Here is a 72,089-nt window from a genome sequence, read left to right as displayed (position 1 = left end):
TCAAAGGAAAATACTCCAACTGAATTGTTATCACTTCCTGATATACTTTGGGCCAATGGTTCTAATGATGTAGGTCGTTTGGAGATAGCACCGTATGTCATAACTTTGAAAGCCAACGTTAGGTTGCCACCTATTCCCCAATATAAGATATCTGGTGAATGTGAAAGAGCGTTATTGACGATTGTTTATGACCTGATTGATAAAGACGTCATCGAAGAAACAACAGGAAATGTTTGTAACAGTCCAGTTTTGCCCGTCTTAAAACGTACTGCTCCTTCACAACCGCCTGTATACAGGTTCGTGATCGACCTCAGAGAAGTGAATAAGGCAGTTATCCCACAGTTTCCAGTTGTCCCCGACATTACTGCTTTATTGACAATGGTTCCAGCTTCAGCAAATTGGTTCTCGGTGATCGACTTGAAGAACGCTTTCTTCAGCATCCCGATTGCCGAGGAGAGTAGAGATCTTTTCGGTTTCAATTTAGGAGGACGAAGCTTCCGCTTCAAGTGGGCTCCTCAAGGCTACTGCGAAAGCCCATCCATATTCAGTCAGGCCCTGAAAACACAACTAGACACCATTGTTCTACCAGATGGGTCAACTCTGATTCAGTATGTCGACGATCTGCTGATCGCCGCAGACACTGAAGAAATTTGCAAACAAGCTACACTGTCATTGTTGCGTCACTTATGTGACATGAAGCACAAAGTCTCTCTTTCCAAACTACAATTTTGCCGACAAGAAGTAACCTACCTAGGTCACATCTTATCGAAGGAGGGAAGGAGACTGACGCAGGAAAGAATACAGGCAATAACAGAACTGAGTGCCCCAAAGACACAGAGAGAGGTTCGAGCCTTCTTGGGCATTACATCGTACTGTAGACAATGGATACCGAATTTCTCACTACTAGCTAAACCCTTGCTGGCGCTACTCTGTAAAGACACGCCCAATCCTATGCCCTGGTCTGAAGATTGTCAGACGAGTTTTCACGAGTTGCGTGATGCATTGTGTTCGGCTCCTGTGTTGGGAAACCCCAACTACAGTAAGCCTTTTACATTATACGTCCATGAGAAGGAAGGTTGTGCATTATCAGTCTTAACACAACACTTTGGGGACAAACAGTGCCCATGCGCGTATTTTTCGGCAACTCTAGACCCTGTGGCTAAAGCCCTACCAAGTTGTCTGAGGGCTACCGCAGCAGCAGCTGTCTGCATTTGACAGTCTGCTGGATTAGTCATGAATAATACTCTGATCGTTATGGTTCCACATGCAGTAGACATTTTGCTAAACAGGACGAAGACACAACATCTTACTAGCGCTCGACTATCGAGTTACGAACTTACACTGTTAGCAAGTCACATCCACATAAAGAGGTGTGATACACTGAACCCCGCAACGTTATTACCCATTCCGACAGAAACAGACAAGATTGATAAACATGACTGCTGCTTTAGGACAGAAGAAGAGACAAAAGGGAGAGTAAACTTACAGGACACTCCCCTTCTTGAATGCAATGACACTTTATGGGTTAATGGTTCATGTTTCAAGCTGCCGAATGGTGACACGGCTGCAGCATATGCCGTAACAACATTACACACCATTATAGAGACCGCGCGCATTTCCCATAATTCTGCACAAGCGGCAGAACTTATTGCACTTACCAGAGCATGTGTGTTAGCAAAAGGAAAGCGAGTGAATGTCTACACTGACAGCCAGTACGTCTTTGGTGTGGCTCACAGTTTTGGGAGATTGTGGCGAGAACGTGGTTTCCTTACATCACATGGTGCAAAGATACAACATGGTCAGCTAGTTAATGAACTCCTTGAGTCACTGACCTTGCCCCTACAAGTTGCCGTTATGAAATGCAGTGCACACAAAAAGATTCAGGATGATGTTGGCCGCGGGAATGCATTTGCAGACGAGGTTGCGAAAGAGACTGCAAAGAACACAATGAGTCAGATGTATGTTGCGGGTCCCGCTAGATGGATTGCTGATGTGGGAATGTGCGAAGACACCATTGAAAGCGTGAAATCTATACAAGCCGAGGCAACTGAGAAAGAGTTGAATGAGTGGAGAGAAAGTAAGGGTAGACTAGATGCGAATGGTTGTTGGGTCGAATTGTCAGAACACCAGCGATGGCTATTACCTAACGCATATGTACTTGCAGTAGTAACAATGGCTCACGGCATTGCGCACATCAGTTCGAAAGGAATATGTAAACTATTGGCCCCAGTATGGCAGAATAGCAATATCCCGAAATATGCAGAGAATGTGGTCAGAAACTGTATGGTATGTTTAAAGTACAATCCCGGTAGGGGAACCCCAACTCCAGCTGGTCATTTTGCGCCTCCAACGTATCCGTTCGAGGTTTTGCAGCTCGATTTCATCCACATGGAGAGGTGCAACAATCTAAAGTATGTGCTCGTTGTTGTTTGCGCCTTTTCCAGGTGGGTGGAAGCGTACCCCCTTAAGGACAATACCGCCTTGACAACTGCCAAAGCCCTTGTCAAAGAGTTCTTCCCTAGATTTGGTATGCCTAGAATTGTCTGGAGTGATAATGGAAGTGAATTCATAGGACGCGTGATGAAGAGAGTGTGTGAGTGTCTAGGCATACACCAGAAGTTCCACGCTGCAAATCACCCCCAATCAGCTGGATTAGTAGAGTGCTACAATGGCACGTTGAAACTCAAGCTAGCCAAGATCCAAGCCAGTACAGGTCTTAAATGGCCTGACGCCTTGCCCCTAGCACTCTTGTCAACGAGAGTGACTGTCCATTCCAGATTAGGACTTAGCCCTCACGAGATAGTGTTTGGCCGCCCAGCCAACGTCTGGGGCGTGCCAAGACCAAAGAAACTCAGCGAAATAGAACACCCCGTACTGCTTGACTATTTGTGCGAATTGACAGCTAAATTGCGTGTTTTACACCAACAGGTTCACAGTTCCTCTCCACCAGCCTCTGACGATCCAGGTCACTCCATCACACCCGGCACGTGGGTCCTGGTGCGGAACTTCCAGCGCACAAACAACGGACAGCCGAGGTGGTCCGGACCATACCTGGTACTTCTTTCCACGAGGTCCGCTGTTCGGGTGGAAGGCAAAAAGAACTGGGTGCACGGAACCCATTGTAAACGGGTCCCTCTGCCCCTTCCATACGACCGGTGGGTCAATAAAGGACTTGCCGACTCTGAAACAGAATCCATACCTCGTTTCATCCCTTTCAGCGATGCACGTTTAAAAGAGACTGGCGCCGAAAAGGAGAGTGATCGTATTTTGCAAGGACTTGTGCCACCGTCTATGCAGTTGGACACTACCGAACCTGAGACATTGTTTGAAGACACTTCCGTACCTGGGAAACGACGGTACAACCTGAGATCTAACCCCAGAGACTAATAAAAGAGCAAACTAATGTGATTTCTTTTCCCCTAAGAACTATTTTTTGATTTTCCAGCTCTCTCGTCCCAGGGAACTAGCTCATTTTTGATTTTCGAACCGCCATCCGGTTCTGCTGCTAGGGTCGCGGTTGAAGTCTGGGGAGTGCAACTGGGGACGTTTAGGTCAACGGTTCTGGTTGGTCCAAGGGAGTTACCCCGGACTGAACAGAGCGCACTCCCTGGGAGAACTAACCTACCACCGCGGGCAGCAAGTAGAGGATGGAGTTTCCAAGGGTAGAGAGACCTGCCAGATTCACAAACTTTGAAAGACAATTGTGTACAATACTGTCCAGAAGAAGATTTTTAATAATATGTGTTTTAATGCTGTGTAGCATAGTAATGTTCTTGACTGGTTATGCTCTATTCGTATTTCAAGTTTCCTTATTCCAAAATGACACCCGGCCAACGCCTCCTCCCACTCTCTCTCCACACTCCTTTCACCATCTACCTGAACACGAGTCTGCCAGAAGACTCGAATTTGTAAATAACTCATTTATTCAACTCCTACACCAACACCAGTCCATAATGAACACATCAAACTGTTGGATATGCGGACTCATGCCGCACACGACCGATAAGGGTATCCCATACTTCATCCTGCCATTCAGTTATTATGGTTCTCTGTGGGCTTTCCAGACCATGTTCCTGTTCGCCCTAGAACCATACCCAACCGGTTCCATTGAAAGCGATTCTAACAACAAGGCACTAGTGGCAGGGATAAGAAACATGAGTAGGGAGTTCGACACATATCTAACGATCCCCAAAGATGAACTCACTCCACACACTCGTTGGAACGTAACTAAATATGGGGTTTACCTGAGTAAGAGCCAGACAGCAAAGAAATCCCGCCCAGTTTGGATAGTACCCCACCGAGGTCACCTATGTTTACAAGGTATTGGTAGGGATCCCAAAGCACAATTAGGAAAGAGCATATGCACGGAAACATATGTGTTCGCTTCTCGAACTTCCCCTATACTCTTAGCAGCCAAAGGCACGTATTTCGTCTGTCACGACCAAGCATATACATGGTTGCCCCCTGACTTCTCAGGCACGTGTTTCGTCTCATTTCTACTGCCTCCCACCTACACGGCCCAAGCAGATTACCATCGGACAAGGACAGCTAGAGGTGTCGTGAGTAAAGACGACACCGCGGGTCAGGAATTCGCTGACTTCGCAAAGGGTTTTCTGCCATTTTGGGGGCCTATGGTGAACAGCAGGAATATTCGCCAGTTATCTAGGATAGTCGAATCCGCCGTGATTACAACGGCCGGAGCACTTGGCAATTTGACGACCGAGCTTCAGTCGGATCGACTTATGACCCTTCAGAACCGAGTTGCCCTAGATATCATACTCGCCGATCGTGGTGGTGTGTGTAGAGTGATCCAATCTAGTTGTTGCATTTTAATCCCTGATAACGCACCGACAGTGTACCAAGCCATCTCTAAACTACACGAAATATCCGGTTCCCTTCACGTGGAAAAAGGAGATTGGTCCTTGCTAGGGTGGTTCTGGGGACTGATCACTGCCTGGGGATGGAAAACACTGATCTTCATTGGGATGATCTTAGCACTTCTGTTTATGTTCTGCCTGTGTGTACAGTGCGCTCCTGCACTCTGTGGCCTCTGTGCTACTTCATGTGTACGGAAGCCTGTGTCAAGGGACGAACTGAGCAACAGAATGATGTTACAGCAGCATCTCCACGAATTCCTTCATACAGATTTGGACTCAGATTAACATGAATTATTGCCTTACATAAGGGCAAAAGGAGGGTCTGTGGTTCTGAAAATCTGGACCCTGTTGTTATCCCGATATCGAGGTCCAATACCCGTGTCACAAAATATCAACGTACCATGACGAATTTGGTGTCCACGAACCGATAATGATTAGGACATCATTCCTATACATTTGCGTCATAATCGAGGGTCGCCAACGACCCTAAATCGTAGTTTCCGTCCCGACCCCTTAGACTCCATTTTGTGAACGACATCCATCTTACGTCTTGCCCTCATGATAAGTCAATTAAAGGTCGAGCTTGATCTAAAAGGACACGTCCACCTTCCCTGACTTCCCCCTGACCTGTCCCAACTGACTCCATTGCCTTTAGCCAAACCTGTTTGGGCAGCCCCTCGCCCAGTGGCCAAATACGATAGCATCAATACATAACATTCCTCAAACCATTCACTACATACAGACCATGCTTTCTACAAACATGCACCTGTCCATACTCCTTGTTTATGGCCAGTTTTATGACTGGGTGGTACCTTCCTTTATTGATGTTTCATCGATATCTGATGGGAGTTCCGGGTCTGGCTGGGTAATCTATCACGAACTGGACATCTATAATGTGGGCTTGCTTACATGACTTCGCTCTTTGTATTATTATAGAAATATGTTTACAGCCGTATCATAAACTCAAGAATTCTTGCTTGCAGCTATTATTTCTGTATATAAGGAGAAGGCTGGTTCTGTAAAAACGAACAGTCTCCTGAGAACACATGACCCGTGCTTGTCGTGCTTCTAGGACACCTGTTACTTGGTAGCTATCAATAAAACTTGATCTCTGACTGCGACTAGAAGACTCCGTGTTTCTGTGGTCCGAAACAAGGGGAACTCAGAGGTCTTCGGGTGTTATTCCCTGGCACCACCGGGTTCCTAAAAACCCGGTACCTCAGAGTCACCATGGACAAGCACCTAAATATAAAAAATCATATCAGCAAAGTGTGTAAGGGATCAAATCACTCGATGAGGACACTCAGAAATATCAAACCTTTCCTTCCACAAAATGATTTCAAGCAGGTGGTCCAAGCGCTTGTCTTGCCGAAGCTTGACTACGGTAGCGCTATCCTCTGTGGCCTTCCCAAATACACCCTGGCTCCACTAAGGGCATCCCTGAACACAGCGGCTAGACTGGTTACAGGCACCAAACGAAATGAGCACATATCCCCTGTCTAAAATCTCTTAAATGGTTGCCCTGCGAAGCACGAATTCAGTTGAAGATTGCCGTTTAGGTGCACAAAGCCCTTCACTTCAATACTCCCAGGTACCTTGCGCAAGAATTTGAGCTATCTTGTGAAGCAAGAGTCTCAAGAAGCGGCAATACTTTCCTCTTGAAACCACCCATCCGTAGCAAACTGAGAACTTGTCACAAAGCCTTCTCCGGCGCTGTCCCAAAGATATGGAACTCTCTTCCACCGGAAGTATGCAGGATCTCCTCAACGACAGCGTTAATTGGAAGCCAAAAGATTCTTTATGAATAAATTCCTTCCCTAATTGGGCTAGGCTCATCTGTTCGAAGACACTGTCTCCTATGTCCATTGTGCCATCATTTGCTACTGCTCCTCTTTACCACAGACTGTGACCCCCTGTTGTATGTCGCTTTAGATTCCGAATGATTTTTCCCGATTCATGCCCTTATATAGGTACAATTCACGTTGCCCTTATATAGGCATAGAAATCCAGCCCTTATTTAGGCATAGCCCATGCTACCCAAATACAGGCATGGCTACTTCCATCCGTTCATCAACGTCACAATGATTTCTTGAAAAACCAGACTCTTAAGCTGTAAGGGACTTCCCCTAGCCTGGATATTGATTTCTCCAAGAAACTTATTATTATGCATGAACAACTATTCCTTAGTGGTTCATCCATGAAGTTCATATGGCCGACTTTACGTCAAAGCTGGCATTCCTAAACACCTTCAAGGTATAAATATACCTTCACTTGCTATGGACCTAGGTTACGTACATTGGGGTAGGCGTATTTTAGAAGCACCAGTTAAGTATTTTAGCCTGTGTTATTTATGTATGTATTTTTACATGTCATAGCAACAGACAATGCTATTGCAGTATTATTTTATAATACTATTCTTGCTGTACGCATTATACTTTACATTCTGTCTAACGATTGTAGCAGTTCACCTCTCTTGCACGAGAAAGAAGACTGTTCAAAAAATCTTTTTATTGAAAACGCCCGTCTCACGGACTTTACGCATGCGCTGAACAGCGCCTTGTCTAGTGGTATCCTGCTGGTAGTCCATGATACAATTAAAATCCCCCATAATAATGAGTTCCCCTTCCCACCCCAAAAACTCTATATTCAATTGATCAAATATAGAATCATCGTCAATATTTGGTCCATAGATCCCACAGAGAACGTATTTAGAGTGCCCTATAAAAACTTGTGCAATAGCCCAACGACCATTTTTATCTGACGCAGTCTTAAGCGTTTCAATTCTAAATCGTCTATCTTTCAGGATAGCAACTCCTCTAATTGATACTTGTTGAGTAGAGCATATTATAGTATCATAACCTAAGTGACTAAATAACTTCCTATCTTTATAGGCAATATGTGTTTCTGATAGAAAAACTAACTGAGGATTATAGAGTCTAAGTTCTTCGGAGACAAGTTGTCTTTTATTCTTGCTATTAAGGCCAGAAACATTCCATGCTAAACACTTTAGTTTCTACATTTCAAAACATAACTTACACCAATTCTACCATTCTGCTCACTAAAGATCCCAAAAAAATTCCTTCCAATCATTTTGATCAATTTTCCAAATTTCCCAAGTCGTGCTGTTATTTGTAACATTTATACCCCCACCAGCCACCCCTCAGACAGCCCACACCCACCCCCCACCCCCCTCTCCCTCGCCCAAGGCGGGGGGGAGACCCCGTGCTGCAATTTTGGACATCAGTCGGATACATAAGGTTAAAGATATATGGCGCTCTCTTCATCCTAATATTCCTGGTTACACGTATTATTCCGCGCCCCATAAACTATGTTCCCGTATTGATATGGCTTGGGCAACTGATAACATAATACAAACTAGTTCTATGGAGATTTGTCCTCGGGTCTCTTAGGACCACAACCCAATTCTATTGGTATTTAATAATAGACAAGCTCAAGCGGCTCCAAGAATGTTCTCCTACCCTCGTTATCTACTCTCTGATGCAGGTTATATTTCACAGCTTAAACTACATCTCTGTGAGTTTATCACAATTAATCTTTACTCTGCTTCTCATATAATTGTTTGGGATGCTTGCAAAGCCAGCATCAGGGGGTTTACCCAACAATATGTCCTTAGACAGAATTCGGATCATCGGAATATTAATATTAAGCTGATATCGAGCATTTTGGCTCAAGAGTTACTCTTGGCCGATGCTCTATGAACTGGCTCCCCCAAAGTGGTAGAATTGGGACTAACACTTGGATCTCTTAAGTCTAACTTAAAAACAATTATTTTTGAAAAAAGTAGTGGCAAGTTACATAAATTAAAAATTTCCCACTATGAAGGGGGGGGTAAAGTTGGAAAAATATTGGCTTACAAAGTGGCGTATGATAGAGCCCAGACCTTGATAAAAAGTATTAGAGGCACTACTAATGTTATATTTAATCAACCTGCACAGATACTGGCCCAATTTTCTGAATTATATAAAATGTTGTATACTCCGGAGAATCAACCTGGTGCATTAGATATTTTAGACTATTTGGACAACAATATTAAGGAAAAATATAATTTACCTGGGTTGGAGCAATTATCGGAGGAGATTACTCTGTTAGGGATTAGACAAGTCATATGATCCTTACCATCGGGAAAGGCTGTGGGGGAAGATACTCTTCCAGTTGAACTTTATAAAATATGTACTGAAGAATTAATCCTGCTCTTTTCTCTGGTAATTCAGTCGATAGGGGATACAGGGAAGGCTTCTAACTCCTGGAACATAGCAAAAATTGTCTTTTTTTTTTTTTTTTAAAGGCAAACCGGCAGATGAGTGTGGGTCTTACAGTCCCATTTCTCTTATCAACACCGATGCCAAGGTTTTTGCTAAGATCTTGGCTAGTCGACTAGCTCCATTTATTCCCAAGATTGTTAATATGCAACAACACGGATTTGTATTAGGTAGGGATACTACGACTCATATTAACACTGCTATTACTGCTTTTGATTTAGCTGAGACAGAATCCACCCCACTCGGGATGATCTTATTGGATGCTGAGAAAGCTTTCGACCGAGTGGGGTGGGACTATCTGTCGTCTGTTATGTCTTTTATTGGATTCAGGGGCCAATTTGCCAGCTGGATACGAGCTCTATATGATAGACCCACAGCTAGCATCAGTTATGCCGGTTTGTCTTCATCCACTGTTGCTATCTACCGGGGCACTCGGCAGGGGTGCCCGTTGTCAGCCCTGCTGTTTGCATTATCAATGGAACCATTTCTCTCCGCTCTTCAGCTGCAATCCCGAATAATTCCATTTAGGTCTGGTCTGCATATTTTGAAAATCACCGCATATGCCATATATGCGAATGGAAAATGGCCGCCTGGTAGGAGCTTCACTCCGGAGCTCCAGGGTTAGGGATTACCGAGTCTGTTATAATCCCCGTTAAACCCCGCCATACACCTCCCACCCAAAGACCACCTACAACAGAAAGTAGTTGGGGGGCAAGGAGAGGAAGAAAAAAAAAAATATTAGAGCGACCTACCGGACACAGAGATGGTCAATCACCTATGACTGGCCAGCCAAGAGCTTTGGAGGACGTCGGAATCGATTGGAAGCTGCGGGGGAGTTGCGCAGAGATGGCGCTTCCCATGGCGGAGGTGAGCACCGAAATCGGCGGGCAGCGGTATCAGGGAGAGCAATAACTGAGGGGACTTGAGGTTTGCTGAGATGCTCCTGCAGACGGCATCAGCGGCACCTTAGAAATCGGAGGAGAGGCGCTGCCAGGAAGCTGAGCTGAGGGGAGAAATGAGGCTGAAGTGCGCTGGCCGCACGGCGGAACATGAAAAAAAGGAGAAGCCGAGAGATACTCAGAAAGTTCCAAAGCTCTCGAACCGGCCTGCCTGACCCCAAAATGGCGGCCGCATAAGACTTTCAATGAGAAATGGTATCACGGGCCAACTATATTACCCCTAGAGAGGATATTAACCTAAAATGGCAGAAATTAATCGAGTCAAGTGAAAGAGGACATGCAGAAAAATAGAATTAGTAGAAGGACAAGCAGCAAAATAGAAAGAGAAAGAGGAACTATACATTAGGACATACAATAGCAAGGGAAAGAGGACTTGAATATAATAGAAAGAAAGGACACCTCAATACACAGATAGACTGCTAATCTGGCGGACATCTTGAAAGTTCCTCTCCACATGCAAAAAGCTCAATTACTCCCCTAGAAACAACAAGAAGAGGGCTCATAAGCGCAACTACAAATCACTAACATGGAGGACAACTATCTAGATCTAATAAGTAAGAACGCCCATGTCATACAATACTCAACCAAGCTCTCAAAAAAGACACAAGCCACATACAACACCAGAGACCACCAGAAGACAAAGCTGAACCACATGACACTACCACCACATTCAGCACACCAACGAGAGACCTCATGGAACCTGAACAGGCTACACAACTAGGAGACACAAGCAGAACAGAAGCCACGTCATCAGGGAGGGACTCAGAAAGAACAGGAAATACTAGCGAAACAGAAGTCTCGGAGTCTGGGAGAAACTCAGAAAGAATAGGAAGTGCACACATCATCCTAGAGCATCCCCAGGGGGAAAAATCGACCGCAGACAGCACACTAACTAGAGTCCGTAAGAAACCAAAACAGTCACAGCAAAAAGGAGATGCAAGTGAAACGGGAGACCCACTGTCGGAGATCATTAATGAGAGAAATGTGATTTCCACACGCCACGCCTACAACGCATCAGATACCCTCCAGAGAGAAGAACTGATGCCTTCCCTCAATGACAAAACTTCTCCAACCAACAAACTTCAAAATGTAAATCTAAAAATAGCAAGCTTGGAAAATGCCGCCCCTCCCTTACCCTCAAACAGGTCTAAACGAGACTCTCCTAGATCGATACTCTCCTCAAACAAGAATATAGGAACACATAACATAGACAGCACATCAAACACGGCAAACAATATCAGAAGAGACGACCGAGCTAAGGGGAAACAGAAGAATTTACAGACGAAAAACTCAAAACGAAAACTCAGGATCAAAAATAATGAAATTCTAAATAATCGAAGGAACAATCCAAGTACATCGCCTAGGATCATGAGAAGAATAAGGGAGCTCCAAACACAAATGAACAACCTGTCACAGGATTTACTAAGCACCCTTAAAGGAATAGAAAAACTACAGGATATTACGAATCACACTCACACAGAAGTCGAGCTCATTCGAGATATGCTTAATACATCCAAAAGCAAGAGCAATGAGAAAGTGATGCCACTGTCAAACAGACAAAATAGACCAGACAGAAATCAGAAACACCTAACTGAAGAGGAAATCCGATCCCTACTCCGAGATTATGAGGTCACAGACCGCAGTAGAGGGGAGGAAATCAAAATAGTACCAATAAATGCCAACAGAATACCTAAGCTGAATGACAGAAAACCCAATCACAACAACCTTCAACAAGTACAGTTAATCCCCGAAAGGCGAAGCTAGAATACAACTAAAAATGGCATGTATTACCCACAAAGCTATTCATCACAACACACCTAGATACCTTGGCCAGAAAATTGAAATTTCGGGAGGAAATAGACCTTCCAGGAGTGCTAAGGATCTGATGCTGAGACCACCAATCTTCAAGAAGAAAAAAACATACGCTAGAGCGTTTTCAGGAGCTGCCCCCAGAATCTGGAACTCTCTCCCGCCAAACATTAGGAAAATTACTAACACAGCAACATTCAAGAGAGAATCTAAGATCTTTCTCATGAGTAAGTTCCTACCATAGACAAGGCAATTCATCTCTTGACTTAAAATGATACTACATTTTTTAACTTGGTGACATTTACAGGAACTCACCAACCCTATACTGATACTGTACTCTATACATATTCCTCAACCTACCTCAGATCACTGTATACTATCGTACTGTTCTTTATGGAAAGACGTGTATGTAATTTATGTATTTCTTGGTGTGTTAAGCGCTCTGATACCTAAGGGTCTTGTTCGCGCTATAGAAAACTTATAATAAATAAATAAATTGCTGTATATTCTACCAATGTTATAGAAGCGTTAGAGGGTATAATGGCTGAGGCTAACAGATTCGGAGCCGTCTCCGGATATAAATTAAATATAAATAAAACACAAATAGTGGGCAATTATAACCCATCGGCTACGGTTTCTGGAATCTGTAAGGTCGCCAACTATTTAGGGGTTAAAATCTCTGCAAAAAACAGGGATATAACTACAATAAATTACGACGTTTTATTAAAATCAACAGCTTCGCTATTAAAAAAATGGCACAAACTCCCTTTAAATATTATAAGTAGAATTAACTTGAATAAAATGAAAATACTTCCGAAATTTCTTTATTTATTTTGTTCTATACCATTAGCTCTCAATAATTCTTTTTTTTAAAAACTTGATGGAATGTTCAGTAGCTTCATCTGGGGATACAGGAAGGTTCACAGATCTCTGACGTTACTTAAGGGCTCCTTAGATTCGGGGGGGGCTTAACTTTCCAGATTTTAAGTTATACTTTTGGGCTACTTTTATTGGCCATTTACGCTCTTTGCTTAATCCAGACATGCAACTTTTTTTTCATACTTTTATGTTAAACTTAGACCCCAGAATGTTTTTGTTAAGACTGAACGACCCAAACTACTACAAAAGGGTTAAATTTAAGACTGCTTGAGACACTGCTAAGATTTGGTTTAACATTTTGTCTTTTTGTAAAACATCTTTTTTTCATTCTAGGTTGCGGTTCTGGGGAAATCCAGGTCTCCCCGGGATTTTTAATGATGGTCGGGCAAATATATGGTCTGCTTATGGGATTACTTCAAAACTTATACAATCTGACCGAGGAAATGAGGTTTAAGTATATCCAAATCCATGATTTTTTGATACGTAAGATGAAAATCTCCGATATCTTAGACTCTGACATCTGGAGTTGTTTGTACTCATCTAAGACTAAATCTTTAATTAGTGAAGGATATAGTTGTCTTATTTCATAAAAGACAAGTAATTGTGTTAAATTAGCCGAGAAATGGAGCTCCATGTTGAGACTCACAATTAATTCCACTCAGATTGCCCACTCTTTTTTCGAATCTCAATAATATTGTACAATCATCAAGCTTAAGACTACAACAATTTAAAACTACGTGTATGTTATACTATACTCCTGAAGTGATTCTTAAATGGTCGGCAAATACTTCATTTAGTGACCACTCCAAGTGCCCCAAATGTGATCTTGTAGGTGCCAATTTAGAACATATGTTGTTTTCTTGCTTAAGGTTAAAAGAGTTTTGACTTACTTTGGATAAGGTCCTCCTTTTCTCTCGGCTTCATCTGTTCTTCTAGACATACATGATGTATCCCTTCCTCAACATGCTTTAATTACTATTTTACTATCATGTGCTAAATTGACTATTGTTCGTGCCTGGATTTCCCCATAGCCTCCACATATCATGGAATGGTGGTCTTTGGTTAACGAAATACATGGTATGGAGGCGGCTCTGGCCAGGTTCAGAGGTCTCCGGTCTGTCCATAAATTTGAAAAAATCTGGGGTAATTTTACTTAATTTTATTTTAAATTATTTTAATTTAATATGCAATGTGTTAACTTTGTACTTCTATTGTATTGTATATGTATTATGTCTCTTTTTCTTGAAGTAATTGTTAACATATTCATTCTGCTACACTATGGTTAAATCTTATTTTCTATTTTCCATTTTATATATACATATATATTTTTTTTGTTTTATTGTCTTCCATTTTCGTGCTGTTAATAAAAATATTTTTTTTTTAAAAGAAAACGCCTGTCTCACTATTTCTCTGCAACTCTGTAGAAACAAAGCATGCACGATTGACTGAGTGAAATAGTTATCTATTGTTTCCACAACTCTGAAGATATTTGTTCCAGTCCTAGGAAAACAAAGTTGTCATGTTTATGCGGTTGTCAGAAATAAATCACTTCTTGTTTATTCGAGAAAGTTTCTAGTGACCTCTGAGTTAGTCGGCACACACAACAAATTTATATTGTATATTATTCCCATGCGCAGAGCCTATTGGGAGTATAGGAACTACACTACATGGCGCCCAACGGTTTGGTAAGGCCCTAATTTAACGATAGATACTGAAGTAACTCAGTCATGCTTTTCTCAGAGACCCCATACTCATAATACTCCAATAGACTTCTGGAGTGGGTAAGGGATAATATCCGCCATAGCTGAGTAGGATGAAAATCCTATGTATTAGCTTTTTGGTTTGTTCAACGTTAAAGGATACAGTGTCCCAAAATATTGTGCACCTTATCTTTGTTTCCTTGAAACTTGCTCTGCAATTTTCATTAAACAATGTCGAATAACGGCAACAACACCGAAACCGGTGGAGCTGCAGCTGATTCAGTCGATCCAGTCCTTAACTTTTCAGGTTTCCAAGAAACCGACGTGGATGCTATAGAAATCCCTCTAAATTTAAGAAAAGCCATCATTATAAAATGTATAAAACATGGCCTAACATTGAGAGGTGGTAGGGAAGTTTTTGTGATAGAGGCACATGAATATCACCAGACAGAGGTACTCTATTCATGGATAGTCTTCCCTGAAGCAAATCCAGCAACACATGTGTTTCACTTCTACAAAGAAGATGAACCACCAGAGCAATACATTCCTTTCGAGAATATTGAAATTCCACTCACATACCAAGAGCATGAGCTCTGGTTTAAAGGTGCCCTAAAACATTTAAATCACATTACCAGGTTCGGTCCACTAGGTATACCAGTAGCCACATAGCTGGTTTTAGCTGGCTATACACCACATCCTGACATTAATGACAGGACAGTTGTGGCATTACTAGGTCAACTCAAAGAGTTAATCAAAATCTATAGACAATTGGTTCAATATGTCTTGCGGACTCTTACAGTCCAGCCTGCAATAATGATTCCACAACATATCCCTCACCAGGGGAATACACTGAAAATAACACCACAGACTCTACACTCCGTCATTGGTAAATTACCTGCAAAACAGGAACAAATTCCATTCTGGATAGCTCAAAATATTACTCAGATGGAAGCGGTATTTCCTAATACTACCCCTCATGAGAAACACAGGATTTTAACAATCTGTTTACCAATGGGGTTCGCACCACATCTGGAGGACTGCAACACTTGGGGTACAGTCTTCGCTGCTATCTACAGTAAAACACATGGTGTGCCGTCTATGGCGGTAATACCTGATGTCCTGAAACAGATTCAAAATGAATACAGGGCAGAGCCTGCCTTAAATTTGGGTATGAAACTACTAAAAGATTTCAAACAGGTCTCAGCAATAATAGCTAATATTAAAGGAGAAGCAGCATCAGTGGCGATCCGCCAGAAGTTGAGGGAATTTGACATAACAAAGCAACTTCAAGAACTAGCCACAATAATTGAAAAATCCTAAGAAGAATTAGGCAGAGACAGTCTGGGTGGGAAAACAGTGAAACCCCAACTGTCTGAAAGTCCCGACAAGGTCTTTCCTAAAAACACTGCTACTCCTTCTAAAAAGAAGTGGGAAAATAGTAAACAAACTTCTAAAGAGAAGAGTTCTCATTCCCGAGGTAGGTCTCCTCAAAAGGAGCCCTCCGAAAGGAGGTATAACCTCAGGAATAGGGATAATTTGAGAAAACCTGATAAATATAAAGATACTGATACACGTTCCTCTCGTACCTTTCAGACAGAAATCCGAAAAAAGAGGACGGTCAGAAAACAAGGGAGAAAGCATGAAGTCCAAAGATGATCAACATGTTCAGAAGAACAAGAAACCCAAATTCACCAAGAAGAAGGTAGCAGGTCTAAAAATCAGACATGCCGAGGATCTTGAGGACACAACTCAAGAACAGAGAATGGGCTCAGACAATGTTGGACAGCGCAGCAGAAGTCACCATAGCTCGCCAGGACTTGAAAGAGTTCATTCAAGTTGAAACTGAAGATACCAGGGTTAGTTCTCCACATAGGTTGTATGAAATAACACTGCGGATGGAGGGAGACATAACCAGAAAAATAAAAGCACTCTTTTCTGAGCGACTTTCTAAGGGTTATGACATTCTTCTAGCTGAACAAGACTGGCCACCACAATTTGTCAGGTAGTGCCCACATGGCGAGGACATCATTATGCCAGCCTTTTCTAATCATATTCCAATTCATTTAAAGTATACATATGCCAGGAAATGGGCAGTCGCCCAAGCTCCTGCATTATACAAAAATCATGTAGGGTGGGATGAGGACTCTCCTCACCATAAACTCCAGTTACAAAATCAACCAACTGCACAAAGGCAGTACCCAGTTAAGCAAGAAGCTAAAAAACAGGTCAGGGAGATATTAGATCAACTTGAATACCAAGGGGTGATTGAAACATGCACCTCGTCAATGAACAATCCATTGTTTCCTGTCTCCAAACCAGACAATACATATCGTCTAGTATTGGATTACAGACATCTTAAAATCTTGTTGCAAACCATTTGCAGTACAGAGTGCACACAGTACAGCACTAATGAATAACATTGTGCGTAAAAATTATAAAACCACATTAGATATTTCTAACGGTTTCTTTTGTCAAAACATTGCACCAGAAAGTAGGTATTTGACAGCTTTCTCAATTATGGAGACACAGCGTCACTTCTGTCGTCTCCCACAGGGATTCAAGAACAGTCCTGGGTTATTCTCAGCAAGAGTAACAGAGTTACTACACACATATGATTATGAAGCATTATCATATGTAGATGACATCTGTCTAACAGATGACGACTTGGATAAGCACTTGAACAAAGTGAACACCATTATACTTGGATTCGCATCTGAGGGATACAAATACAATTTCAAAAAATCTAGAATTGCCCATCTCAAAGTCCTATTTCTGGGATATGAATTATGAAGTGAAGGATAAAGCCTGGCCGCAAACTTTCTAGAGAAATGTGCGCTGCTCCAACTTCCAAAAACGCTGAAAAACTTACAGTCGATTCTAGGATTCTTAAATTTGGGAAGAACTTACATTCTGAATTACGCATAAAGGGTTAAACCTCTCTACGAATTAATCAAACCTGATTTCAAAACAGTAAATTGCACACAAAAACACACAGAAATTTTGCGTTCATTGCAAACAGACATGTTAGCAACTAAACATTTACAAACACGCGTAAACGTACACAACTTAGTTATCCGAATCATTCCGGGTCGATGCGGATTCACCTACTTAACTTTTAACGAAGGTGAAAAAGTACCAATTGCATACAAATCACATTTGTATATACAAGCAGAAATGAAATTCACTTCAACATAAAAAATTCTGACAGCTGTTCAAACTGCTGTAGCGAAAGAAAGAGCCCTCGCACAGGTGAAATGCATTATGGTCGTAACTCCTGTACCTGCCTTAGAGGCAGTGACAAAGGCAAGCATTCTAAATGCTAAAGCTTTACATCCGAGATGAATACAATGGGTTAATTCTCTTGCTGCAACAGAGGTTGAATACATGTTTGATCATTATTTAAAAACACAAGCATTTCTACAATACGAACAGGAATGTCCTCTGCCTACTGAAATTCTGCCTCTAGAGAAGTATGAATATATAATTTATACTGACAGATCAGCTTAACCCGCTACGGGGGGTAAACAAGCCTATAGTGCTGCATGCGCAATCGTTAAAGGTCGTTGGCGCAATGGCAAATTTAGACCAATGGTCACTAAAACTCAATCCATAGGAAATTGTACAGCTCAGCGAGCTGAACTACAAGCATTGAAAACAAGGATCGCGAATTCCCCACACTCATAGTGTGCGAATCTTATTATTCTCATTATTGTGTTCAATCTTACAATGAATACTTGCAAAACTGGCTTCAAAACGGTTTCAAAGATGCAAAAGGTGGCACAATCAAGCATAAAATGCTTTGGGAACAAGTAGTTCAATTACGAGAAGGACAACAAAACACTCACGTGATACATACACTGAGTCATCAACGTGATGGCGTTCACGTTGAAGGGAATTCATTGGCTGATGAAGCTGCGAAAGGGGTTGTGCAATCCACGAAACGAAAATAGACAGTGAAATAATGCTAGTTGTCAATGCAACATGCAAAGGCAGTGGTGCAGCGTTACCTCAAACCTGTCCACTCATATATAACTGATGCAAAGAGTATTCCTTTTGCTTGGATCCCTGGACTGGGGGACAGAGTAATTCCAAACAGGAAATGCAGGGTAGCTTTGATACACAAAGCGCATCTGGGAAAGGGTCTGATACGCCATGACTGCAAGAGAGATCGAAGCACAGAACGTCGCCAGATTCCTGACTACAACATAGCCAGCCCTGTACAGACACCATTGTTAGACAGCATTAGACTGTCTACATGCAGACGTCCCTGTGGACAGATGCGGTCCCACAAATGTTAAGACAAGGTTCATTTGGATGTGGCCTCAGCGCTCGGCTGACGCTCGACCTGTTATAAAAGATTTGCAAGTCTTTATCAGCACATACGCAGTTGGCACGCTACATTCTGACCAGGGTCCTGTGTTTAGCTCACGATCTTACAAGAACGCCATGGCCAAATTGGGCGTTGCATTGCGGTAGTCTAGTCCATTCCATCCTGAAGGAAATTCGGTTGTGGAGTGAAAAAAAACAGGACATAAAGCAATCTATAACAGCTAGGGTGACGGGTGGGTTAAACATCTAATAAGTGTCCAATGCAGTTTGGGACCATAATGTTAGTAGAGGACCTCGATTGTCAGACTTCAGTGGTAGACCAAAAAACATTTGATATCAAAGACTGTTTGGCTGTTTTACAGGACTTAAATGAAATAAGAAGGAAACAAAGCAACGTGTTCCTGAAGCCAACCACCACTGAAGAAAAACGACCGTCCCAGCAAGGCCTGTCTGGATCCCAAAGCTCGGTGATCTAGGCAGAGATAAGATCGCAGACAAGAAGGAATTTGGGCCTTCTGGCAGACAACCAGTACCTGTCCTAGCAATCTACGGATCAAGAACAGTTTTACTGCCGCGTCTTGCTGGTAAAAAGGAGAACAGGTTTGTGTCCATCGACCTGGTCAAACCACACTATGTGGCCGATACTAAGCAGTAGGCCACATGGACTACACCAATGTAGCAGACACCCTACCTTGTCACGTTGGGGTCGAAACGTCGACTGCTATAACCCCTAACCAGCATACGCTACCAGCAGTTGCATTATTAATAAGTGCGCTCATAGCATGTTGTCTAAACAATTTATATCATTGACTGTTATATTTCATTCACTGGCTCTTTTTTGAAGCCAGAATGATGTGTTTTTCTTATATTTTCATGTTTTGAATGTATGTCATGCATAAATGATTGATTTTGCACATACCTTTCTCATCACTTTACTCACTCTCCCACTTCCCCTACCTTTGGGACACCAATATACCTGCATTTACTATTTATGAAATCTTATACGCATTGTGATTAAATAACAATGTGGTAATCCATCTCATCTATGTTTTTTCTATTTGATTATGTATTTGTTGTGATTTTGACATTGTACACTGTGACCCCCTTTCTATACGTACTGTCTAGTACCCAGGTCCCAGTCACTTTATTGGTTTAACCCCTCTTTTGTAACACCAATTCTGATTACGGCATTCATTGAGATCTCACAGACGCAAAATGCTGATGGTGAGGTACGAGAGGAAACTTCAGGCACACAGGTACCATCCAATTTGAACATTGCTAATGTGACCAATGCTGAAGGCGATGCTTCACATCTATGTGCGGTTAATCTTCTAAACAAGGTAATCCAACTGTCACCTACAATGATAGACGACTTTTTTACAGACTTAGAAGATCTGATGTTTTCTCCAAGCACTAACACTGACTTTTGAGCACACAGTGTTCTGAGAGACTTTGAATTTGACCTTCATTTTTAAAAAAACAAAGAATTTTTCCTATGATTAATTTTTTTCTCCAAATTTGTATTTTTCATTTTTGGCACAAGTAATCTGCTTATAGTAGAACTATTCACAGAGAACAAGAATTATTTTGAATACTTCCAGATGACAATATTTGACCTTGTCCACATTCAAACAGTTTATGTAATCTGACATGAAATGGTTTTGGCATTTTTTCTTCTGTATTCATGAGCCATTTCATAAATGTATATTTTTTATGATTCATTCGTTTTACCATCCAAATGTCAACATATATGCTTCGAATGAAACATTGCTTAAATGTGTACAGCACCAATGCATCTTTTATGTATACAACCAGTTCAAATGCATTTTTATGTATTTTGGGTGGGTTATTAACACTTCACGTGTAGATATGTTTTAGATATGTTAAACATGTTTAGGATTTTAGTAATGTCGTACATATGAAAGTGGAGTGGGTGTTGTATGTCGTTTTAGATTCCGAATGAATTTTCACGATTCATGCCCTTATATTGGTACACTTTACGTTGCCTTTATATAGGCATAGTGTGATCCCTGTGTCCTCAGGATTGAGTATAGAACACTACCACCCCACTTCCGTACCTTGAAATGACGTAACAGAATCAGTGATGCTGTTAACCGAGGTTTATTCACAGCATACAAAGAACATCAGACTAACAGATCCGGAGGAGTGTAGGGGCTGCTGCCCTTCCTTCCAACCGTCCTCTGCACAAATGTCGGTCCCGACACTCTCCAACAGAGGACACCGTGCTAAGCAGTGGCCGACAATGCCACTCGATTGTTTATGGGGGAGTAAGGTTGTTTTCCTGTTTCGTCCTCCGCATTGATGTTACTCCTAACACCAGCCAACGGAGGGCATTTACATGCAAGCCTTTCTCTAGCCCGGTTTCTCCAGTTGGTTAGTCTCTTGAAACAAAACGGTGAAGCAAAACAATGTTTAGCGTGAGTCTCACGCTCGATACCCCTCGAGCGGGGACTGCTGTTGTGAGCGCTTCCTAGCACGTGTATCCAAGCTCGAAATACCCTCGAGCGGGGACTGCTGTAAGTAGCACCATAGCGTGAGTCTCCAGGCTCGATATACCCTCGAGCGGGGACTGCTGTAAGTAACGCTGTAGCGTGAGTCTCCAGGCTCGATAAACCCTCGAGCGGGGACTGCTGTGAATAGCGCTTTAGCGCGAGTCTCCAGGCTCGATATACCCTCGAGCGGGGACTGCTGTAAGTAACGCTGTAGCGTAAGTCTCCAGGCTCGATAACCCCTCGAGCGGGGACTGCTGTGAATAGCGCTTTAGCGCGAGTCTCCAGGCTCGATATACCCTCGAGCGGGGACTGCTGTGAATATCGCTTTAGCGCGAATCTCAGGCTCAAAATACCCTCGAGCGGGGACTGCTGTAAATAGCGCTTTAGCGCGAGTCTCCAGGCTCGATATACCCTCGAGCGGGGACTGGGGCTGAGAACAACGGTTCTCTCAAAGGAATACGGAACACGCCTCGCATGCAAACAATGCCGTGGCACGATACTGGATTCCAGGTCTCACCTTGTTGAAGCTGTCACTTTGGTCCACGAACGGCAATAACTGACGCCTTCCTCTGCGTCCGTTGTGGGCTTTATGCTGTGTGTTTGAAAATCGCCGGTTCGCCGCTCGGCATTCTGGGTCCCGTAGTTCTCGCACCAGGCGTTCTGGGGGTTGTAGTTCCTTCATCTGTCCGTCGGCGCTGTGTCTTCGTTCTGTGTCCTAACACATAGAAATCCAGCCCGTATTTAGGCATAGCCCATGCTACCCAATATAGAGGCACGGCTACTTCTATCCGTTCATCTACGTCACAACGATTTCTTGGAAAACCAGACTCTTAAGCTGTAAGGGACTTCCCCTAGCCTGGATATTGATTTCTTCAAGAAATTCATTATTATGCATGAACAACTATTCCTTAGGGGTTCATCCATGACGTTCACATGCCCGACTTCACGTCAAAGCTGGCATTCCTAAACACCTTCAAGGTATAAATATACCTTCACTTGCTATGGCAAAGCACGGTGTGGTTCGGTGCAGTTCGACTACCTACTGGCCCGACGCAGCTCGCTACAGCAAGTGCCAAAGGAAGCCGACTCTCCATCTGACGCACTGACAAAGAAACTGACCTCCTCCTGCCGAGAATCCAGCTCCAGTGTTTCTGACTCCCCTTGCAGGGTGTTGGGAAATCGGGTCTCGAGACTGAGATACCAACCTCTCTCATTCTAAGGTATGGAGCTGATTAGAACCTAGAGAAACCTTTGGCAATTCTTGGCAAAACTAAACTTAGCTAAAAGACAGCACCTACTTCTTCCCTGATACTATACCTAGGTTAGGTACATTGGGGTAGGCGTATTTTAGAAGCACCAGTTGAGTATTTTAGCCTGTGTTATTTATGTATGTATTTTTACATGTCATAGCAACAGACAATGCTATTACAGTATTATTTTATAATACTATTCTTGCTGTACGCATTATACTTAGCATTCTGTCTAACAATTGTAGCAGTTCACCTCTCTTGCACGAGAAAGAAGACTGTTCAATAAATCTTTTTATTGAAAACGCTGTCTCACTGTTTCTCTGCAACTCTGTAGAAACGAAGCATGCACGATTGACTGAGTGAACTAGTTATCTATTGTTTCCACGACTCTGAAGATATTTGTTCCAGTCCGAGGGAAACAAAGTTGTCATGTTTATGAGGTTGTCAGAAACTAATCCCTTCTTGTTTATTCGAGAAAGTTTCTAGTGCCCTCTGAGTTAGTCGGCACACACAATTAACTTTAATATACTCGATAGAGACATACTGACCTCAGTCCTATGTCAAATCTATAGTGAATATTATTCTAATGCGCAGAGCCTATTGGGAATATAGGAACTACACTACACCCCTTCATTGCCCGCTTATACCGGTTTTATTGTATTACCCTCCATGATGCAATTGTTCTTGGATCTGCGTTTAATACTGTTTTTTGTGTCTTTTTTACTCCTACTTGATGACAAGTTTGCATTTATGTTCTTCCTTCCATCCTATTGTAAAGTGCTCTGATATTCCTCTGGATCTTGTTCGCGCTATATAAAACTTTATAAATAAATAACCTCGTCATTTCCTAATGAACCACCTACACTGCTTCCACTCCATCGTCTGCTGCAGAGCACAAGTCCTGTGCATGCCATCACTTATATATCATAACATGCAAACTGCAACACAGGGAGACAAAATGACATCCCTGGTACAATGGGAGGAAGAACTAGGTGAACCTCTTAGTGATAAACAATGGAATTATTGCTGCCAACAGACTGGATACATATCTGCGAATAGACAACTGTGATCGATGTGGGCAAGAAAAGGCAGGTTTATTACATGTCGCTTGGGAATGTACGCCAGTCAAACAATACTGGAGGCAAGTATTCGAGGTCCTAGGTCTTATGACCTTTACCACACTGATGGCGTCACCCACTATTGTGCTCTTAGGGTACACAGGAAAGATCCCTCCAACGTACAAACGTTATGTAGCATTAGTGCTATTGCTATTGTTGGCCAAGCGCAGAGCAGCGTGAAGATGGAGCAGGGGGGCGGGCACCTAAATTCAAAGAATGGCTTCAGGATTTCCTCTTTTGGCAGGAGCAAACATTGAACTACGCAGAATTACTCCCTATATCCTGCAGGCAAAGGGACATCTGAGACCTCTTACACACACACCTGTTTACTAACCCAGACGTAATAGACAGGCAGAGAGACACACCTAGCGGGTGGAAATGAAAGCACTCACTCGATCGAAAGACAACGCAAGCCTATTGGGAAACTAAACTGTCACCTTACCACACTTTAAATTCATAGCACTAATACACAGGTGAATGACACGAATATCAAAGGCATTCAGGAATAAGCAAGTAATCCGGCTGTCTTCTGAGCAACTGACCTGACGTTACTAAATTACAAGTTATAAATAGCTCTGATATGCGACTCATTTTCTATATGTTACAAGATTTTGTAGATGTGCCCATGCAATTGTACCTATGTATTGGTTTGAAACTGACAATCAAAACTTTTTTTTATGCTCACCTAAAACCCCTTGGAGCAACTTAGCATAGCCATCATAATGTGTCCTGGTGGGCTCTGTATCAGGGGCTGGTGAGGGTTGGGAGGGGATTGATGGCGGGGTAGGAGGGGGCAGTAAACCGTTCAGAAAGCTCTTCTAGACATTTGGAAATGGGCTGGAAGATTGAGGTAAGGCCTTTATCCAGAGAGCGTTGGCACGAATGGTCAATCACCACCCCAAACAACTCTTCATAATAGTAATCCTCATCTTCATAGGGCCCATAAGCCTCAAGGTCTTGTTCAAAGGTCTCATAATCAGACATGTCAACACAGAGGGGAAAGCCTCACAATCTACAATCCACAGTGGGAAGCAAGGGTTGCAGGGCATAGCCAGCGAGGTAGGATCAACCTCAAAGTAAGATTTATTGCAGCCCTGGAGGACTCTGCCAATCAGGATGTAAGTGGGAGCTGAAGGCTGGTCACAGGCCACAAGAAACAGCACCACGCACGCAAACCCAATTAAGAAGGTCAAAAAATTGGATCCACTGGATGGAGTTAAACCATCACTGCAGGAAACAACATATTTGATGTAAGAACACCAACTTCTTCAATGCCTGTAGAAGAAATCACCTTTTATTGCAGCCCTGGAGAGACAGCACCAGCGCAATGTTTTCAGGAGGCTCATGACAGCGGGGGAGAGCGTGCTAGCTAACTTCCAAGGTGGTACATGTGTAGCCCTTATGCAGCCCAATTGGGCTACACATGCCTCCTCACTCTCTTAGGACATCACTTCAGCAGCTACTTGTCCTCGCACAAGAAGGGGAAGGAAACTGGAATAAGAGGAGAAAAACAGTCACTACGCGCGCCGAACTTGCAGTGGAGGGATGCGAACCAGAGGCAGTGGTGGACCCTCTATAGGAAAGTAAGATCTGCTTATATGATTACCCCCACTTTTTAATTGATGTAATGCTGTTACTGGACTAGTCTGACTGGGATCCTGCTAATCAGGACCCCAGTCTGTCTGCTTTCTCCCCTAAATTGTTATGGTAAGTACCTAGGTACATCCCAGATTAGATACTGGCGTACCCTTATCGGTCCCTAGTATATGGTACCCAGGGCATAGGTACCCCATAGGCTGAAGCATGTATTATGCATGTATCATGCCACCTATGGGAGACCATTCAAACTATCTCTACAGGCCTGCCATTGCTGCCTGTGTAAGCTGGTGCGAGCACCACTCACAAAAGATATAGGTTTTCCTATATGTAAGGTCGCTGCACTTAAAACCTATAAGTCACCCCTACAGCAGGCCTTTTCAATCGTGGGGCAGGGTGATTTGTTCTAAGTGTGAGGGTGCCCCTGCATGAGCAGGACACCCCTACAGCCTTCGGAGTCAATTCTCCCGGGTTGTAAGTGAGACAGCAATATAAGATATAGAGGGGAATCGCATCATTACATGATGACCATTTCAAAGCTGGCTGTAACGAACCCTGTCGTGTTTGGTATCAAACATGTTGGAATCATACCCGCACACAGTAAACAGGGTGGGAGGTATGATTCCAAGCACGGTTAGGCCCTCAATGCTCCCGGTACCAGTCTTCTAGACCCTGACTGCACAACATGGCTGCTGTCGACCAGCGACCCGATTCTGCCCTCCTGCTGATGAGCCAAGCTCGAGCAGGGGAAGGCAGAACAATAGGCATTCTGTCACAGGGAGGTGTGACCACCTCCCAGACAGGGTTTAGGGTATTGGGGCAGGGTGGGAGCAATGACGGCAAGGGATGGAAGCAAGTCAGATCGCAGAGGCTGCGGGACAAAGGAAAGAAGGAGAAGGAAGAGGAGGAAAAGAGGCAGATCAGGTCCAGAGGGAAGACAGGAGCCGCACCACCACCAGCGGACATCGAAGCCGACCCCGACAACAACGTGGAAGAAAAGGGAGACCAGGCCCCCCCTGGACCTGCAGGCAGAGAGGAAGGCCTAGGAAGGATGACTTCTACACTCCGAAGAAGATTATCAAGGAACAAGACCAAAAGAACACAGGGGACGACTGCATCACAGTGGACTCTGGTACGGAGGACAGCGACATAGAGGCGACGAAAACACACCGGAGGACCCCTTAGAAGCTGTCTGAGAGGACCTGCAGAGGTTGCACCAGATGGTCAGTGAAGCCCCTGAGACCAGAGCAGAAAAGAATGAGGAGGACAACATCGTGTGGACAGACGTCGCAGAAGCCACCATGGAGATCTCCAATGAGAACCCAGACGGGACATCACCAGTGACAGAGGGCCTACAGACTGTTCAGTACCCAACGGTCTAACAGCCCTCCCACAGAAAGGTTCAGAAACCAGACACTGACTGCTAGAGCTGAGACAATGGAAATATCATTGTTCACCCTAAACATCAGAAGTGTGAAGGATTAGGTTAGGTGGGTCGGCACGTTGCTCTTCCTGACCACTCAGAACCAAGATATCTACTTTCTGCAGGAATGCGGGATTCCGTACGCCCAGTTGTACAGCCAGCTTGGATCGCAGTGGATGCACTGGCCATCTTTTTGGTCTGGAGGTAACGATTCCAAATCGTATGGAGTGGGCATTCTAATCAAGGGGAGGCATTTCGAGCAGGTCAACGGCAGAGTGCTGGTTGTGGACGGGTCGTGGGCCGGTGAGCCCGTTAGGCTCAATAATGTGTATGCTTCCCAGAGAAGAATGAGCAACTCGAGATGTTCAGGGTGCTCAGGATGCAACTTGTGACCTCCAGAACCATTCTGATGGGTGGTGAGTTCAACTGCATAGTAAAGTTGGACATACCTGGTCAGGCTTTGCAGGGATGGATAGGACGTCCAGGATGTTGGTGTAGATGATAGGTGAGGAGTCCCTCCGGAATGTCATTGGTAGCATGCGCCAGAATGCCAGGGACTTTTCCAGGAGTAGGCCAGACGGATCTGTGCGTTCTCAGATCAACTTCCTATTCAACTCCCCAACAGTAAAGTCTGGGCGAAGCTCCATGGTCGCCGTCCACTTCTCTGACCACAGAGCAGTCAGTTTTCAGGGGAAACGTACAGGGAAGTTCCCAGCTGACCCAGGATTGTGGAAGCAGAGCTGCTCATTGCTGTTAAATGAGGAGTTGGTGGCGAACCTCAGAACCACGTATGTAGAGTGGAGGGGCATGAATGACTTCTTTCACTCCACCAGCGAGTGGTGGGAATGGGTGAAGAACAGGTTCTGGGGCCTCTTCCAGAATGCAAGCAGAGCTGCTGCACGGGAAAAGAAGAGGTTGTTCAGGAAGCTGCAGAGAAAACTGCAGCAACTGTACGAACTCGAGCTCAGGGTATGAGACGTGGATGACAACCTGGAGGAAACCCGAAAAGGGGTCACGGAGCACTTTAGGGAAGAATCCAAGAAAATCATCTTCCTGACCAGAACCGAGAACCTTGAGAAGGACGAGAAATGCAACTCTTTGTTCTTTAAAAAACTTCACTCAGACCCCAAACCGCTGGTAGAGCTTTGGGACTCGGAGGGCAACCTCCAAAGTGAGATGGAGGAAGTCATGAGAGTCATAACGGGCTTTTATGGTGAACTCCACTCACCAAAGTTGTCGGAGAGAGCCCAGGCAGACAGTTTCCTGGAGTACATCTCAAAGACACTGGGTCTGGAAGAGAGAGAAGGCCTGAACGCGCCCTTCATCCTTGAAGAGCTGCACTTGGCCGCCACAACTTCCAAGAGGTAAGACACCTGGAAATGACGGTTTCCCAATGGAACCTTATGTCGAACTATGGGACCTGATCGGGCCGGACTTGCAGGACCTCTATGAGGAAATGGTGGGCAAGGGCAGAATGCCACAATCCATGCTAGAGGGTATGATAACACTCTTGTACAAACAGAAGGGAGCGAGAGAAGCCTCAAGAACTGGAGGCTCATCTCTCTCCTTAATGTGGACTACAAGATTCTCATGAAGGTGATGGCCAACTGCCTAAAGAAAGTGATAGCGAAGAAAGTTCACCCTGACCAGTCCTGTGGGATACCAGGTCGCAAATTGCAGACAGTATGGCCCTGGTCCAGGACACAATCGAGTACATCAAGGGCGGCAAGGTCCCGATGGCCTTGGTCAGCCTGGATCAGGAAAAGGTGTTCAACCGCGTTTACCACAAGTTCATTGACCAGACAGTCAGAGAACTGGGGAATTTCTTCTGTGATGTGGTGACGACAATGTATAGAGACATCTGCAGCACGGCGTTGGTAAATGGCTGGAGAACCGACCCCTTCCCAGTCCTGTCAGGGTGAGGCAGGGTTGCCCGTTTTCCCCCTCCTGTTCATCTGTGTGTGAGCTCCTCACTGAATGCATCTGGCAGAATAAGAACATCAGAGGAGTAAAGGCACCAGGAAGCAAGGGACAGGGCGAAGTGAAGTGCTCCCTCTACATGGACGACATCTCAGTCTTCTGTGCGGACGGACCATCTGTGAAAGAGATGGAGAGGACTTGTATCTAGTTTGGGAAAACATCAGGAGCAAAGATCAACAGCGCCAAATCGGAAACCCTACTCTTCGGACACTGGACCCTCACCGAGACCCACTGCCATTCCCCACCAAGAAGGACTTCCTGAAGATCCTTGGAGTTTGGTTAGGCGGCGAGGGTGCAGTGGAGAAGACATGGGAAGAGAGGCTGGTGAAGACGAGGCAGAAGCTGGGACTCTGGAGCCTTCGGAAGTTGCTGATCGAAGGGAAGTCTTTGGTCCTGCGGAACAAGACCCTGCCAGTACTCCAGTACATTGCTCAAGTATGGCCTGTGCAAACCCGAACGGCCAAGCCCATCACAAGAATGATCTTCTTCATATGGAGCTCAAAGATGGACAGAGTGAAGAGGGCAGTGATGTTCAAGACCCACGACAAGGGAGGCAAGGGAGTGCCAGATACCAGCACCATCCTGAGGGGAGTCTTTGTGTGCCACTGCGTGAGGAGAACCCTGAAGACCAAAGATGAGAGGCCTGACGGCTTTCTGATGGAACGCTTCTTCCTGTTGCCAACGTGGAGGCACCTCAGATGGGCAGAGTGGGTGAGCCACATCCAGTACAACTGGGAGACCCCTTGGTTCTACAGGGAAGTGGAGAAGTTTGTGAAGGAGTTCGGGCTGGAGCCTGACGCCCCTGCCACATGACCCCAAAGCTTGTCCAAAGTCAGATACAAGTAAAGGACATCAGCAAACCGATTGGCGTCCTCCCCTCTGCCACAGCGGACCATGTGTGGGGAAACGTGGCATCCAAGCGCCTGATGAACCAGCACAAAGACATCACCTGGATGGCTAGCCAAGGAAGACTTCTCGTGAGAGCCTTCATGCACGCAAGAGGACTCAACCGATACAAGTCCTGCCCGAGAGGGTGCACCGCAGATGAGATGACATACCATCTCTTCTGGGAGTGCGCGTAAACCATACATCTTTGATGTATTGTTTGTTCCCAGGGAAACATGCACTAGGTGACCACCAGGGCTGCTGGAAACTCCTGTGCTGTTTTAAAGAGGTTCTTGAAGATCCACAGCCTCCTGCATGACTACGTGGCACTGGGCGGATCAGATGAAGACGACGATGACTGAGGACCCAAAGGGGTCCCCTTGCACAGGCGGACCCTGGAGGAGGCACTAACCTGTTTTGTCCTTTTTTCTTTAACCCAGGAACCGGTTGGCGAGAGGAGAAGACAGATGGAGTAAATGTAGTTATTTACTGTATGTTTTTGACTAACATGACCTTTTTCCTTCACAGGTAATAGGTCAATGGGATAGCTTGCGCATGTGGTCGTGGGGTGTAGGCAGGCCGGAATAACAAGCGGGGAGGCCGGATAAAGTGGGCTATGTCTGAGCCGGTTTATTGTTCAAGTACAAGTTATCGGTGAATTACAAGGGATTGAAATGGAGACACACAGGAAGGAGATGTCCGAAGAGCTGCTTGACAAGATGGCTGGTGTAGGTCCTCCTCTGCCTCGCTCTTGTCGACTGGCCGGTCGGGATGGCAGTCCCTCGGAGGTTTGGGAAAAAGAGAGAGAGAGGGGGCAGTTAGTCCAGTGGACAGGAAGCAGGCGTTGCCTTCTACCGACACCAGGGGTTGTGGGAGGAGAAAAGGACCGTGAGGAAGGTAGGGTTGGGAGCAAGAGTTGAATAGGAAGAAGATTAGGAGGGCGGAAGGGTGACGGTGAGATGGGTGTGGGTAGGGGTCTATTATACAGGCGTGCTCGTGACGGACAATACTGGTGCTATACAAAATATCTCTACAGTGACGGGTGCTAATTACAATATCTCTACAGTGACGGGTGCTAGGTGTGGGCGTGACTACTATAAACACTATGGCTATGCTCTCCAGCAAGGGTTCGTTACTCACCTGCCCCGCCGTAACTCTCCTCCGAGTTACGGCCGCTCTCCAGCCTCCTCCAATGGACTCCACCAGTCCTCGGTCCAGACTTCGTCTCCTTCTTCTTCTCCGTCACCGCTCTCCTCCTCCTCCGGTTCTGCGCACGCTGTCTCCTGCCACGAGTCCGCTGGCTTGAACACCCGGTCTTCCTTGGTTCCGGCTTTTCTGTGCTCCGCCTCTGGAGGGTGGGAGGTACTTCCGGGGTCACGGGACAGTCCTTCCGGGGTTCCGTCGGTTCTGATAGGTTCCTGAAATGAAGGAGAGAGGGGTGGAGTCCAGGTTGCCATGGACGCCACCGAGTCGGGTGGCGAGGCTCGGGATCTCGAGGGATGATGCGGCATTGCCGAGGTGGGGTTCCCGGCTCTTTCACAACCCCTTCCCCTAGCTGTCCTTCTTGATCGGGGCGGAGGGAAAGGGTGGCAGAAAAGATAATCGGCGTTACCCTGGTCAGCGCCTTTCCTATGCATAGTCCTGAACCTAAAGGGCTGAAGGGACAAGAACCAGCGCAGGACGCGGTCATTGTGTCCCTTGTTACGGGCCATCCATTCCAGCGGGGCATGGTCGGTGTACAGGGTAAACTCCCGTTCGTCGAGGTAGTAGCGGAGGCTCTCCACTGCCCATTTGATGGCCAACTCCTCCTTTTCTACCACTGCGTGGTTCTTCTCTCGAGGAAATAGTTTTCTGCTCAAGAAGAGGATGGGTCGTTCCTCTCCGTTGTGATCTGTTTGTGACAGTACGTCCCCTAAACCCTGTTCTGATGCATCCGTCTGAAGGATGAAGGGTTGGGAATAGTCCGGGCTAATGAGCACAGGACCAGACATCAGGGATTGTTTGAGGGTGTTGAATGCGTGCAGCAAGGAGGGTTCAGGGTGCCTTAGTGCTTCTTCTGTCTTTGTGGTCTTCTTTAGGAGATCGGTTAGGGGGGCTGCGGTCTGAGAAAAGTTAGGGACAAATCTCCTATAGTACCCCAGGAGGCCTAAAAATGCGCGGAATTCTTTCCTTGTTTGGGGAAAGGGGATGGACTGTATTGCGGTGATCTTGTTATTTTGTGGACGGATAACCCCCTCGCCTAACAGATAACCCAAATATTTAACTGACTGCGCCGCCAAGGTGGTTTTTACGGGATTGATAGTGAAGCCATAGGAACCCAGGGAGGAGATGACGTCCTGTAGGTGGCATAAGTGGTGTTCCCAATCATCGCTGTATACGATGATATCATCCAAATAGGCCACTGCGTACTGGGAATGAGGCCGCAACACCTGGTTCATGGCTCTCTGGAATGTGGCGGGGGCGCCGTGGAGGCCGAAGGGCATCACGGTGAATTGATATAGGCCTTCGGGCGTAGAAAACGCCGTTTTCTTTTTGTCCTTTTCTCTCAAAGGGATTTGCCAATAGCCTTTGCAGAGGTCGAGCGTGCTGATGTACTTGGCCTTCCCTATGCGTTCAATCATTTCATCAACACGGGGCAAGGGGTGTCAAAGGAAGAGATCTTATTGACCTCACGGAAGTCGATACAAAACCTGACCGACCCGTCAGATTTTGGCACCAACACTATCGGTGAGTTCCAACTGCTAACAGAGGGTTCTATGATTCCCATGCGTAACATCTGGGTTATCTCCTCCTTGATAACGGGTCTACGGGCTTCAGGGACCCGGTAGGGTCGTTGGCGTACCGTTTTCCCGGGCTCTGTTTGGATGGCATGTTCAATAACTGTCATATGCCCTGGGTAGGAGGAGAACACCTGTTGCAGGGTTTTTAGGGTAACTCGGAGGGCCTGTTTTTGCTTCTCCCCTAATTCGGCATCAATACAGACATCGTAGGAAAGGATGGTATCGGGTACCGTGTTGGTGAGAACAGGACGAGGGCCTACCCATTTCTTCAAGAGGTTTACGTGGTAGATTTGGGTGACATGCCGGGTTGGGTCTACTTCTATCTCATAGGTAACCGGCGTCACCTGTTGTAGGATCGAAAAGGGGCCCTGCCATTGACCCAGAAGTTTCTGGTCTGAAGAGGGCATCAGGAGTAGTACGAGGTCGCCGTGCTTAAAGGACCGGGGTTTCGTGCCCTTATCGTACTGTCGTTTCTGGGTTGCTTGTGCGGACACCAGGTTCTGTCGCACTATGTCCCGGATTTGACCCAGATGAGTTCTGAGGTTTTCCACATACTCCGGGAGGGGTCGGGTCCGGTCGGGCTCGGCCTCCCATGCCTCTCTGGCCATATCCAACAGAGTACGCGGAGGTCGCCCATACAGAAGCTCATAGGGCGAATATCCGGTGCTGCTCTGAACCTTGCAACGGATCGCAAACAGGGCTAGCGGTAGCATTTCTTCCTACCTCTTGCTCTCAAGGGCCAACAGTTTTTTGAGGGTGGTCTTTAGGGTGGCGTTATACCGCTCCACAAGTCCATCCGTTTGGGGATGGTAGGCGGATGTTCTTATTTGCTTAATGCCTAACTGGGAACATACTTGTTTCATGAGGGCTGATACAAACGGGGTCCCCTGATCCGTCAGGATCTCCCTAGGGAAGCCTATGCTGGAAAAGACGGTTATCAGTGCTTTGGCTATGTTCTGGGTAGTGGGTTGTCGTAGGGGGATAGCTTCCGGAAAACGGGTGGCGTAGTCGACCAGGACCAACGCATACCGACACCCGCTCCTGGAGGGCAACATGGGGCCTATTATATCCATCCCCACCTGGCTGAAGGGAACGTCGATAAGGGGCAGGGGTTGAAGAGGCGCTCGGGGGGGTCGATATCTGCTATTTTTCTGACAGATCGGGCAGGTCCGGCAGTACTGTTTTACCTGCTGGTAGACGCCTGGCCAATAGAACTTTTCAAGGATTGCCTGCCCGGTCTTCTCGTCGCTAAAGTGGCCCCCCAATAGGTGACTGTGGGCGAGGAATAACACCTTGTCCCGGAAGGGCCCCGGGATGAGTAATTGGGGAGCTTGTTGGGCCCCCCCTTCCGGTACAACAGTCTGTTCTTCTTATAGAAATAGGGACCTACTTGAAGGGGGTCTTCATTGTCCAGGGCACGTCCCCAGGCATCCCGTAGGATGGGATCCTCCTGTTGTGCGGCGCGGAATTCCCTGTCCGTTTCCCATGGGTGTTCTTCCACCCGAACGGAGAATGCGGTAGCATGGTTTTTCTTCTCCTTCTTCTTTTGGGTTTTTGTTTTGTGTGGTCTAACCGGTTCATCTGTGCAGCGCAGTCCATGGGAGAACGGGGCTTCCGACCACCACTTTTCCAGGGAGTCGGTAGTGTCTTGGAGGAGGTGAGGAAGACCGGGATAGTCGCTACCCAGTATCACCTGTTCAGGCAGAGAGGGCACGAGTCCTACTGTTAGGGTGCTTCCGTGGTCCCTGGGGTGTTGGACCATAATCCGGGCGGTGGGGTACAGTTTAGTGTCACCATGGACGCACTGAATGGCTACTGTGCCAGTCACCGGTCCCACCGGGTTGGGGAGTTCCTGGGGTCGGAGCACACTCTGCCTGCAGCCTGTATCAGCAAGGGCTAGCAGCGGATGTCCATCAACTGTCACCGGGCAATGGAATTTGGGAGGGTTGGTCTCCGCAGGGAGACAGACAAAGTTCCGGGCAAGACCCACTTCCATCGGTTCCTCCTTCTGGGGGCACACCCTAGCGATGTGTCCATAACCCCCGCAATGATAACACTGAGGTCCGGGTGGAGTAGGGCGAGGCAGAATAGGGTAAGGGAACAGTGGAACGGGTTCTGGTTTCCTGGGCAAAGGAGGCCTCGGACCCCGGTGGAGGTTATGGGGTTGCGAACGGTGGGGGTGCTCGTCTTTGGGTTTTTGAATGTCCTGGGCCCGACTGTAGGCACTAGCGATTTCTATCGCGTTTTCCAGGGTGAGCCGTGCGTGTTGACGAACCCATTTTTGGGTGGCCGGATGCAGAGACGCCAAGAACTGTTCCAAGTATATTTTGGAGAGTATGTCCTCCTTTGATGCCGTGGCGGAACGCAGCCATCGATCGGCCAGGTCTCTAATGCGGTAAGACAGGGCCCGGGGTGTTTCTTGGGGCCCTTCTTTGGCTTGGCGTAGTCTTACCCTATATGTCTCATCATCTATGCCAAGGCGTTCTAGAATGCACGTTTTTATGTCCGCATACGGGGTCTGTCCCTGGATGTTGGCCTGTTGGTAGGCCGCTTGTAACTCTCCAGTCAGAAGAGGACCTAGGTAGTGACCCCAACGGTCAAGGGGCCAGGCGGCGGCCTGAGCCAAACGCTCGAAATTGGTGAAAAAAAAGTCCGGGTCCTCTCCGGGTACATACTTCTGGAGGACCACCAACGGGAGTGAGGTGACCGGTCTTTGCTGGCCCAGTACATCGGTGAGCTTGCCCATAGCCTGGTCTTGAGCTGCGCCTTGGCCTTTAAGGACATCGTGCAACTGCCCACGGTCGTCCTCGGCCGTCTTGAGGAACTGTTCCATCATCTTCCCCAACTGCTCCTGTGTCTCCGCTAACTTCTGGACGGCGGCCTCCATGCTTCCGGACGATCCCACTTCTGACACCACCTGTGGTCGTGGGGTGTAGGCAGGCCGGAATAACAAGCGGGGATGCCGGATAAAGTGGGCTATGTCTGAGCCGGTTTATTGTTCAAGTACAAGTTATCGGTGAATTACAAGGGATTGAAATGGAGACACACAGGAAGGAGATGTCCGAAGAGCTGCTTGACAAGATGGCTGGTGTAGGTCCTCCTCTGCCTCGCTCTTGTCGACTGGCCGGTCGGGATGGCAGTCCCTCGGAGGTTTGGGGAAAAGAGAGAGAGAGGGGGCAGTTAGTCCAGTGGACAGGAAGCAGGCGTTGCCTTCTACCGACACCAGGGGTTGTGGGAGGAGAAAAGGACCGTGAGGAAGGTAGGGTTGGGAGCAAGAGTTGAATAAGAAGAAGATTAGGAGGGCGGGAGGGTGACGGTGAGATGGGTGTGGGTAGGGGTCTATTATACAGGCGTGCTCGTGACGGACAATACTGGTGCTATACACAATATCTCTACAGTGACGGGTGCTAATTACAATATCTCTACAGTGACGGGTGCTAGGTGTGGGCGTGACTACTATAAACACTATGGCTATGCTCTCCAGCAAGGGTTCGTTACTCACCTGCCCCGCCGTAACTCTCCTCCGAGTTACGGCCGCTCTCCAGCCTCCTCCAATGGACTCCACCAGTCCTTGGTCCAGACTTCGTCTCCTTCTTCTTCTCCGTCACCGCTCTCCTCCTCCTCCGGTTCTGCGCACGCAGTCTCCTGCCACGAGTCCGCTGGCTTGAACACCCGGTCTTCCTTGGTTCCGGCTTTCCTGTGCTCCACCTCCGGAGGGTGGGAGGTACTTCCGGGGTCACGGGACAGTCCTTCCGGGGTTCCATCCGTTCTGATAGGTTCCTGAAATGAAGGAGAAAGGGGTGGAGTCCGGGTTGCCATGGACGCCACCGAGTCGGGTGGCGAGGCTCGGGATCTCGAGGGATGATGCGGCATTGCCGAGGTGGGGATCCCGGCTCTTTCACAGCGCACTTACTGCCAAGTTTGTTACCAATGACAGACGAATACATAGGGTGCTGTGGAAGGTGACGATTGACGTATCTGAACCAGAAAAAACACCCTGATCAGAGTAAAACAAGCATTTGCAATGCAATAGGTCTCGCATTTGCAGAGTTTAAGTTATTGGAATTGTAAATGACAAAAGTCTTTTATTTGTGTGGTTTGAAAACCTGAAAGTGGTACGTAAACACACACTCTAAACTTATAGTTCTAGCTTATGACTAGCAAGGCTGGCAGTGACTACGCCTCTTTTACTAGCAGCCTTACTTCTCCAAAGCAAGGCCTATAATTACAAAGTGCATGTTTATGCACCACTTGCAGGTTTTCAAAACACATAATTAAAAGGCATTGTAATTTACAATGCAAATAACCCAAACTCTTGCAAATGTGAGACATATTGCAGTAGTGTTTCTTTTTTTTCTCCCCTGGAAAGGAAAGTGAAGCCAGTTATTTCCAGTGAAGAGATGTTGTCAGGTTTCCTAAAACCGACTACGGGCTGTATAAATGTAAATGTAAATGTAAATGTAAATGTAGGCGTATTTGTAAAGCGCACTGATACTCCGGAGTGTCCTGGCGCTGTACTCATACCGCTAGGGAACCCTTCCTGGTTTTTCCCCGTGAAATGTCCACTCCTGGGCATCCCCAGGGTGCAACCAGGCATCCCTAGTGCTGTAGGGGGCCGTTGTGGAGATTAAGCAAGCTATTGCCCAGAGTTGCAGCGTGGGACCCATGCTTAGAGTAGGCACCGAGGCGAGAAATCAGGTCCGAGGAATTATGAGCCCAAGATCTGCCGAGACCAACCGAGGCAGGAATTGAACCCTGGTCCCGGGCCAGATCTCTGCATCAGGGTCTGCCGCTCTAACCATTGAGCCACACTTCTCCACATAGTGGATAGCTTGTAAACAGTGTGAAGTACTGTGAATTAACATATGTTGAAGTAACACCATCAGTAAATTACTGTCTGAGACTTTGAAATGAAGGAGCTATGTACTTTAAAAAAGTAGTTTTGTTACATCCTAATACCTAATACTTGTTAGCAATGTAAATGTAGCGGGGGAAGCAGTATTATGCATTATGTAAAGAACGAACGATCTGCAAAAGCCAGCTGCTATTGGAAGGGTTTTAATATACAGTAGTAAGCAGCTAAAGGTAGGTAAGAATACTGCACAGACTAATTTCAAATATGTCTTCAAATATAATTTGTGAATAGGCAGAAGTGTTTATAGAGGTGCTTTTCCAAAATAACCCCTAGACTGCGAGTCCTCTGTAAACAAGGTGCACAGGCCCTCTGTGTTATTCTGATGATAAAAGAGCTGCTTCCCTCGCCAATTTGACATGGATAGAGAACACCAGTTTACAGCTGTATTGTATCTGAAATTTGTAAAGGGAGCTTATCTTTCTATATTTTTTTCTGTGCTTTATATGGGTACTGTAATGCAGCTGGGTACCATGCTTAAAATATGTGCTGAGAGAAATTGACTAGAATGAAAGAAATTGAAAGAAGTATAGCTGTTTATATTGGCGTAAATAAATGTGCTGAAATCTGTCGAAGTGCCTGGCAATACTTTAAATACAAAGTGGGAAGCAGTTATGGGAAGGGTGGAGTATCGCACAGAGTAATTTCTTTTATGGTTTCAGATATAATGTGCAAACGGACAAAAGTACATGTAGATGACCATTTCCTAAACAGCCCAAGGAGAGCGAGTCCTGCATAAACAATGTGCCCCGGATTACAAAACAGCCACTTCTGATGGACAGAGAACCCCAGCATCCATCTGTCTACACTTGCGCATCTGTGCAAGTGTTTATTACATTTGTTTTATTATTTTTCACAGGCTGTGTTAGACGCTTAGAAAGACAGCGCCTCAAAAAATCCACTTTCCCACAAAAGTAGCATATAAAGGGGGCCCCACTGTCCATTTGTGCACGCTTGCACATCACTGCAAGTGTTTGTTTTTTCTATATTGTTATTTTGTAATTCTTTATACACTGGCTTGTAGGCTTCAAAGGGCAGCGTCTGGACAAAACATATCTAAAATCAAATGCATCCAATATTTTAGTGGTAGAGGCGAAGGCAATACACCAAAGATAAATGTTCCAGGAATAGACTTTTCCATCTATGTAACAAAAGAAAGAAAGGTGCCTTAGTAATGTGAAGGTTTTCCAATAACAAATTAGACTGTTGTGTACGGGAGGAATTAAAATATCGGTGGAAGGACAACTTTTTACAAAATCATGCTGCAAAAAAAGTAAAGTTGTATAGTGTTCACATATTGTAAAATAGCATATGAATCCTTAATGTTTGTGAATTTTGTAATTTTTTACAAATGGAGAAGAAAGGAATTTACTAAATGTTAACAAATGGTGGCTACAAAACTTCCTCTAAATTCACTGTAGCATAGAGAGTTCTTAGCACACGTTTAAAGTATTAAGCATTTATGGGGCAGTAGAATGTCTTAAACAATAATTAAAGAAACTGTGTTAAAAGCAGGAACGCTTTTCCGTGGAAACAGATCTTATCGTAGAGTTTATCAGTGCTTGAAGTCTAGACTGGCATTTGTCATTCAACTGAGCAAATTGTGCTAAAGCAACATGTGCTAGATTAAGCCTAAAAAATGGTTTACAAAAGTACGCAAAATAATAATAACAATCTAGCTGGCGTGGTGCCTGAAAAAGAATTAAGTATGAAAAAGAGTTAAGTACGTGCACTTGGGGAAATGTTTGAAAATAAGCGTGTAACTAAATGAAAGTGTACAAAATAAGGTAAAGGCACAATTAAAAATGAAATCAGAAAAACATGTTTACAATAGTTGACATGTATATTTTTAAAAATTGGGAAAAGTTCATTAAAGGCGCATTTTCCATGCTTGCTGCCACGAAAACAATTCAGCCTATATTAAATATATAGAGGTAGAGTAATATTAGAAAATGTGCATATAAATTTTAAAAGTCCGTGCGTGGTGTTTTAAAAAAAAAGCAGTGCAAGCTTTAAGTTTGTGCAGTTAGGGAAAAGTTTTAAAAAAGGCGTGTGTAAAGGTAGAAATTGTAAAACTGTACTTAAAGGCGCTATTAAGCAATCCTTGCAATACATCTTTAAAAGCACTGTTCCAATGTGTGCAACTAAGCAATTCATTAAAATAGCAATACAAATTTAAGTGCTTTAATGCCTAGCTAGGAGGAGCAAACGCTAAATTTACACAATCCCAATGTAAGAAAACCTATTTTAGCATAAGCAGTAGTAGCCCTTTTAATGTTGTTTTCCATGCTCAATTTGTAGTGTGCTGTAAAGGGTCTCACTCTCTGATCCTAGAGTGTGTGTAGCAACATTAAATAACAGCGTTCCCTGGAGCAAAGTGCACGTTCATCAGTAAACAACACGAGTGATGACGAAAAGCTTGGACAAGTGAAGAGCGCGCACCGAACAGAACGTGGGAAGAGAGACTCAAGGGGGCGTTCATCCCTCGGAAGGTATCGCTATAAGCTAGTTATCCTGCTTGTGATGGAACGTCAGGAATGTAGGAAACTGCCTGATGTTGCGAGGCTTCCGCAGTCGGCATGGCTCCCAGGCAAAGTACAGGGCATGAAAAAGAGACTAATGGATAAAGCAATGCACATGAAAAGAACGCATCGGAAAGCGATGTAAGGATATTGTGCCCGCACCCAAGATTACTGTGATGTTGACATGTTTGAAAATCAGAAACCTTTGTGCGGAATGCAACAAAGTAATATGCTAGTCAGGATGAAGGAGAGAAAAAGTGTGGGGGCGGAGAGTGGTGCAGCAGCACAGAGACTGAAGTTAAAAATAAAAAAAAATAGCTCTCGGCATTGCGTGGCGCGGGAGCGCATTCCTTTGAAGTCTGAAGGGGCGGGGGAGCGGCTTCCTTTGAGGTCTGATGCCAAGGCTCAGACAAATGGTGGTGTGCGAGCGGCTTCCTTTCAAGTCTGATGCGGGGGGCACAAATGGTGGTGTGTTATGTGGCTGGCTCTGTGCACGCGCATTGATCACATGAACTGTATGCGATCCGCAGCCGTTTTGGTAGACTTTTCTTTCCCGCTTACTATAATCTCGCAGGAGCAATGCGCAAGCGCATTGGCTCAGGCGAGACCTAAAAGGGTACTTAAAGGCATGCTTAAACTATCCTTGAAATACATCTTTAAAAGCACAGTTTCAATGAGTGCAACGGTGGAATTAATCACACGTTTGCGTGCATCACAGCAATTCATCAAAATACAAATAGAAACACAAAATACAAACAGAAACATTATCCTTCCCCCTAAAAAACGTCACCAACACAGAAACAAATGTCCAAACTGCATACTTAAGTTTACAAATGCAAACACATTTTTCAAAACAACAAATATCGCCATTGCACAAACAAATGCTCAATAGCAGACCGAAGCAGAAGAACAAAAAAAAAAAGCTGCATGCACGTTCAATATGAACACAAACAAAATAGTCCCACGCCAATGCAGGTCTCGGAGAGACAGCGCATGCCTCAATCGGCCATTCAGGGAATATTTTTTTCTCAGATAGAACTATGTAGCCAGTCAGGAAACGCAGACGAAAATGCGACTCATTGGGATCATAGAGACGAAAACAGACAGTACAAAACACAATGCTCTTCCCTTAAGTCACCTTTTTAAAAAAATGAAGGACCCTATTATGGTGGTATATTTCTTGTTCTGCATGCACGGCTTGACATAATGTCCCTACAACGGAAAAGGAGCGCATCGGTGTTGGCTATAGGTCTAATTTTACTGAACGTATTGAATTATCTCAAAACAATGTCCAATTTAACATTTTATAACTCGCGTATTCCGAAATCACTAATTTAAATCACACATTATTAATTTATATCGAGCAAAACCCAAGTCAAACATGTCCGATGCTTTTACACATTTACTAGCAGAAGTCACCAGTATCTCTTCTCTCTTCATTGATGTTATTCTATTGGCGTACATCCCCAAACCGTTACTACGGTTGGTCGTGCTCCCTCGTCATCTGCTTCTTCTCCCCTTGCCGACAGGATTGTGATTGGTCAGCATGGGCGGGCGTCAACAGAGAGGAGCTCAGCGCTATAGGTACAAAGCGTAGTGGGCGGGACGGTGTGGACTGCCAATCGGTGGTGAGCTGCCTGGTTCAAATCGGGATTTCCAGAAAAAGTGTAAAAAAAAAAAAAAAAAAAAGTTCACTACTCTCAGAGACGCTTCTTAAGCCGCGGAAAGCACCAGCCGCCCGTCCCCGGAGGCATCGCACCGAGAGCAGCCCCGCTCCACCGGCACCATGTCCCACAAGAACATCTACTATTCCGACAAGTACACGGATGAGCGCTTTGAGTACAGGTAGTTAGATTCGCGCGTGGCTCCCGGGAAGGGCGGGCGATTGGTTCGCTAGCACGCAGGCCTCGTGTTTGCCCAACAGCCCTGCGCTGCGGTTGTCTACTCGGCCCAATGGGTATCCCAAAGTACTTTAACAGTCAACTTTTTGGTATGTGAGTGTCATCTACCCAGGGCGCGGTACTAGACCAAATGAGGCCCGTAGAATTGTGCGAGGGGTGGGTCGCCGTACGCCGCGATAGAACGTCGTCGTAGCACCGTGACCGGCGGAGGGAGACCGTTGGCGATAGCGGCTTACGGTGCTAGCAGGAAACACAATCCGTACTACTGCGCGTGCCCTGGTTGAGCGTACTCGTTGTATGTGTTGGTGTCTTCCGTGGCCGTCCAAAACCTAGTCTTGCGGTGTTTGCCAAGCGGCTAAGATTCAAATCCATTGGAAAGCTGAGCGGAAGCCCGCTTAATTTGACACTCCAGCTATTCATTTTCAGATTCGTATGCTCCTGTGTAGTTTGCTGTCTTATGAGAATTCTAATGATTACAAATGGATAGAGAAGCTACCAATTGAACTACGTGATGTCGCGACATATTGTAACGAATGGAACACCGCCAAACTATGCAAAGTTTGCAGCAACCTATTATTTTTTTTGTTCGCTCTGCAATCAATAATGGATGAGAGTAAATTGGGAGACCATTCAATGTTTTGGCGGTTTCGTGCGGTAACAAATGTCTGCCCTCCATGCTGAAGTTAGTGCTTTTGATTCTTGATGGTCTCCTAAAGTGATAACTTTATTAAACAAGCATTGGCAAAGATAGTAGGTTTCGCCTATGCGTGAGGTATTGGCAGTGGCAATGTGCATAAGCCACTATGTACACCAGTGCAGCTGTTGTTGAGCATAGTTAGCAGTTCGTTGAGTAGAATGGGGTGGGTTAGATAGGAGTGAAGTTGAGGGCAGAAGGTTAAAGTGGGGAAGGATTATAGTGGATTGGATGTGGACTGTGGTAGATTTGAATTGCATGTGGATTGGAGTGGGGTAAGTTGGGTGGACTAGAGGAGGGTACATTGGGATGAAGTGGGGTGGGCCTAGATTGGAGTGAATTGTAGTGGAGTAGAGTGGCACGTCTAAGTGGGGGGCAATGTTGTAGAGTGGAAGGGCGTGGAGTATATATGGGGTGGTAGCGCAATACCATTACAAAGACCTTTTAATTTGAAATGACCCTTCAATTTGCACCACAATGGTTTTCCTGCACGCAAATAATGATTTGCGTGAATGTTATAACCTAGTATATTTGTGTTTTAATAGTATCCAAATGTTTCTGCCACACTAAAGAAATACAGAACAAAGTGCTTAATTTGTACTACTTCTAATATTCTGAAACATCAGCACAAGCAGTTTTTTTTGTGCTAAAAAAAAATCATACTCTTACCGTGGGTACTCGGCTGGATTGTCACCATAAATTTTCTTAGAAAAGTAAACACCAAACTCCCTCGGGAGGAAGAGCTTGATATTTGATCTCTTTCAATACACAGCAAATGTGACAAGATAAGAACAAGATTTAAAGGCCTGTTCACAGAAAGGGGTTTCATGGAAGACCATAGTAAACAAAGTTTGGGCAACTGGAGTGATGAATTCAAACTGGACATCTTAAAGGAAATACAACCCAAAATGAGTTGCCGTCCATAAAGCCAATGGTAAGCAACAGGCAAAATGCATTCCTAGGTCAGCTTTCAGAATGTTCTCAAGATGTCTTTGGCAGAGGGGTGTCTGAAAGCTAGGCACATGAAAAGGTTTTGCTAGTGTCAAAAAGGGAAGAAAAAAATGGACAGACTAGACATCTTGGCCTGTGACTTTTTAGCCATGCCAATGTTTATATAGGTTGTCACTGTTTGTTTTTGTAGAAATGCTCACATTTTATAAAAACAAGCATTGTCTAAATGTTGTAAAATCACATATTTCACCAGTTGTGTGGGTCTCTACAGGGTACTTGTGTAACTGCACATTGAGGGAAGAGCAGGGTACTGTCTGGTAACTCACTGGCTGAAGTTGCCTATCTCTGTGCGCCATGTGTAAACTGTTTGGGTAGGAGAAGCAGAATGTTAATCATTCTGCATGCTACTGGGAAAAGGGCTGACTGAAAGCCCCCGTAAGTATGTTTAGTGCATACATTTTTATTAAAAATAAAAGGTCTTGGCCGCCACCAGACCTACGATAGCCAACGATTTGCCATAGTTGGGGACATTCTGGGGACTAAATAATTGTCTGTTACGTTCAGATATCACTGTTAAAACATCACCATTGTAAATGTCCAAGGGGGCTATAGAAAAACATACATGGCTGTGGCCAGTACATTTCTTAACAAATCAAACTATTAAGATTCCTTGGTGTCTCTTCTAGAGCTGTTTATTGTGGAGGTAGATATTATGAAGACGTCTGTGTACTGCAGTACTGTCCGTTGTTTGTCACGCCTATGAGAAATATTTGGCTGAAGAATTGCATAGATATATGCCAGATCTGAGGCATTTTATATAATCTGACAATGGAGATTTTTTTAATGTCATGTGTTGTCACATGATGCAACTGTTTGTGGCTCTACCTTGTTTTGTTGTTGGATTTTGGAGTTGTGCTGGCTTATGGCTAAAAGGTATACATGTAACTTGACCATAGTAGTCTAACAGAGAGACTCATTTAGGAACAACATGCCCACGTTGATCTAAAAAGATCACAGGTGCAAAATCACTTTGGTAATCGGGAAGGGCACTAGACTGACCTTACACAACAGCACAGCCATTCCATTTAGGCTATCAATGTTATTTTATCATGGAAGGGTCCAAGGTCCCCCCCCCCCCCCCCCCCCCCCCCAGAGTCTCTCGGGGAAACACTGGAGTAGATGAAGCAATCTGGCTCACCACTACCACAATAATGCGATTGTGCATTTTCCCACCGGCTGGCGTCCAACACACGCGATTGCGCAGGGATGCTCTGAGACTTATTAAGTGGAACTGTAACATAAAAAGGCGCCGCATATTACTGTCAAGACTACAATGTATAATGCTATCGTCCTGAAGATGATGCCTTGTATTTAATAGTGGCATCTAAACATCGTCGACACCGATACACCTTATGCACTAAGATTAAGCTGTATTAGAGTGTGCAATGGTGTTTAAAAGTTGATCTATGTCTGTGTAAACTGAGTACAAGTATACAGACCCATTTTGGCTTGCCTTTTGGCCAATCTTTTTCGTTGTTCTGTCTTGTGTTTTGTGGGTCACGGCTGTGCCCACTTGTTATTGATTGTTTCTTAAACGCTACTTATTGAAAAATATTATGAAAATAAATTCTTGTCCGACTGGATAAAAGTCATACTTTCTATCTAGTGTATGAGTATCTGCTCTTGTTTATTCTTTTAGAATAGGGATCACTGTTCTCTATAATATGATGCTACCCAAGTTCCCTACCGAATTACCTTTGGGTTCCCTTGTCCTTGTATAAAAGGGGTCTTCGCTATGGCATAGACCTCTTCTGTGCCGCCAACACTGAGCTGCAATTTATAATGCAGTTGGGTACCTTAAACCGTAGAAATCCACATAATGTAGGAAGGCAACAGTGTACTACAGCCTGAATAATTTCCTCCTTCCTTTTACATTTGCCAAGGTTTACCAGTGTGTGTGGAATCTGGATATGTGACATATTCCCAAAGCTAAATTACTAGATTTCTAACTGTTGAACCTGTATGCAATCAAGGTTTGCAATTTGATTAAGGCCTGGCGTATAATTTTTAGATTTAGCCTACTGGACAATGTGTGCTCTGTTGTGAGGTATATTGTAGCTAATTACTTTTTTTCCCCCTCCCATAGGCATGTCATGTTGCCCAAAGACCTGGCAAAGCAAGTACCAAAGACCCATCTTATGACTGAAGAAGAATGGAGGAGGCTTGGTGTTCAGCAGAGTCTTGGTTGGGTTCATTACATGATCCATGAGCCAGGTAAAGATGGCCCTTCTCAGATTAAGTATATTAATTAGTAGATGCTTAATGGATTATGGGGGGTGCCCAGCTGCTGACAGTTGTGGGGTGAGGGAGAATCACCTAGCTGCTGACAGTTCTGGGGTGAGGGAGAATCACCCAGCTGCTGACAGTTGTGGGGTGAGGGAGAATCACCCAGCTGCTGACAGTTGTGGGGTGAGGGAGAATCACCCAGCTGCTGACAGTTGTGGGGTGAGGGAGAATCACCCAGCTGCTGACAGTTGTGGGGTGAGGGAGAATCACCCAGCTGCTGTCAGCTGTGGGCGGAGAGTCTCTCCCAACTTCTGACAGCTGTGTGAGAGATGGTGAGACTGTCCCATCTGCAGACATTTGTGTGTGGGGAGGAGACTCTCCCAACTGATAGGTGTGTGGAGGGAGACTCTCCCAACTGATAGGTGTGTGGGGGGAGACTCTCCCAACTGACGACAGGTGTGGTTTGAGGGGAGTGGGGGAAGGTCACCAACTGCTGACAGATGTGGTGGGGATTTCTGCAGGCACAAAGTAACTTCCTAGAGATCTTAGTATTGGTGCAGCAGTCAGGATCAGCTTGACACAATTGACCACATCCATACCTTCTAGGAAGTAATCTCCTTAGAGTGGGTGGCTTTACACCTGTCCTCCACCTTCTTGTCACTGCTAACATTCTAAGAACATGGCATATCAATTAAGGAAATTGTAAAGCGCACTACTTACCCATGAGGGTCTCAAGGAGGGCGGGGGGGGGTGTTGCTACTGCTCGAAGAGCCAGATCTTGAGTCTCCTGAATGTGAGCAGGTCTTGGGTCAGCCGTAGGTGGGTGGGAAGGGTGTTCCAGGTCTTGGCGGTGAAGAAGGAGAAGTATCTGCCGCCGGAGGTTGTTCGTTGGATGCGCGGGGCGGCGGCAAGGGAGAGGCTGGTGGGGGTGTAGAAGTTGAGTCTGTTGTTCAGGTAGGCTGGTCTGGTGTTGCGGAGAGCCTAGTGTGCGTGGGTGAGGAGCATAGTGCCTAAGACTCTTGGAGACACTAGCTCTTGTGTATAACAGTGCATCTAGCTTTCACCTATAGTGACTTCCATCTAAATCAAGTGCAAGAACTGAGTTTACTTCTAACTCGACCTGTGGATGTCTGTATATGTGTTGGAATAGCATCAGCCCCTCTTGCTTTAATGGAACAAAATGTCACATCTGTTCGAAATGATGGGTCCCACCATATCACATTGAGTGCTTAAGATTAACAAGGGAACTTTGAGTTGTCTGTTTGCCTTATTGAAGGCATCAGCATTCGCAGGGCTCTTATTCCAGCCTCCCATTTGTGCCTGATGGGGTCTTCTCTGCGGTCCCCCCGCCTACTTTACTGTTTATTGGACTTTCTGATATCTTGTCAGATACTTGAGGTAGTTGGACTACATGTTGTGAAGTCGTGGGGCTATTTAACCTATGTTTACATATACCAATGGCTTTCAGTAGGTCTTTATGTACAACTTTATCATTGGCATCACTTGTAATTAAAGCATCATCATGTGGGGGGTTGAAATTCGGGCAAAATAGTATCCCAGTTAGTTGAAAATAATTTCCGGAGCCCCAGATTGTTTTATCTATGGATTGTAACGGTGTCCGCTGGGGCCCAAGTGATAATAGAATGTGACAAGGCCTGCCATGTTGGATGCTCAAGTGATATCTACCAGCAAGTATTGAGGCGCTTAGCCACCAATAACCCCAGGTCCAAAAAATGGGAGATAGCTTTGTGTTTTTTATCCCTGTGGTAAAGTCCCACCAAGCACACTTCGATGGTACGTAAAGCAAGTTTTCTTGTGCAAATGAAAGGATGTGTTTTCTTTTGCTAGTAATGTTGTATGGCTGGGCAGGCCCACAGCATATGGAGGAAGTGAGGATTGAGCTGGTGACATTGAGGGCAGGTGCAATCTGTTTTGTTAAAATAGCAGTTAATCTTGGCTGGAGAAGCTTGGTGTACTATACAGAATTGTATGACCTGAAATCTGGCATTATGGAGTATGTTTGAGCTCGCTAGTATTGCAGACGAGTCTTTCTGTCAATGCCATTTCCCGTAAGGCGTATGATGCATGGGGTGTGGCAGTGTGGTGCCCAGTACATGTTAATATTGCCGAGGCGTGGGAGTTGTGGGTTCTTGCGTTTTGCCCCCTTTACTACACATTTTCACCATTGATACATTTTTTTCCCCTAAAGACCTTTTTTAATTCGCACCGTTATATAAATCTCTTCTTGCCAAACAAATGGAGTACTTTAATTGTTTCATCCCACCTTCATGACACCATTTCAAATATTATACTATATCTTTATCTGCCAGGACAGTGTTTTCTTCCATGCAGTGGTAGCAAGCTCAGTCCACCTGGTTTAACGTATTCAGGAGTTGTGATCTGTTGTGGAGATGTACTACACCCTTATTATCCCCATGGCCCACCTCACAATCCAGATCCTAGTTTTTTGCGAAGCTGTAATGTAGTTATTCGTGTGGTTCACTAAACATGCATCTCGTCTGACCACTCCTGCTTACTCTATTGTGTTCTTGTTTTTGGAATAACTGAGCTCCCTCGTTTTTTTCCTCTCAAATTCTTAAGGGAACTATGCACCCCAAATTTCAATTGAACTCGTGTATTTGTTGTTGGTCTCCTCGATCGGATTTGCGGTCCCCCGCCTCCTTTACTGTTTGTTGGGACTTTTTGATATAGTGTCAGATACTTGAGGTAATTAGACTTTAACTGTTGTGAAGTGAGCTAGATAAACTATTTTTAAATATACTGATGGCTTTCAGTCTGTTTATATTGTTGATTATACTTTTAATTTGTAATAGTCATTGTAATAGTCATTCTGACAGCATGGTTAAAACTACTTTGCATGCATCTATATATCCTGCAAGAAACATTTCTTGGACTTGCTTAATAAACACCCACTTGCAGTGTTACTGTTGACCTAGTTCTGCTTTGTACTGATCATTGTTTTACTTTGTTTTACAGAGCCGCATATACTGCTATTTAGACGACCCCTTCCAAAAGAACAATGAACCGCCTTCTGGAATCTTCACATGAATATTTTGGGACTGTAACTGTATATATAGTAGTATTCAATGAATACTTGATTACTGTGTAAAATTCTCATTCAGACCTGCGCATGAGCTGTATTCTTCACAGCAAGAGCTCAGTAACCTGCAGTTAAGTTGACTGCTATGATCTAAAAAAAAAAGTTTGCTTTCTGTCTTCTAAGTTCCGTGATTTCTTCTAAGTCTTTGTTAATAAAGTTTACATGTTGCATGTATCCCCATATCAGTAGTGTAGTACGTTTTGGATTGACATTTTACTTATACTTAATTTATGGCCTAAATATTTTGTTGTATGTTTTCAGTTCACGTGGTCAGACTTTCTGCAGTCTCACCTGTCCCCATGAAAATAATTGTCCATATTTCCACTGGGCCCCAATTTTAATAAATGTTTATCTCCATCTTAAACTGTTATATTTTGGCTTTTTAAATCTACATGTTTGTGTGGGTTTATATATTTTTTTTTACCCCAATGCCTTAAACCAGGACAAAATTTACGAGTGCCTTTTACTTTTCTGAACCACATGTAGTTTAATTTTGCGTCTTTGCTTGCAGAAGTAGGGCATCGACTGGCTTATCTTAAAGCAGTTTTGATCCCTTGGGTAAATCGTGCACGGATACGCTGAATTAATTTGCTCGATTGCGTAATAACAATATGGTTGACCCTCTGTTACTCTGACCCCAAGATAGTGTATCCAATTAAGACGGATGTCTGTCAAACCCACCCCGTTTTTGTATACTCCACAGAATACTTGATTTCCTCCATAGGCATTCAAGTGTTTTTCATCCCTTTCCAAAAACACCCTACTGTCACACTGGAAGCCCACACAAGATCATTCTGAAATTGCATATTTGGGTCCCCAAACTGGTGCAACTGTATATGAGCAGGGTCACTGGAATTATGTGGCCATGGCAGACTTGGTTACGTCATACAGCACATGCAACACACCAATTTTAATGAGTTGCAATAATATATACTTCCGGTAGATCTTATTCAAAATGTTGTTCACACTGGGCAAGAAAGCCCAGAAAAAGCCCTTTAAGTAAGACTAGTTGAAGTTTATAAGACTAAACCTGGGAAAAGAAGTAATTTTTAAAATTTTGGAACAGATTACAATGAAACTAAAGTTTCTTTAATGGAGCTGTTTTTCATTTGTCTCCTTGTATCTATACCATCCTGAAGCACATAGGGCTTTTAACGAGAGCTCTTGATTTTCTGGTACTATAGCCCCATTACACACACACATCTCGATTATTGGCGATTCTCCATGGTGGTCTAAAGCTCTGTTTATTGTTTCTGGTGGATATATCTTCCTGCAGATTCCTCACCCTAGAATTATTATTCCAGGCTTGGGACTGTTCTTGAAAACATTTCCTCTACAGTGGCCTTAAGGGGCTGCCAGGTGGCATAAGTTGACCATTCCTTGCTGCAAAATTCCAGTGGCCCTGTGTATGGGAAATGGGTGGTAATGGTTGAATTTAGAAAAGCCCCAACCCGCCAGTTACATTTTTTGAAAAAGTTGTTTATCAATTGACTACAGTGTTGTATCATTAGTTTGAATGCTTGTTTCTGTATTTTTGTGAATAGTTTTGCTGTTCAAAGCATAAAAATTGCTTAAGTGGTGGCCCCCAGATTCCAATAATGATTCAATGGGGATTCCTTGATTCCAGTAATTAAGTAGGGGTTCACAAAAGTATAAAGGTAAAGCTCCAACGCCTGTTGCGCAAGTTTCTGGTCCTGATCCTTCACAGCCAGACTATAGGCCACATCCAATCTTTAGTCAGCAAAGCAGTTGAAGCTACTTCTACCATAAGCGAAGCCCCCCATCTCTATCTGAGAAGACCACCCTGGGTGTGTCTGTGGAAGAGGGGCTGCAGAAATATTAAGCGGACGGAATTGAAAGCGGTCATTAGACACCCGAGAGAACATCTCTTTATCAAACGTTCCAAAACACAGGAGGAGGATTTTATTATTTACCTTCGTTATCGATGCAGTGAGTCAGATTTCCCTCGATAGTGAAATTAGGGGACTTAACCAGACAGAGAGCAGACATGTAGAAACCGGACTTTCCACAATTTTTCTCTGGATGCTTACCCCTGCAGAAATTTCAATAATGTGCGGCGAACAAAGTTTATCTGATGGCTGGCCTAGCTTCAAGTGTGACCATCATTTCGGAGGATACTTCTGTCCTGAGAAGATCGAAGCAGCCATTAAAAGGGTGTATTCTGCATACAGCTTTACACTAAGAGCAGGAACTTATGCAACCTTTCTTATACTGTCTCTTCTTGAAAATCTTGGATAATAGAGGAACTCCAAGCAAAGGCTTAGCCTGCCAGGCTGTCAATGATGGAACAGGTTAAATTACTAGCAGGTATTTTATCTGATAGTCTGTGTGTGGCCACATCTGCTTCCTGATCAGCAGTGTCAACTCAGAGGCACATTTGGGTGAGCTTGTGGAGAACTGTCCGGTAAACCTTCGACAGGTTACAAATCCTCCAGAGAGAACTCTCCCGACTAATCCCTGATTGAGCTATGATTTTAAAAAGCGTCTTGGTTTGGGGTAAATAAGAGTGTGGAGACTGAACGCTTGTTGGCTACAGGATGAACTGATACTGGATTTACTGTGGGATGACGTAGCTGAAAGCTTTGAGTTAATCTGAGTTCAGCCTATACCCAAACCACCCTGTAGGAATCCTTTAATACATTGATTTTGCCGGTTGAATAGTTTCCGGATTCACATATTGTGTGTGCGTTGTCCTGCAAGTTGGAGGTTGTTTCCGGAATGCGCTATTATTCCTTTCGTATTTATTTCTTTATGGTGTTGACCATTTGACTAGTCCTTACTTGATAACGTCCGGTGCTGCTCTGTGCGTGGTTGCAATCTTAAGAATCTTTTTTTTTTTTTTTTTTGTTCGGTCTGGGTGCACAGAAAGGATCTCCAGATCACATGGCTTGCTTGGTAAACCTAGCAGCCATTGTGACTCACTATAGGGGCGTAACAGGCAAAAGTTTCATCCGAACACCGATCATAAAGATTCCTAGAGGGTGGCTTGGACAGCAGAGCTGATGGCTGCTTGATCCTCTCTGCTCGACGTGGAGATATCTATGCGGCCTGCACTGCGGAGGCTAAATCAAGACCTGTAGTCAGAATCTGGGACCTCGTGCAGCGAGGCGCTTCTCGGGCTCGCCAAACAGTTGGACGCATAAATTCCAGCGAGCATTCAGCCAGAAAGTTGCGGGCAGGAATGCCCACATCGTGAACAAGATGGCGGAGACCCAGACGTACCCGATCGAAGAGTCTTAAGTCTAGCAGAGCCCCGGATTCCTGCCTAGTGCAGCTGTACTTTGAAGGATAATAGACTCTCCGATCAATGGGCAATTAAGGTACCTGTTAATTCAGGCTGTTAGCGCCAATTCAAATTGCACAAGGATTGTTCCCTCAATGCTGCCTTTCCCCTAAGATGGCGACCGCGCTAGGAGCGACCTTGCCATGACAGAGCTCAGCGCATTCTACAGTGTCCTGTATGTAATGCGGAACTCCTCTCATGCCAGCAAACTAACTTTCTGTTGACTCACGGGCATAAAATTCCACAAGAACCGGGAACTGGGTCGTGCACACTGAATACAGACCTATAATTCAGCGGCAAGGAAAATGACACGTCCAATCATTTGCAAGCCTCCGATATCAGCACACGGATGCCATTCTCCACTTTGCTCGCAAGAACCACCAGATCACATTGAAAGGCCAAAAAGTAACTTTCACACAGGACTACTCCAAATCTACTGTTGACACAAGGAAAGGTTTCCTCATGCACCTTTTGGGAAAATATACAGTTAAATCTGGACAAAATATAGAGTTTAGAAACCGGTATTTGCACAGGTCCGAAATTGAGTACCCATACTAGCATGAGAATTCTAGGACATTTTTCAAAGGGAAATATTTTTTACACATTGTCTTTCATTTGGAAGTCAGAAATGCATCGAAAGTCGATAGGTAATAACATTTGCCCTACAATTCTGTTACCCTACGTCTCCCGATTAAAAATGATACCTCACTTGTGTGGGTAGGCCTAGTGCCTGTGGCAGGAAACGACCCAAAATGCAACTTGGACGCACCACATTTTCACACAGTGAAAACTGGCCCCTTTTTTTGCAAAGTGCCTAGCTGTAGATTTTGAACCCTAGCTCTGCCGGCACCTAGGGAAACCTAGCAAACCTATACATTTTTGAAAACTAAACACGTGTGGAAATCCAGGATGGGGTAACTTGACTGGCTCTCAGCAGGTTCTGTTACCCAGAATCCCTTGCAAAACTAACTTGGTAAAAAAATAACAAAAAACATTTCCCTACTTTTCAGTGGTGGAAAGTTCTGGAATCTGCATGGACCCACAAATTGGGCTCTTCCCAGTCACAGGCCTTTGGCCCACCCACACAAGTGAGGTATCGTTTTACTCGAGAGAACAAGGGGAATGCTGGATTTAGAACATTTGTGCCGGCACAGTGATCCCATGCAAAAATGTAAGGAAAAGGTTGTTTTGTGATGGGTAATTTTGATGTCGCCGCAATAGGTTTTGGTTCCTTGCCTGTCGCGGGTACTTGACCCACCTATGCGAGTGAGGTACCAATTGTGTTTTTTATGACCGCAGAATATTACGACACAGTAATGCAAGGAAAATGCGTGACTATAATCCCATTTTGAGGTTTGCATATGGCATTGAGTAAAAAAAACTTGTTTTTACTTTACAGAAATGTCCTAAGTTTGCAAGTTTTCCCTAGAGACAGACTTCACATTAGCACAAAATGACAGATGAGACAAATGATTGCCTATCCATCTGTTCCTCAACTACACACACATACTGGTAGGATTTGGCACGAGGGTGAGTGAAAGGTTCAAAATTTCTATTTTTATTAACAAGAGATTTCACAAAAAGGAAATGCACTGTTAATAATTAAAAGGTTAAAAACCCGAAGCAATGACTCTCAGCTCGTGAGCTGTAAAGCCACGACCAGGCACCAATCTCTTTACAGGCCATTCACACACCTTTCATGCGTGACACACAAGACCAGTCCCACTGCCAGCCGCGGGGACCAGGACAACATTCACATCAACAGACCGACATCCAAGGGCCCATCACTTTCATACGCCCACATGACTTTTTTTGGTAGAGTTTTATATAGCGCGAACTAGACCTGAACCGAATCGGGTATCAGAGCGCTTTACATAGCACAAGTTACGTTTTTAGGTTTCGACCTGGCGAGGGGCACGTAGTGCCACTCCCAGATCGAAAACTATTGTCTACAGTAGGGATGTCGGCACCGCCTCTGCCTCTCATTGGCTAGCTCCATAAATGGAGGCTAGCCATTGGGAGACAGAGGCTGTCAATCGCGCTTTCTCCTGAAAACGCAATTCGGGGGCGTTTCTGGTGCTTTTTTTAAGCCCCGCCCCTTTGTCCCGGGCCGCGCTGTGATTGGCTGCCGGCCCGGGACACCCCGTGACGTCAGCCAATCACAGCGCGGCCCGGGACCTGACTTGTTTTCACTTCTCCGAGCCTCAGTACAGAGTTTCTGCGGCCTCTCGTTCAATGCATGATCACAGCAGAATGTATGGCAAGGAACACGCCAATCTTGCAAGCATGGAACAGTGACATTTATGTTACTACCAACGGAACACCTCGAGGTGCTTGTCAACAAAAATTTCAGGCGGGAGTGAGTACTATTGCCGAGAGCTGCTCTGGGTGCACGAATGGGGACTTGTCATGCGAGCGCCATATTTAATGAAGACGGGGACCCGATTAGAACGTATGCAGCCTTCGAAACAGCCGCGTAGCTAGGGGGGACGGTCCGTCCGCCCCAGGCGGCACCATTTTGGAGGCGGCAGTGAAGTGCAAGCACACCTGCTTGCAGACAAACACACAGCGCAGGCGGTATGTCCCAGGCAGGGCCGTCAATCCTGTAGAGCGCGAAAGCGCTACCAATGACGGCCCTGGGTATCTGTTTGGCTAGCCCGCGCTGTAGCAGTGGCGCAGACTAGTGCGTGCGCAGTGCGCTCTCTTGAGTTGACTGTTGGTGCTTGCGTGCACTGGGCCTGGCCTGCCATCTGTGCCGCCTCGAGTCGAGTGACACACCGACACCGACGGACAAATTAAGGTAAAGCGAAAATTAATTCCATTTGAATTTTTATCCAGCAACCCACTTGCCGAATTGACGTAACGTTTGTTCTTATACCTGCGTGTCTAGCATATCAGGGTCGTAACACAGGCCCACGCAGCCCCCGCATTGCGGGGGGGCCCGGCCATGCAGCCAGTAAGCACTTCACATCCGTCTGGGATGTGAAGTGCTTACATAACTTGTGTTAGGTTCCCCATCATTACACCTCGCTGTGGCCTCTTTTACAAATTAAATAGTGCTCCGTGGGTCTTCGCTCTTTTAGGGTGGGGGCATGGGGCTGGTAACCATTGTGAAGCGCATTTCAGCAGAATTAAAAGTGCGCGCGTGAGGCATCCCGGAAATGACTAGAGAGATTGCGTGGCCACCGGCAATAATTTAATTTTGCCTTGTCCTGTTTCCTGCCGCCCATTCGCGCCTACCACTGGAGCTGCAGGGCAGACATCAGGTGAGTGTTGGAGAGAGGAGCCTCAGAGGGTGGGGTGGGATGCATCCTGGGGTCATTAAAACGTAAGCCCTCGTGTTCCAGGGCCCCATCGGCTCTGTAGCACACACACACAGAGGAGACACTGTTGTCTGCGTGTACTTTGAGGTTTCCTCGGGGAACAAACGGATGCTCACTTTTGAAGTAATTGAGGCAAGTTTTGTTGCTTTATTAATGTCGGTGGTTGCAGCTGCAGGTGGTGGGCATTTAGACTCAGTTTTAGGGACTGGCATTTCCTCACGTAACAGAGGGAGAGAGGCCCGAGTCGTCCTGAGGTTATGCTCCAGATTGATTTTGCCGTCAGGCAGGCCACACTTTGCCTGGCAATATGTGTTTTGTTTTTCGGTCAGCCATTTGTTTGTAGTTGCAGTTGGGGCCTCACATATGCATATCCTGTTGGGGCCCTCCATGTGCGTTGCAGGGGGGCCCCCTCAAGTTTCGTTACGCCACTGTAGCATATATTGCAGTATTATACCTCAAATTGTACTTTGTTTTCTCTTGTAACCTAACCTGCACACTTGTCACTTTTTCCTCCTGTAATGCACTGTTTGCTACCTCATTTATTTTGTTTGCTCACGCACAGCTCTGTGGTCCACATAGGCTCCTGCTGGGTGGTGAAGAGGTACCATTTGCACTCAACTGGAGCCTTATTGAGTTAGGCAGCAAATTATTCACTTACTGTACAGTCGATGCACCTAGTAGTGCTCATTATTTTTTCTGTGGTTTTTGGAACAATTTATTACAAAAGTATACACAAGCAGCTAAATTAAAATGAATTTTGGAAATAAGTAAGCAGCATACTTTGCAACCGGTAATGATATAGGGGTTCTACAGGAGCATAATATAAGCAAAAGCACGAGCTCAGCCTCATAAGACAATATAGGAAAGAAATTAAAGATAGCAAAATAAGTAAAAGAAGATAGATGGATATGGTGATTCAATCATGATTTGTTGTTGGACTTTGATATATGATGCATAGGGGTAGTAGGTGATTGTAGGCTCGTTGATGGAATCTAAAGTCCCTAGGTGGACAGGATTGGGAACTTGATAAGCAGCCATAAAGGGTGAGATGGCATTGCACTAGTATTTGCGTATTGTTTAGTAGATGTGGGAAAGTGCCTTATTTTAGATCGTTCCTAAATCTTAGGTATTCTAAAAAGTTGTAAATTAATCTAGGAAACCTGTCTCATGGTATATTAGCTGCTTGGAGTGAGAAGGGTGTCATTTCCCCTCTTGTGGAAAGGGGAGGTGTCTAGATACTGACTCTAGGTTTTGGTCATGGACATTCATGTCTCATGTAAGCTCAGGTGATTTTGTGGACCATGCCAAGCCCTTCGAAGAAAATCCTCTGAGAAACTGGGGGCTATTGGAGGTGTGACATGCGTTACTAAGCTCTGTGGCTGTAAGATGTAGAAGAAGCCTTACTGCTGCCTTTTGTACACGCTGGGTTTTGCACTTGAGTAACAGAGCAAGGCCTACATACAGTCCACTGGATTCTTCTATTTCTGTCACTATGCTGGGTAATATGTGGAGATCTTAATCCTGGAAATTTATGTAAGGTTTTTATTCAGTAGGGTCTTGAGGAAGAAAAAGGATTCTTTCCATATTGTTTTGACGTGTTAACGTGTGAGATGAATAGCTGGATGGAGATAAGGATGGATGGATGGAGAGGAGAGTGAGTGTGAGCGTAGCTAGGTGGGGTTGGTCCGCCCCAGGCGGCACTATTTTGGGGACGGGGCTGTCTAGACCTGGACCGTGTCATGTATGTGCATGTAACTTGCATGATCGAGGTAACTATTAGCGGCGATACTACGTGTCTCTCGGACCTCTTTCAGGTGCTCGCCGTCCTTTTTCCCGAGCACCCTCCCAGGGGGGCGGCAATCTGAAGGATAGCCCCGGGCGCCACAAGCTCTAGCTACGCCCCTGCTTCGAAAAGGCACCATTCCTTGACAAAGAGGGCAATTTTCACCAGGGATTTGCATACGGTCGGATCCCCAATTACGTCTGCAAATTCGAGTGTACAAAGTGCCTGCACGTGACCTTTGAAAGGTTTTTATGCACCGCTGTCTAATCTAGCGCCGAAAGGATCTTCCTCTCAACGTGTCACACACAGTATGCCTGCTACACTGTGCAGTTTGCACTCCTGGCATTCATTTTCTACACATCTGCAAAACTGACTGCGCATTTGGCTTCAATTTGTACAGAGCTTTTAGTGAAACAAAACGCAGGCGAAGCAGCGATCCGAGGCGTACCTAGGAGATTGGCGTGATTCACTTTTAGAGACTAGAACGCGACCAGGGCGGGTTTCCATTTAGCGTCATTTCCTAAGCTTTCTCCGTGCAGCGCGGGGAAGAGACCTAACACCGCGATACCGGGGCCCTGCGAGAGATGCGATGACCTGACATGGTCTCTCGCAAGCATTACAAACTACATGCGGTGTTAATGGGCTGGCTACGCGGACACACTGGCGAGCATGTGCCCACCTCTCTCCTGTCGGAGATACTTTCACGAGGCCAGGCTGAAACTGTAATTCTATTAGCGACCGAAGTAAGTATGTGCCTAATGGGAATTCAGTCTCATTTAACAAACGTGCTGATCCCACGCAGGCACTTTCAACAAGCTGTCAATCATCAGCAGGCTTGCCTGCAGGCGTTTGAGTCCTGGGGGGACGCTTGTTCACGTGAGCATCTCTTACTTACAAGATCAGAGAAGTATGCTGGTGGCCAGAGAATGCAGGCTTTTGAACCCCCCTCAGCATTTTATGTCGTACTACATGTTTGACATTTTAAATTAATGTCAGGATGGTTATGCATCGCTGGGCAAGAGGTTTGTTAAAAACGTGGGTATTCATTCGGTCCTTACAACAACTTTACATCTTCTGGATTTTATGAAGATTAGGTAGATTGCACTTTTAAAAAGCGTTAGGATGTGCAGTCTGCCTACATTTCAAAACAATGTTTCTTCTTGCTACATACGTCTAGCACGGCTAAGGCAGACTCTGTACATACCAGTCAATCAAAAAAGAATTAAACAGACTAAACGAAACTCAGAAACGACTCCACTGCGCATTTACCTGCTAGAACTTCCAGTCTCTAAATGTGTATTTTATGCACCATGTCAATACATTTTTTGTCACAGTCAAGGTCATTTATTGCGGATATTCCCTCGTCAATATCTACTTGCACACTGAGGATTTAAAGGGAAAATTAGGATTAGTTACAATTGTAAAATACATTGCTGGTCTCTCAAAGACCAAACAAACTTGGAACGCTAATGAAAGAAATTGAAAAATGTCCTGAGGGCAGTACATCGATCAATGCAGAGGGTTGTCTTTCCCAGTGCTGAAGTAATATTTGGCAAGAGCAGAATAATAGGCAATTATAGATCTCAATAGTGCTCGGGTGGCAATGTGTGTCAAATAGCTCCAGGACCATTCATAAATATCAATATAGTTCTTACACAACTTTTGGACCATCTTAGTGCATTACAACATTCCTCTCCCCCAACTCACCTTCCTAATACAGCTCGAAATAAAAATGAATTTTTATATATTTTTTGTATGTATGTCTGCATGTCGTATATGTATCTCATGCAGCTAACACCCTTTGACAAAGCCAGTAGGCCCGGCTTGTTGTAGCTGTCATGTGACTTGTATTATACACCTGGAGGCGATGACTGAAGCATCGACATACCAGCCGGCGGCACAATATGCTGAGCACAGATCTTTGTTTTGCATAAATGTTTTAAGCCACGCCCTCGACCACGTCCCTTTCAGAGACCCCCAGATTTTCATCCCACTAAAAGCCTGGTTGAAATCATCTAAAAAGGTGCGCCTAACCTTCAGCACAGGGTGTCTCCCCAGCCAGCGCTCACTGACGCCCTCTGCCCTCCCACCCACCAGCCCTGCACCACCAGCCGCTGCCATGTACCACCTGTCACAGGTGATGAAGGGGGAGATAGTCTACACCTTATAGGGAATTACGTGTGCCACTTGAACTGAGAGAATCCAGTGCCCTCGGTTATTCCTCATTCAGCAGGCTCAACAAAGCATACATAACAAAGGAGCAGGGAGGGGCTCATTGCGCTCTGGCAGGATGGGTGAGTTAACATTACATTTTGAATCAACAAGTATTTGTATGTTTTTGATATGTGTGTTTGGACATCGGCATGTTTTGAAGCAACGCCGTGTTGCACTCTGGGATTTAGAGTCCAGTAGCAATATGACAAAACTACAAACCTTATTTGTGGTGAATGACTGTATGGAGTAAATACAGAACATTTGTGGAATAATTGTGAAAAACTCGGACCACTCTTTGCTGTACTTACTTAGTGACCCAGGTCCACGAGTTTTCAGGGCCCACCCCGTTAAAACTCAATACTCTGGAAGAAACTAAGCACAGAGTTTTTTTATTTAGTGCATTTTTATATAGCGCGGACATTACCCACTCTGTGTGGGTGTGTGTGGGGGGGGCTCTGTGTGGGTGTGTGTGGCATTTGCGAGAGATTAAGCTATTGACATTGTAAATGACAATGCCATTTATTTATCTGTTTTCAAAACCAACACATAAATAAAAAAATTGTCATTTACGATGCCAATAGCTCTAACTTTTGCAAAGGCGAAACCGTTGCATTGTAAATGCTTGTTTTTTTTTGGCATGAGAACATACACTTTCATTTTTAGGCACGGGGAGATTAAGTGATTTGCCCAGAATCACAGGAGGTTTTGGCGTCGTTACCGAGACTCGAACCCAGATTCCGAGGTCGAGCGCCTTAGCCGTTAGGCCAACTCCTCTCCCCGACTTGACAGCAATCACATGGGCTGGTGGTTGACATTGTGTATTCAGTGATGTTTGACTAGCAGTGTGTGTAATGACCAGCAGCAAGTCACTACACTCACACCGCCAGCCAAATGTCAGCCCACACACACCACCAGCCAAGCGCATCCCACCCACACTGCCAGCCAAGCACCATCCCACGCACACTGCCAGCCAAGCACCAGCCCACGCACACTGCCAGCCAAGCACCAGCACCGCCAGGCAAGCGCCAGTCCACGCACACCGCCAGCGTAGCTCCAGTCAATGCACACCACCACTGAAGCGCCAGCCCGCGCACACTGCCAGTCAAGCGCCAGCCCGCGCACACTGCCAGTCAAGCGCAACCCCACGTACACTGCCAGCCAAGCGACCGCCCATGCACACTGCCAGCCAAGCGACAGCCCACGCACAGTCATTAATTTTATTTTAAACCAAAATGAAAACACAATCCAATTGCAACTAGATACTGCTGTTTTTGTAGTTATAGTTTTGTAACTAAAGACATTCTAATGCCAACCAAGAAACTGTACAACAACTATATAAAACCTTACAGACCAGGCAGTACACTATTAGACTCACGGTTGCGCCCAAAAACTCTTGTGATATGCAGTCTGAAACATGGGCACACAGCCCAGGATTAGAAGGACAATCGGCACAGTGCATGCGACTCTCCTTCCGCATACATCTCTTACGGGTATTGTTTTTTGGGTGTGAGTAATTACATCAGGAAGGTGGCGATCTTTCAATCTAGCCACATCCTCCATCACTCCAACTCTAGGAACACTTGCTTGTTCCACTACAACAAGGCTGCCTAGCTCAGGCTCCCGACACTGAACAAAAGTAATCTTTGATGCAAGAAAACACCCCATGAACACAACAAGTATATTAAAAGTTAATACATTGAAGAGATGGGTGGCAAACTTCTTATACCAAATGTAAGCCTTAGGAACAGCAGTGTAAGGTCCCAACCTCTTATCTACTCTATTGACCCCACCCATGTGCTTATTGTAGTCTACTATGCACACAGGTTTGCGCACTTCAGCAACCTGATCTCAAACAGGCACAGGTGAAGTTCTCATCGTGGATGATAGTCAGCATGTACACATCCCTCCTATCCACAAATTTCACAGCTAGCAGTTCCTCACTATGCAAGGCACTGCACTGTCCCCTCTGAAGCTTTATTGCAAACAAGCTCTTTTGGGTAACCTTTACAGTTAGAGCGGATTGCGCCACAAGCAAAAGTGTCCCCTTCGAACAATTCCTTAAACAATTGCACAGCAGTGTAGAAGTTACCAAGGTACAAATGGTGATCTCTGTTAAACAGTCCTCTAGCAAGATCCCACACAGCTTTCTCTGCAACTCCAAAAGTGGACCGACAACCGGCGGGGGTGGGGGGGCAAATAGTGGAATCCTAGACAGTAGGGGTGATCTCGTGGCCACACCAAAGCATTATCAACAAAATGCAGCATCCGAAGCAAAAGCAAATACAGATCACGACTCCTAATTGCAGGAAATATGGCTGTTGCCATCAAGGGACTGGTAGACCAATATGAAGCCAGGGACGGCTTCCTTATCAAACCCATCAAAAAAGACAAACCCCAAAACTACTTCGTTTCATCCACCCTGGAGAGAGAGCGGTGAGGTGGGGTGTTCACTTGTAAACTCACAGGTGACATCAACACAACTGCGAGGCTCGTGCATTCTAGACCATTGGTTTCCGTAGGTTATATTTATTCCTACCATACGTTTGTCACCCATTTTACATTATTTTTCACCTTTTTGCAGTAGCTCTTTATATCTAGGTCATGAGGAAGGCTGCGATCAGAACTTATCATGATGGCTGAAACATGTAGACCTGTTTGTCGGACTAGTGCAGTCATTAATTCTTAAACTGCACATTCAGTTTTTTTAACCATGACACCAAGAGTTAACTAATAAAATATATTTTCTCTTGGTAGCCAATTTTAGATCACTTTTCACATCACCATTCTTTGCACTGCAACCATCACCCAAAGTGTTTCATGTGCTTCGCACCTAGCGGATTTGAGGAGATCAATCAAATATTCTATAATACATCCCTGAGCGCCTCTTACAGGGTTGTAGCCCTTGGTTGCACTAGGAATTGCAACCAAGAGATCCCAGATGATGAAGCATGCCACCTCGGTGGGTGATGGGATTCCTTCCTCTTTAAAGGACTCTCCTGTATTTGAGTAGGAGGCATATGTCTGTACTGTTTGCATTTAGAGCTGTTCTAAGCTCTATAGACCCGCAGATTATTTGTGTGACATAGTATTGGTTGGGGGTGTCTGTCAATCTGCACTGGTCTTTAAACCTTCCCTTAGACCGACTACCCCTGTTTTTGTATTGATTGATCTAAGACCAAGCAGAAGATGGAGGGATGGGCTTCTGTATAACTTTAAGATGATCGCACTGCAGCGAATCTTATACACCATCCAACCCCCGCATCAATCCTTTCAGTATATTGTCGCTGCTCACAAGCATTATCTGGGCTGGTGGGGTCTCCCCTCCCCACCCCATATGTACACAAGCCGCCCAGTTTTCGATTATAATACTGGGTGTCCAAGTGGCTTATACTCGACTGCCTCTTCTGTTATAAAGTGGCTGCTGCTGTAGTTTGAATCACTCTGGATGTTCCATCTGCTTTTAATCTTTTAAGATGCCATCATCACCCATGCCTTACCCCCAACCACGAGAAACACGATCCTATGTTGAGAGGTTTCATCGTGGCATATTGGTTGTCAGGACAAATTCACAGCTGAAACCCATAGGTGGCATGGGATGCCACTAGACCAAGAGACAAAACTTCATTGGCATGGGACCTCATAGGTGTTTCGAAGATGGGGGGTTGTGGACACAGAGTGGTATCAAATCATTTGAGAAATTGACTAGCTTTTGTGTTTTTTCTGGGATATCTTCGACATGCACTGGGATGCCTTGGAGGAAAGAATAGAATTCCCCCACCCCAGAAGCACAGATAACCTTGGAACTACTAGGAAGGAGGGGTATATTGTGGGTTTATAGGTCCTTGATACGTAATGCCCCAGATCCCTTGTAAAACTTAAGAAAGAAGTGGGAATTAGAACTAGGGGACACTGTTGTGAACTGACCCTGCCGGGAGGATCCGTTGACTTTCTTCTTCCTTACTCGGGACCTGTCTGATGCTCGCCGGACCCGCTCCGCAGAATCAAGGAACTTGCACAGCAATTGGGGGTGAGCTCTGAGGGCACCAGAGGCGAGGGCAGGACTTTTGCAGGGCTGCGAGCAGTGCCGCAGGGACTCCATCTCCCAGGAGTCCCTGCATGATCTAACCAACTGCACCTGCTCTCCCTGCTTGCCCCGCCCACTTCCGCCTCCTTAAATCCGACACAACCATCCGCTACACGGGAGCGTCCCGGGAGAAGCCCGGGACGAGGGCGGGCTGTCTGTGGCCGTCAGGGGCCGCAGGAGGCTGGGCTGGGCCTACCCTCTGACATTTAGCTCAGAACTATTGGACATTGTCCCTCTCCTGATACAGTGAGTTGTTATCCTTTTGAGTCTTACACACTGTTATTGTATTAGCGATCCACATTGAGGGGGGGGGCCCTGTGCTGTGGTACATTGTGATTACGATTCTCTTGTTCATAGTTAGTTGTCTTTAAACATGTCTACACACTCACTTAATCCCTCAACTAGTCCCTTACCTTCTACGGTAGGGGTTGCAATCCTAGGACCTTTAGACAGATACTTCTCTAGGGCTACCCGTGAGATTGATAGAGAAATTGCCCTAGCTGAGAGACTTGCTGAGCGCCGCCTATCTGTTGAACTCCTTAAACGCCCCTTAGAGAAGCGGTGGTCCTTGGGCTTCTAGGCGCCGGTCCTTTCCCCAGCTCGCGCAATTGACTCTGTATCAAATGTCTGCCCACTTTTGGACAAGTCACTTGCAACTGTTCTGATGTTTAGCCCTGATAGGGTGGAGTGTACGTTAGACTTAGTTGCACCGACTGACGATGAAACTATGGCTGCGAAGTCTACTAATGCCCTACCCCCCATGCTTACCTCTAATATCACTTCTAGCGATGGGGCCCCCACCTCCCTCACCAGTTTTATCATCCCACGCAGTAGCCAGAATTGTTGCCATCCCAAACCTTACAAGAAAATTAGGAAACTCGGAACCAGGGTGGTAGCGACTCAAAAGTCTGTAGGGGTTGGTGCAGGCCGCTCTCAGGGTGACACGGGGTGTGTGCTCTCCGCTGTGTTACCAGCCAAACCAGATATTCCGACTACGGTTTCTGCCGAGCTCACACCCCTTGAGATCCCCCTGATTGACCAGATAGAGAAAATGATGAAATCTGTTCTGACTCCGGTCGTAGAGGGTCAAAAGGCTGGCGGAGCGGCTGGACAGCTTTGAGCTAGGGCGACCTCTGTTACCCCACAGAACTTATCTCATGTAAATGGAACGGTCAATGGGGTGTCGGCGGTTGAGGCCCTAGCTCTACCTGTTGTCACTGCCAAAGGGGGCGATCGGAACCCAGGGCTGGTTAAAAAGAACATAACTAAATGTCCAGATCCCTCAAGGGCAACTAATACCCATGTTGAGAAACCCGTAGGCTCCGAGGCCACTGGTAAAAATGGCCATGCCAACCTAAGAAATTCTGGAATTGGCAAAGGTTTTGAACTAGCCCAATCAAGAAGAACCAGCTCTATTCCTCCCCTTATCATCCAGCCCAGTGCACTACCCCCCATGGAAGCCCTCAGAATACCACCCATGAATCTGCCCCCAGCCTGTCATCCTTATGTTGCTATTCTTATCAATGTACCACCCTTGATGGCGGGACAGCCAGAATCCTTCCAGATGTTAAAAAGCAAAACTATGCACTGGCTAAGGATAAATAGACCTCTCCCCAGAGAACTAGACAAGTTGATTCTGGGAGTTAGAAGGGTAGGGTGGGTGGGTCACGGGCAAAAGCGCTTTGAGGGAGACTGTGTGGTGGTTAATTTTAAGGATGTTAGGGTTGCCCAGATAATTTGCAACCAGAACCTAGGGATCGGTGGTGCCGGCATTGGAGTAGTAGATTTGTCCTACTTCTACCCAAGATCAGTTGGCAACCATTATGGGACTATTTTGGATGGTAGAGGGAGACACAATTTCGCTCTCCCTGGGTACGACTCCTTCCCTATGCCTTACCAGCCGGCTCCTTGGCTGGGACCATATGGAGGGATGCCAGGATATTGATACGAGACTTTACCTGGGGTGGGTTCCCTGTCCTCGAGCTCTTGGACGGAGCCCCTTGACTTGGAGACCATTAACATCAGTCTGTCATTGAGTGTTGGAAATAAGCAAGGAGAAAGTGAATCTTGCATACTCCCTGAGGGAGAGCGGGTCCCCAACCTCGTACCTCACAGCGAGCCTCCTGTGGCGGATCCAGTTATAAGGATTCTCAGCTGGAACGTTGCGGGCATCACGAGGAAGCTGGCCGTACCGGAATGGAACACCCTTGTGGAGGGCTACTCTATTTGTATTTTCCAAGAGACCTGGAGTAGAGAGCCTTGTCACAAGGTAGGTTATTCATCCTTTTTCCGGCCAGCAGTATAAAAACATTTTATAACATATAACATAACATCCCCTTCCGGGAAGGGCCACCCCTCAGGAGGCCTTCTCATATGGGTTGCCATTTCACTTGGTTGTCAAGTTACCCAGCAAGTGTCAAACTCACTCGATCTCTTGAGCTTATCACTCAAGGGCCCTAGGAGAGGGCTGACCCTAGATATTTTTAATATCTGTGCTAGGGGTACAAAGGGAGACTCTCCCACAGTGGCAGAGTTGGAATCCTTGCTTGGGAGAGGCACTAACAGTTCTCACGTCCTGGTCGCAGGGGATTTTAACTGTACGTTCGAGCCCCTCGGACTGGAAGACACTTTGGGGACTGCTGAAGAAGACACTAGGAGAGGTATACCTGTTTTAACCTTACCTCCCATTAGAAGGTGGTCTCAGGTGGCGGTTCAAATCTACTCTTTAAACTTAGAATTCGGCCTTAGGGCTGTGAATGGCAGGACAATTTCAGATCCATCTGGAGCCCATACCTACAACAGGGTGGATCATACGTCCAGGATAGACTATATCCTTCTTGATGTAAAACTCTGGGGCTATTTGCAGGATATGGAGGTACTTGCTACAGTTGAGAGTGACCACAATCCTCTCTCTTGCCCTCCGTCCCTTGTGGACGTTGAATCCGGGGGTGCTTGCCCCTCATTCGGTGTCTGCCCATCAGGAGGTATACCCTCCAACTGTAGTAGGCGCCTAAGGTGGAGTAAGCTCATCATGGATGAAAAGAAAGTGCTGTCCATCGCGGCACTCCTAGATACTGCACAGTCCAAACTGGATGTAATGATTCCTAAGCCAGAGGAAGTTTCAGCGCTTTTTTGTGTTACCACCAAGGCTTTGAGTGAACTTTTCCATCTTCCAAGCAAGGGCTCTCGAGTTGATAAGTTTGAGAAAAGGTTGAATCCATATGGTTGGTACACGAGTAAATGTAGGGAGAAGAAAAACTCCCTGATTGGTGCTGTTAAGAGTAAATCTTTGGCTGCCATAAGATTGGCAAGGAAAGACTAATCGCAGACTCTCCTTGCAGCGAAGAGAGAATGGGAGGACAGGTTCTGGGTGGATCTCAGGAAAGCGAGCTTGGATAGGGATGCAAGAAGCTTCTGGAATCTCATAAGATCTAGGGACAGGTCAGACAGCACCCTGATAACGTGTGACATCCCTGCCCAGAGCTGGTTTAATCATTTCTCGTCTCTACACCGCCAATGAGCCAACTACCCATACTATCCTCTCACTGGCCGCTTGCCCAGGAGGCCTAGAGTATGCTCCCTTTACCGCTAGAGAGGTGGAGAATGTAATCAAGACTTTGGTGCCCTTGAAAGCAGCAGGGCCTGATGGGTTACCGGGTGACTTAATTCGGGCAAATTCCAAGGAGTGGGGGAAGCTAGTGTCATCACTGTTAAATGCCATTAGTGAAGGTGCGCCCATACCTGAATCCTGGAAGGGGGCAGAGGTTGTCCCGATATTCAAGAAGGGGTGTCGGGACAACCCTGCCAACTACAGGCCAATAAGTCTTATTGACTCTTCCCAAAAAGTGGCAGGGAAGGTGATCCTGAGAAGGGTGCTCCAGTGGGTGGACGACAACAACATCTTGTCGGACCTCCAAGCTGGATTTCGCTCTGGTACTGGGACCATTGAGCAGGCCTTCAGATTGGCTCTTCTATACTGGAAGGTGGTGGTGCTGGGCGGGGCCAGTCTATATTTGGCTTTTATAGAGCTAAAGACTGCCTTCGATCTGGTTCCCAGAGAGGAGCTATGGAAGGTTCTGCTAGATTTGTGGTTGCCCATGCATATTCTTTCTCTTTTGGTAAAATTACATGCTGGCAATTATGCGCGGGTACGAAGGGTGAAAAAAACCGATAGGATCCCCGTGGGAAGGGGCGTCCGTCAGGGATGCGTGTTAGCCCCCACCCTGTTTTCTCTTTATGTAAACGGCGTGGTTGATCATCTGCTAAGAAATCCCTCGGACGCTCCATCCCTGGCGGGCAAACGGATCCCAACACTGCTCTTCGCAGATGATACTCTTCTTATCTCAAAGTCGCCTATGGGTCTTCAGAGCCTCTTGAACAGCTTTCAGGAGTTTTGTCTGTTGAGGGGGTTGATAATCAACACTGACAAAACTAAGTTTTTGGTTATGAATCCCCCGAAGAAACTCGGTCGACCTCCGGCTCTGAATTCCGAGCCACTGGAGAGGGTCTCCGAGTTTGATTATCTAGGTATTCGCCTTAATGATTCCCTTACCTGGAACCCGCACATCCAAAAAATGCTACTGGGCCACAAAAGGGTGGGAGGCACCTTACTCAAGGAACAACGTTCCTCAACTAGTAAACCTACAGCCCCAGTTGTGGAAATATATAAAGCCAGAGGGGCCAGTGCCGCCCTATATGGGGCAGAGCTGTGGTGCACCTGCAACCTGGACGCACTAGCTAAATCGGAGAGCAAATTTTTGAAAGATCTGATGGCTCTCCCATGGTGCACACCAACAGTACCAGTGCTATTGGATCTAGGTTGCAGATCCATCAGGGACCAAGCGCAACTTCGCCCCCTGCTCCTCTGGGCACGTCTATGGCGGGCGCCTGAACTAGCCTCCTATGCGGAAGCATTATCAGAGGTTATGGCTATGGTAGGCTGGTCCAGAATTAAATGGTTGAGGCAGTGAAACCCAAACTGTGCGCCGCGGCACCCCGGTGCACCGTAATGAGGTGCCAGGGGCGCCGCGCGCACAATGTGTGAAAGATATGTGAATGTGCGCAATTAACAAAGGATGCGTCTTTCCTGTCAGCTTGATGGCAGCAATCCTATTTAAATTACCCAGATGCAGTGCAATACACGGGGGTGTTACAAATGCCGCCTGTGTAATCCTGAATCATGTTTTGGCCCAAGAGTGCAGGGCCGCCATACGAGTTTACGAGGTGCTTTCACGTAGCCTCCATTTACCCGCGCACAGCAGTCTGTGGAGCCTCGAGCCTTGCTGCCCGTGTTGTGCTTCTTCTCTTAGGACCCTCTTCTTCACGAATTACACAGGTTGGTTGAAATACTCCTTGCTTCCTTACTGCAAAGAAGGGGGACATGGCAAACGTGTGACCCCCAAGCAGCCTCTGTATTTATGCTGGGTGCTGTTCGTGACGTACTCCTACTCTACTCTTGTGAAGAAACACTGCGCTGGAATTTATAAGCCCTGGCCTAGTGTATGGAAACAGGTTTTGAATAATGTATGTTTCCACACTACTAGGCCAGGGTTTGTAAATTCCGGCGCTGTGTTTCTTCACAGGAGTAGAGTACAAGTACGTCACGAACAAAGTGCAGGAACAGCAGCCAGCATAAATACAGGGGCTGCTTGGGGGGGGAACGAGGGGGGTTCACGAGTTTGCCATGTCTAAACACAAACGGGCACCGTTTGGCTTGCCTTTGCCACGCCTTCATGCTTCACAGCATGCCAGTTGCACATCCGCGCATTGGCCTGCTTTTTTTGATCGATAGGGTGCTTAGGAGGCAGCATGTGGTGGCCACTACTAACTATCCATGTATAACGGACTAGCTAGCACTAGTAAACTCGTTCTTTGCAATTCTTTCTAGTTTAAATCGGAGATAGCGAGTGAAGCTGTTGTCATACCCAGGAGTCATGGCCACATCTCAGTGCACTTTCAAACTGCAGTTTGTTGCCATATTCCTGCAGTATGCCACAACAATGAAACTACAGCACTTTACAAACCTTAGTCATAAAAAAAATTCACCCTTCCACTCGTCCTCCATGGTAAATCCGTCATACACCATTTCTGGAGGCCTTGAAGACTGTTTCTAATCCAGTCTTGCTGTTAGGCTGTGCTTCACTCTAGCTGTGCAAGGGTTTTGGTGGTACTTTGCCTATGGCTCGGAGCATCCCATGGGTCTTAAAGAGAAGGAACTAAGGGCCTTTTACCCTTAGTAATGCTCTCTAAGCATCACATTGCACAAGCACCTTTACCGGGTATTTGCCAAAGCAGTACAGGGCACTGGGACGACTGCTTGATCCATGATCCGCTGCACCGATGAGGCAAGCCCTCCACAGGTTCACACTAGACAAGCTCACAGTACACACTAGTCGTGGTCTCAACATGCACAAATAAAGCATACACTGCACACAATCCTAACGTAATGTGTCACACCCATTTAAAAACCTCACACTGATTTGAAAGATTCACACCTGTTATTTGTAGAGCCCTCTTGTTCGACTCCAACTCTCTCACGCACACTTCTCTCTCACTATTTCCCCATCACCTCTCTTTCCGCCCTCCCACCACAATCCACCGATAACAATAAAATCAGCTCATTAAAAGTATATCTGTGCCATGCAAAGGAAGGCACCCTTCTCAATGCGTTGCTGCACAGGATGCCACCCCTTGCCCACTCACCTCACACAAAACCAAGTCTGATTTTCGATTTATTTGAATAGAGCAGCTAGCTAGTAGCCAGAATGGCCGACAGGGAACAGTAACTAGATTAGGAAGCGCTCATCCGTTCGACACGCCCAGCCCCACCTTCTTGTTTGTAATGGTTTTATCTCCCCTGAGAGAAACACTTACGTTCTTCTTTGTCATCTACATGAGTTGATTTGTATATAATTTGTCATAACCGTGTTTATTTGTATTCTTACACATTCTGGCTTTGATTCTGCTGTATTTATTATTACTTCTTGCTCTCTCTTGTATTTTATTATTTCCCAAGTTATGTGAAGTGCTCTAATGCGCCTGGCCTTTGTACGTGGTACATAGAAATAAATGTAATATCACGTCTCCATGTATTTTGTTTTTAACTTGTATGCAATTTTAATTTGCATCATTATTTTTCTTTCATGGTTTCCATGCCCCCACTTTCTTATGGGCATATCTGAGTGGAACAGAGAACCACAGCTAGAAGAAGGGAAAGGGTTGTTGTAGGAGACAAAAAGAGACATTTTTAATCTACTTAACCGGCTTCATCCCAATTAATTTCAGGGAGAAAACTGTAAATACTCCAGAGGTCGTGCTTACATTCTCCCACCGGTAAAAAAAAATTGACATGATGGGGAGCCACGGCCAGCTGCCAATTAGGTCAAGGGAGCCACAGGTCAAAAAAGTTTGGGAACCACTGGGTTGAGGGATGTCAAATGATTGCTGGTGGAGATAGGGTTACCAGACGCATGGGCATCGAGAACAGCCCCACCCAAAGCTACGATTAAAAAGTTGTACTGGAACTGGGTCTCCGCTAAATTACACTCAGATTCACGACATTGCAACTCTACTGTAGCTTTTGTGAGAATCAAAGATGTGGTGGCTTATGAACCCTATTTAGATACTATTTCTATCCCCTTTGATCGTACTTTGTATTTCAAGTTTCGAGTAGGGATTTATTTATTTATTATTTATTTAAAGATTTGTGAAGCGCCTGGTGACCCGGAGGCATCCCCGCGCTGTGAGAGCTTGAGTTGGCCAAGAGGGGGGAAGAGCTTATTTATTTAGGGAAAAGCAGAGTTTTAAGCTGCTTGCGAAAGCGCAAGTAGCAGGGTTCCAACCGCACACTGCGGGGAAGCGAATTCCAGCGAGTGGCTGCCTTTACTGAGAAGCGACGGCCTCCAGTGCGTACCCTCCTAAACCTGGGGACATTTGCCAGTCGCTCATTGTCCGAGCGCAAAGATCTCGAGGCTTTGTATGGGGTGACCATATCTCCTAGGATCGAAGGGCCTTGTCCATTGAGGAGCTTGTGAACGATGCACATTGCCTTAAACTCGATGCTCTCTCGCACTGGCAACCAGTGGAGAGCCTTAAGTGCTGGTCTTGTAGAGGTTCTGGAGGGAAGACCCATCAGCATCCGGGCAGCCGCATTTTGGGTTCGTTGTAGCTTGCCCAGAGTAGCTTCAGGGGCTCCTAAATAGACAGCATTACTGTAGTCCAATCGTGCAAGGACCAGTCCTTGAACCAGGAGTTTCCTAGATTGAAGGGGGAGCAGAGGAAGGATCTTGCGGACTGACCGCATAAGTCCGAAGCAGGTTCCAGCTGTTTTAGTTGCCTGGGTTTTCATTGACAAGTCCGGTTCGAGCCAGACCCCCAGACTCTTGATTTCTTTCTTGGGGGCGGGCACCTCACCCATAGTATCGGGCCAAACAGATGATGGAATTGCTGACCACTTCTTGCCCATCAGCATAACTTCTGTTTTGGACCCGTTGAGTTTGAGTGAGGACTCGCACATCCAGAGATGGATTTTCTGGAGGCAGTGCAAGAGATTATCTGGGCATTGATCAAGATGTGAGAGAGAGACGACCAATTGCGTGTCGTCCGCATAATTCACAA

The 72,089-nt window shown here is 45.7% G+C and overlaps 1 protein-coding gene across 1 annotated transcript; it reads left to right on the top strand.

Moving 5' to 3' along the window:
• The first annotated feature begins 41,413 nt into the window (after positions 1 to 41,413).
• Positions 41,414 to 49,129, top strand: CKS2 (CDC28 protein kinase regulatory subunit 2). Its single transcript, XM_078675641.1, has 3 exons — positions 41,414 to 41,657; positions 45,505 to 45,632; positions 48,642 to 49,129. The coding sequence occupies exons 1-3, from the start codon at positions 41,599 to 41,601 to the stop codon at positions 48,686 to 48,688; spliced, it is 234 nt and encodes a 77-aa protein (XP_078531767.1). The 5' UTR covers positions 41,414 to 41,598; the 3' UTR covers positions 48,689 to 49,129.
• The last annotated feature ends 22,960 nt before the right edge of the window (positions 49,130 to 72,089 follow it).

The sequence above is a fragment of the Lissotriton helveticus genome, chromosome 2_1, assembly GCF_964261635.1.
Source record: "Lissotriton helveticus chromosome 2_1, aLisHel1.1, whole genome shotgun sequence".
Lineage (NCBI taxonomy): Eukaryota > Metazoa > Chordata > Amphibia > Caudata > Salamandridae > Lissotriton > Lissotriton helveticus.
This window is presented reverse-complemented; position numbering and strand designations above follow the sequence as displayed.

Excerpts from the sequence above, each read along its gene's own strand:
- CKS2 (XM_078675641.1), top strand. The coding sequence starts at position 41,599 with ATGTCCCACAAGAACATCTACTATTCCGACAAGTACACGGATGAGCGC. Across the intron at positions 41,658-45,504 it reads GATGAGCGCTTTGAGTACAG|GCATGTCATGTTGCCCAAAG; the intron begins GTAGTTAGATTC and ends CCCCTCCCATAG. Across the intron at positions 45,633-48,641 it reads TTACATGATCCATGAGCCAG|AGCCGCATATACTGCTATTT; the intron begins GTAAAGATGGCC and ends TTTGTTTTACAG.